The 72089-nt window shown below is 36.8% G+C and overlaps 2 protein-coding genes across 9 annotated transcripts; one reads left to right on the plus strand and one right to left on the minus strand.

Annotated features, from left to right (window-relative positions):
* The first annotated feature begins 15298 nt into the window (after positions 1 to 15298).
* Positions 15299 to 40385, plus strand: CIP111 (Cam interacting protein 111). Of its 8 annotated transcripts, none has more exons than XM_090314155.1 (15): positions 15644 to 16105; positions 17128 to 17330; positions 17411 to 17470; positions 17600 to 17755; positions 23854 to 24692; positions 25796 to 26000; positions 26339 to 26546; positions 27490 to 28013; positions 28456 to 28882; positions 29062 to 29142; positions 29320 to 29510; positions 34396 to 34577; positions 36798 to 36972; positions 37067 to 37196; positions 39972 to 40385. In XM_090314155.1, exons 2-13 carry the CDS (start codon positions 17298 to 17300, stop codon positions 36862 to 36864), a joined length of 2973 nt encoding a protein of 990 aa, XP_090170281.1. In that variant the 5' UTR covers positions 15644 to 16105; positions 17128 to 17297; the 3' UTR covers positions 36865 to 36972; positions 37067 to 37196; positions 39972 to 40385. The 8 variants fall into 8 exon arrangements, with proteins under 8 accessions (XP_038887602.1, XP_038887603.1, XP_090170278.1 ...); XM_090314154.1 differs by having other exon boundaries at positions 36854 to 36972; XM_039031674.2 differs by having other exon boundaries at positions 15299 to 16105; positions 17128 to 17470.
* Positions 40386 to 44696: 4311 nt separating this feature from the next.
* On the minus strand, positions 44697 to 45314 carry LOC150036066 (uncharacterized). Its single transcript, XM_090313558.1, has one exon. It carries the CDS (start codon positions 45312 to 45314, stop codon positions 44697 to 44699), a length of 618 nt encoding a protein of 205 aa, XP_090169684.1.
* Between the last annotated feature and the right edge of the window lie 26775 nt (positions 45315 to 72089).

Below are 72089 nucleotides of genomic sequence, written 5' to 3' on the forward strand. Positions count from 1 at the left end.
ATATAGGCACACTCCAAACATCCACCAAATCAAAGTTGAAGGAAAGAGAAAGACAAAATCACAAATTCTACTTCAAATTCACATGAAGAATTGAGTATATTTTAAATCTAAAAAAAATGATTGTTAGAATTTGGGATATTAAATTAAATTTACAATTAAAGTGGAACATAGATTCTACTTTAGTTCAAATTAAAGTTTACTTGGGAGCAAGAAAGTCAAGGACTAAAATTCATCTTTTGTTTACTTGGCGAAAGTATGTCAAGCAAACAAAATTTCAAATCAAAATTTTGAGTTAAATTCTCATATTTTGATCATGATGATGCATTAAATTAAAAGAGTCAAAATCATATTTGGATTCCAAATTATTTTTTCGAGATTCACACACCGTATAGATGTGCGTAAATTTCGACAAATGAGAAATTTCGACGAATCACAAGTTGCCACATCATCAATGAAAGTCCAAACCTATTGGGAAAATTATAAGTTGGATTGGGCCAAGTAATTAAAGTCACTCGGACCCAACAGAATTCAAACTCATGGTGAAATTTTGGGCTAAATTAAAGATTAAGCTCAAGCCCAGTATATCGGCCCAACAACAAATGGGCCCAAGACCAACTTTAGTCCAAACCCAATTTTGGTCCACTAAAGTAATTAGGCCCAAGTCCATGTAAGACCCATGAGAAACCTCTATAAATAGAGGCATTATCTCTTCATTTGAGAGGAGGTTGGAAGAATTAAAGGCCAAAGCTCTCTGAACATATGAAGTTCTGAAGCTCTGAGGATCTAAAGAATACAACTCCTTCAAAGCTCTAAAGAACAGAAGACATACTAAAGCTCTGAAGATCAAAGACATATCAAAGTTGTGAAAATCAGAAGACATATCAAAGCTGTGAAGATCAGAACACATACTAAAGCTCTGAAGATCAAAAGGCATATTAAAGCTCTGAAGATTTAAGCTCCCAAGATCCAAATACTGAAGCTTCTAATTCTTGAAAACCAACGCTCCCAAGATCTAAGTACTGAAGCTCCTAATTCTTAAAACCAACGCTCTCAAGCTCTCAAGTGCTGAAAACTGAAGCTTCTCAAAGTTTTGAAGATTAAAACACTCAAATTCTAAAGAACTAATGATCTAAACTATTTGAAAGTTTGAAGATTAGAAGACTTCAACAAATTGACTGTATCTTCACAGCCTACAAGCTGAAGATTTAATCTCCTCAAACTCAAGGAAAAGCTCACAAGCCCAAATACTACTCCAAGCAAGTCATAAATTTTATACCTAGAGAGAATTCTCCCAATAACCAGAAGATTCCCTAACTCCTAAAGCTGACCACACCTAAAGATTAAAGTGTCCTTCGAAGATACAAGCATTCTTCCAAGACTTCAACTCCAAGAACATCATCCGTTTTTCTTCCTCAAATCAAGCGTACACATTCAACTAAGAAAGAACCAGAGCATCAAGTACTAGAGATCGAACCACATCGTATCAAATCAACACCAACTCAAGTTCAACTCCACGAAATAAGTTTCTCCGGAAGCCTCGTGCGAACACTAATTCTTCAAGAAGATCATTTAGCCCAAAGGTTGATCATCTAAGAAGATCAACAAGCCGAAAGGTCAATCGTCCAAAAAGATCATCAAGCCTAAAATTCGATCATCCTAGAAGATCATAAGCTCAAAGGCCAATCACACAAGAAGATCAACAAGGCCAAAGGTCGATCATCCAAGAAGATCAACAAGCCCAAAGGCCGATCATCCAAGAAGATCAACAAACCCAAAGATCAATCATTCAAGAACATCAACCAGCTTAAAGACTATAATTTATTTTGAAAGCATCAAAATATTATATATTAGAGATCATACTCACTTTTCTCAAAATTAATACAAATACAAAGTTCAAGTCCCATAAAATAAATTTCTCTTGAAATCTCATGCAAACAACCCCGTTGTTCAAGACAAGGCATCGACGCTTAAGAGAAAAACCCATCTGCTAACCCTAAATCGGGTAAGAGTGAATTCCATATTGCAAAGCCATGTCCCCAGCTATCTATCCAGTTTCATCCCCAACATGGGAGGCTTATTGAGCAATACTGTTGAACTACTCTCACCTATACAAATCAAAGGATAATCCTGAACAAACACGAGTTCATAGTTAGCTCAAGATTAAGATCAAGTTATCCTAGGCCATTGAGTTTGAGATAGTCAGTTTTAACAGGTAACAATTGTTATAAAGAAAAGTGACTATTTCGAGGTCTAGTCTTATGCAAACTCATTGCACATGATGCCCCTATCACATGTCTCTACATAAATGATTTTTTTATCATATCATTTGTATCAGTATACAAAATGGGTCGCATCCAATAGTGTCACCAGGATGTGGTACCCAATCTCATCCGTATACTTATAGACCATTTTGGCTACATACTAAAACTTGGTCCATTTTTATGTCACCACAAAAAGTTAAAGTATTCATGTTATAGCCATGGATTCGTTTATTGGATTTCATAGAAGGATGCAATATCAATAGCAATTTATTGAATAAAAAACTCAATAACATTTTTATTGATAAATAGAATATGTTAACAACATTTACGAATTGCAAGTTTAGGCCATTCCCAACACTTAGGTTGTTTAATTAGCCAGAACAAACCTAAGTAAAGATATACCCAAACAAATGTTGGGATACTTCAATGGGAGTTTAATAGCATATATGATATGTTATTAGAACACTTTAGTGGGAATTTAAGAATGCTTCAATGAGAGATTAATAACATATACGATATGTCATTTTTAGCTCTCACGTCTCTAAGAGTTCATAATTGAGACTCATGTTTCGCTTCGTGTCACCCTGGGAATGACCTCTATTTGGAAAGTGAGTACATGAATCGAGATTATGGTGAATAGGGAAAGTTGTTCACAGCAAAATCAAAAGTGATGTTTTGATTTTCATTCTCACATCCTAAGAGTTTCACATCGTGAGATTCATGCGACACTTCGTGTCACCTTGGGAGTGACCTCCATTCAGAAAGTGTTTGCATGAGTCAATATCAAGGTGAATGAAGGGAAGTTGTTCAATGTAAAATCAAATATACGATATAATGATTTCAACTCTCACATCCCTAGAAAGTTCACACCGTGAGATTCATATGACACTTCGTGTCACCCTAGAACTGACCTCCATTCAGAAAGTATTTACATAGGTCAATATCAAGGTGAATGGGGGAAGTAGTTCATAGTAAGTGGGTGAAGGATATGTGTCAGCATGTCCTCTGGTCTCTTCTGTTTGTTTGGACCGTGAAATTCCCATGTTGCATCTACTTGTTGTCTTTAAGTCGGCCTTGCTAGTCGTTTAACGGCGGTTATCCCCTCAGAGGGTTACATAGGATTCAGAACAACTCAAACTTAAAAAATGGATAGGATTTCTTAAACTTTAACTTTCCAATTCGGTAGCATCGTTAGGGTCGATCTCCAAGGTCTGAAAATGGAGGGTTACACTTACGAAATTACTAAAGTTTTAGTAAGTTCTAATAAAAAAAAAGGTAGCTAAATGACTGTCAGAATATGAGTTATTCTGGGGATAATATTTAGTCAAGAATGTTTTTCTTAAGTGAAGGAGTATTTGACTGCCTCTCGGTAGCACTTATTCTGACTCACTATAGTATCGTTGCAAAAATAATGAAATTTTGGGTACATTATCACTTTGCTAAAACATGATTGGGTTTAAAAGCAATTCACTGATAAAATTTGTTTATATTTTTAGAATGACAAGTTCTTTAGTACAGTTGTTGGCTTCTGATAAACTTACCTGGGATAACTATGCTACATGGAAATCAAACCTAAATACAATATTGGTGATAGATGACCTATAGTTCATTTTAATATAGGAGTGTCCCCCCATTGTTAGCTCAAATGCAAACCGAAATGTTAGGGATGCATACGACAGATGGATAAGGGCTAATGAGAATGCCTGTGCCTATATTCTTGCCAGCATATCTGATGTATTGGCCAATAAACATGAGAGCATGAGTACTACTGAGGAGATTATAGAATTTCTGCGTGGGATGTTTGGACAACCGTTCTTCTCCCTGAGGCATGATGCTATCAAATACGTTTACAACTGTCGTATGAAAGAAGAGGCCTCTATTAGAGAACATGTCCTAGACATGATAGTCCATTTCAACGTGGGAGAAGTAAACGGTGCTGTCATTGATGAGAAAAGTCAAGTTGGTTTTATTCTTGAATCTCTTTCGAAGAGTTTCTTACAGTTATGTATGAACACATTGATGAATAAAATAGAGTTAACTTGACTGCGCTTCTTAATGAGCTATAGGCTTATCAGACCATGATGTGGGCTAAAGGACTGAAATCATAAGTAAATGTTACTATTGCTGAGAAAAGAGGATCGTCCTCTAAGAAGCTTGATATTGCTTCTTCTTCACCGAATAAAAGTATTCCAGTAAAGAAGAATAAAGGGAAAGGGAAAAAGAAACCTACTGGTAGAAAAGGCAAGGCAAATGTTGCAGATAAAGGAAAATGTTTTGACTGCAGTGAAGAAGGGCACTGGAAGAGAAACTACCCACAATACCTTGCAGAGAAAAGAGCAGAGAAAGCAAGATAAGGAAACTAGTTCCTTGTAAACTCCAAGTTTTGAATAGGAGAGTATTTCTCAAAATAACTAGTGGGAAATGCAGTTGATGTTAGAAGATAAACTTGTTTACTTTTATTACTGTAATGAAAGTTCTTTTATCTTTTGTAAGAGATATATTGTGTATAAACTTTTGTTATAAATGAAATATTCATTAGCAAAAGTTATATTTGTTCTACTGTAAAGCAACTTATGTTAGAACCAACCAAGTTAAAAGCCATTTGCAAAAATTTAGATATTTAAACGGCTACAAATGAATAAGGCAAAGAGTTATTTAACCTAAGTAATAAGTTTAGAATACTTACAAGGTTCAAGGTGTGTAAAACTTGTTAGGTAAAATAAATCTGAAATACTTCGATTAGAACAAAGTAAAGAGTATAAAGAGTTTGAGATTTCTAGGGCTATTTTGATAGAACATGAATTCAGTAAAAACTCTCTACACCTCATTGCCTTAATTGTTTTAAACATCATTCCAATTTTAAGTTTTCTTTTCTGAAACTCCATATGAGATGTAGAGAGCTCATAAAAGCTATTTATAATATGTAAAAGATGTTTACATAGTTCAGAAATCTGAAAGAGACCAACACATATGCTAGTGTCGAAACCTTAAGTATTGGAATACTGTTCAATTAACATGCCTATCTGTAGGCAATCCAAAAGTAGTATACTTTTCATGTAAAAGAAAATCAAGTGTTTGTGTTGAAAAATACTTTTCTAGTAAAGTATACGAGATCACCATGCATTATTTAGTTTCCATAAAAAGCAAAGTATATATCAATAAAAAGTTATTGATTAAAATTGACACTCTAAACAAAAGTTAGTTGGACAGGTCAGATACATCTTACTCAAAGAGTTTAGGGTACCTCGATGTAATGAGAGGAATGTATGACAACCTAGCCATTATTTGGGTTTAGTGGAAACTCAAATCATCAAGTCTTGGTGACAGTACCAAGAAACAAGAGTTGTGAAAATAAGATGCATTCCCTAGATAGTTTAATAAAAAGTCCATTGTATACTAAAGTGCTTATAGAGATCCTCTCGGTTAAAGTATTTGAGGATCACCTAATGAGACTAGGACTACAGGTTGAATAACCTAGGGCAAGTGGGAGAAAAAAAAACCATGTGTATGTGATACCTAGTTTATTGTATTTCTCCGTAAAACTAAAAAAAACTCGATATTATATATTCATATGTATGTTACCACTGGATTTTTAGTCCAAGTGGGAGTTTGTTGGATTTTATGTCCTAAAACTCGTGGTTTGTAAGCAATAAACTCATTTTGTAAATCAATAAAGTTGTTATTGAAGTTTGATTCAATAAATTTGTATTGAATATATGAATTGCTTATTTCGTTTTAGAAATAAATCCAATAAACTAAAAGATCCATGACTATTAAATGAATACTTGAAATTTATGTGCAGACATAAGAGTGGATTAGGTTCGAGTAAATAGTCAAAATGCTCTATAGTATATGAATAAGGTTGGGTGCCTTATTCTGGTAACACTATCGGATACGACCCACTTTGTAGTTGTTACAAGGAGTTGTAAAGTGCTATAGATGAAGTGATCCTGATTCATACATGTAGTGACATGAGGAGTGGGGGCATCCTGTGCAATGAGTTTGCACAAGATCGGACCACGAAATAAGTCACTCTTACTTTATAACGTTTTTTACTATTTAAGACTGATTATTTCAAAACGATGACCTAGGTAACTTCACCTTAATCCTGAGCTAACTATGACCTCATGTTTATTCGGGATTATCCTTAGATTTGCATAGGTGAGGGTTGGCTCAACAGAGCCGACTCAATAAGCCTCCCATTTTAGGGGTAAGACTGGGTAGATAGTTGGGGACATAGGGTGCAATATGGAATTTACTCCTACCCGCTTTTAGAGATAGTAAAGAGGTTGTTCCCTTAAGTGATGACTCCGGGTCTTGAACAAGGGTCTCCACCCTCTCATTGACCCGAGAGGGACTCAGTTTGATCATTGGATCACAAACCAATTGTTCATTAGAGGATCAGCGGGACTTAAGGAACAAGAGGTAATCTCGGGGGTAAAACAGCCTTTTAACCCAGCTGTTACTACGAACAACATGTGAAAGGTTAACTTACTAATCATTGTTATATTGAGTGGACACAATATATCTACAGTGAAAATGATTAGTAAGTTAAATGGATAATTGAATTCCCGCATGAATCATAGCTCATGCTTGAATAATTGAGCTGAAGAAAAGTGGAATTATGTTTGAGCTACTACAATTTGAAAGTGGAAAAATCCCACTTTTGGGATTTTTTCATTTTCAAATTTCCTTTGAATTTTATTTTTAGTTTTTATTTCAAAATCAAAATTCAGTTCAATTTTTAATTCCTTAATTTAAAATTGAAATTTTAATAATTTTACAAAATTAATTAATTAATTAATTAATTTAATATCAAATATTAAATTAATTTAACACCAATTCCACCTTCATGAATCCCTATTCATGAAATTAATATTTAAATCATATTTAAATATTACTTGATTTTCTAATTCCGTTTAATTCCAAAATTAAATGTGTAATTATATCACATATAATTACTAATTCTCTTAATTCTAGTTTAAACGTTTAAAATCAACTTATCACGCTACTCTAAGGCTAATCCGTTTGTGAGCTAGTAGGGGGACCTAGTGGACCTACGGATTATGGGCTCCAACGATCTGAGATTAATTAGCTAAACTCTTTACATCAAATTAACCCTCATTCGTTAACTACTAGGTCATTCCACTAAAGCCCGTAGTTGCACTCCCCTTACTGTAAATATATTGTGTCCACTCGATATAACCATGATTAGTAAGTTAACCCTTCTCAGGTTGTTCATAATAACATAAGTCAAAAGGTTGTTTTACCCCTAAGATTACCTCTTATTCCTTAAGTCCCACTGATCCTCTAATGAATAATTAGTTTGTGATTTGATCATCAAACCGAGTCCCTCTCAGGTCAATGAGAGGGTGGGACCTCCTTTTCAAGACCCAAATTCAGCACTTAAGGGAACAACCTCTCTACTATCCGTGAAAGCAGGTAGAAGTGAATTTCATCTTGCACCCTATGTCCCTAACTATCTACCCAGACTTACCCCTGAAATGGAAGGCTTATTGAACCAGTGCTGTTGAGCCAACCCTTACCTATGCAAATCTAAGGATAATCTCGAATAAACAGGAGTTCATAGTTAGCTCAAGATTAAGGTCAAGTTACCTAGGTAATCATTTTTAAATAGTTAGTCTTAAACAGTAAACAACGTTATAAAGTAAGAGTGACTTATTTCGTGGTCCGATCTTGTGCAAACTCATTACACATGACGTCCCCACTCCTCATGTCACTACATGTACGAATCAGGATCACTTCGTCTATAACACTTTACAACTTCTTCTAACAACTACAAAGTGGGTCGTATCCGATAGTGTTACCAGAATAAGGCACTCAATCTTATTCATAAACTATAGATCATTTTGACTATTTACTTGAACCCGATCCACTTTTATGTCTCTACATAAAGTTCAAGTACTCATATAATAGTCATAGATCTTTTAGTTTATTGGATTTATTTCTAAAACAAAATAAGTAATTCATATATTCAATAACAACTTATTGAATTTTCAGAATAAGTTTATTGTTTACAAACCACGAGTTCTAGAACATAAAACCCAATAGAATGGGTGGTCGATCCTCTATCCTAAAAACAAAGAACTACTTATATAGTAGTCACGATGGCAACCATGCGTTAGAAACAATGTTGCACCATTAAGGTGCACGCGTGCGTTTGTCAAAATATGTAGTGTTGTGGTGCTGCACCCAAATTTGGTACTTCTGGAAAAGGTGTTGCAGCACTGCACCAAAATTTGGTGCTTTTGGAAAAAGTCTTGCACGCTGGCACCTCGGTGTTGAGGGCTGCACCTCTAGGAAGGTGTTCATCATTTGGCCTCCTTTGAAGCCTAGATACTCTTTTTAGCTCTTAATGCTCCAAATTAACCCCGAACAGCTCGTAACAACCAAATCTACCTCCAAGATACTTGATACCTACAAAAACACTAAATAAACATATTAAACATAATAACGACCTTGAATTAAGGAGAGGAAGATAGCACATTTTTCAGTGTTATCAATTCCATCAACAATCAAACTTGGGTTCTAGTCAATAAACCCTTAGATGTCAAAACAATAGGTTGCAAGTGGATTTATAAGTAAAGGAAAGCACTTTAGTAAATAATTGTAAAGAGTGAATCTAATGGCTACTTTTTCAGTTTATTTTTCTATTTTAAAACAAACATGTAACTGATCTCTCTTAATCTATAAAAGGGAGTTTTCAAAAGTAGAGAAAATAATACTGAAATTAGAGATTGTACTCATCTAAAATTTCTTCAAGATTTTGATCTTCTTATGGACGTAGGCTAATTTTGGCCGAACCACATTACATGCTTGTGTTCCCTTTTCTTCTTCTCCTTCTTTCTTAACTCTGCATTCAAGAAGAACACCATTAGAGAAGGTCTAAACCTCAGATAAAGAAATTTTTTTGTATGAGAAAAAACCTTAGAGAAAGAGATATTGCCTTCTGTTCATTTACCAAAACAATTTTAGTGTTTTGAGTGAAAGGCATCCTTTCTATGTGTGAATTCTTCAGCTTGTCAATGTAGTGCATTCTCCTTCTTTCCTTTTACCAACCTCTTCAAATCTTCAACCAGACTTGCTTTTGGGGTTTTCATTTGTGCTCACTCTGTCTAATTACATTGGGCCTTCATTAATTCAACTAACATCAACCCAACAAAAGTTCTATCAGAGCAATCCTTGACATAAAAAAAGCAAATCTTAGAGGATCAAAATTTAGAACCTTGCCTGAAATGGTAATGGCAAGAGTTAAGATTGAAAAGTTTGATGGAAATGGTGATTTTTCCCTATGGAAGGCCAAAATCACAACCTTACTCGGTCAACAAAAGGCTCACAAGGCCCTCATTGATCTATCAAAATTTCTAGCTTCGATCACTGCACAAGAAAAAGAAGATATGGAATTGAAAACATATGGAACACTCATTTTAAATCTCTATGATAGTTTCCCAAGGCAGATATTGAAGAAGATACAACATACAAAATATGGATCAAATTAGAAGAATTATATGCAATGAAAGATCTCTCAAATAAAATGTACCAACAGGAGAAATTCTTCACCTACAAGATGGATTATTCTAAGTCTTTCACAGGCAACCTAGATGAATTTAAGAAGATTGTTTTAGAATTCAAAAACCTTGGAAGAAAAATCAGGTCATGAAAATGAGGCCTAAGTGCTTCTTAATTCCTTACTCGAATCCTATAGAGAGGTGAAAGGTGCACTGAAATATGGCAGAGAATCTATAACCACAGACTCAACCATATCAATCTTGAAAACCAGAGAAATTGAGCTTCAAGGCAACAAAGAAGAATCAACCCAGTGGATAAGGCCTTTTTATGAAGGCCAAACCTAATTATAATCATGGGAAGAGTGGAAGATAGCAACCAAATGAAGAAAAGAAAACAAAGTAGAAGCTGAGATGCAAGTACTGTAAGAAGAAGGGCCATTTGATTCAAGATTGCTTCATCATAAAGTGGAAAAACCAAGAAAAAGAGAAAGAATCTAAGGGGAAGCAACCTGAAGCATCCATTGTTGAAAGTTTCTACATTTACACAGATGCCTTAGCCTCTACTCAAGACCAAACCAACCAAGTCAGCCCTTTAAGGAAACATGATTGGGTGCTTGATTCCGAATGCACCTATCATATGACTCCCTTCAAACCTTGGTTCAACACTTATAGATAAATTGGTGGAGAGTCAATCTACATGGAAAATAATGAGGCATGCCAAATCATTGGGATTGGATAAGTTTCATTAAAGCTAAAGGATGGAACTGTGAAACTCTTAAGGAATGTTAGGCATGCCCACATCTTAAAAAAAACAATCTCCCTAGGGATGCTTGACACTCTATTGTGTGAATATAGGGGAAAAGAAGGCTGCCTAGAAGTCCTTAAGGATTCCAAAGTTGTTTTAGTTGGTGAGAAAGTAAATCACTTGATCATTGTGAGAAAGGTTGAAATGGTGAATGTGATAGTGTAAATAAGCATGCAACGGAAGCAATCAGAATCAATAAGCACTCTAATTACATTTAATTTGAGTTCTAAAAGAATGCAAAAATAGATTTTTCAACAAGAGGGTTTCCAGATAACACACCTTTGAAGAATCCTCTAAATCCAAGCTGCTCTTCACGAAATTTCAGTTTCAAATCCTCAGTGAACCACCAAGAGATCTTCTCTACTATTCTTAGCCTTGAATTTGAGTCGTGGAACTCAAGATTGAAGTGAATTGTGGAGGGATTAGAAAGGGTTTCTACAGAAAACTAATTTTGCAGCGGTTTGGAAGAGAATCAGCTTCATCATCCACTTCACTCTGAAATTGAAGTGTTTTTATCTCAATCCTTCATGCAAGCACTGAAGGATCAGCTAATGGCCACCCCAATTAGATGAAGGAAGTGGGCTAGGTGTAAGTGTAATTTTACCAAAAAATAATCCTATAATTATTTTTTAAATAAAATTAACTCTTAATAATTAATTAAATAATTTAATTAATTTAATATCAAATATAAATTAATTAAACACCAATTCCTCAAACATGAATAGGGATTCATATTTTTAATATTTAAATCAAATTTAAAAATTATTCAATTCTCCCATTTCGTTCAATTTGATAATTAAACGTGTAATTATATCGTATATAATTATTGATTCCCTTAATTCAAATTTGAACGCTTCAAATTTACTCATCACGCTATTATAAGGTTTAATCCATTTGTAAGCTAGTAGGGGGACTTAATGAACCTATAGATCATGAGCTCCAATGATCTGAGATTAATTGGCTAAACTCTTTAAGCCGAATTTATCAACATTCGTTAACTATTGTGTCACTCCACTAAAGCTTGTAGCTGCACTCTCCTCACTATAGATATATTTATGTCCACTTCATATAACCATAATCAGTAAGTCGACCCTTCATAGGTTGCGTAAACGGTTGGGTCAAAAGTTGTTTTACCCCCGAGATTATATCTTGTTCCTTAAGTCCCACTGATCCTATAATAAACAATTGGTTTGTGATCCAATCACTAAACCGAGTCCCTCTCGGGCTAATGAGAGGGTGAGGCCCCTTGTTCAAGACCTGGAGTTAACACTTAAGGGAACAACCTTTCTACTATCCCTAAAAACGGGTAGGAGTGATTTCCGTCTTGCACCCTATGTCTCTAGCTATCTACCCAATCTTACCCCTGAAATGGGAGGCTTATTGAGCCGGTGCTGTTGAACCAACTCTCAACCATGCAAATCTAAGAATAATCCCGAATAAACATGAGTTCATAGTTAGCTCAGGATTAAGGTCAAGTTACCTAGGTCATCGCTTTGAAATAGTCAGTCTTAAATAGTAAACAACGTTATAAAGTAAGAGTGACTTATTTCTCGGTCCAATCTTATACAAATTCTTTGCATAGGATGCCTCCACTCACATGTCTCCACATGAACGATTCAAGATCGCATCGTTTATACTAAATACAAATTAAGTTGCATCCGATAGTGTTTCCAAAATAAGATACCCAGCCTTATTCGTATACTATAGACCGTTTTGAATTCGTTTTGTGAGAGGAAAGATCTTAGAGAGAGATATTGCCTTCTATTCATTTATCAAAACAGTTTTAGTGTTTTGAGTGAAAGGCATCTTTTCCACGTGTGAATTCTTTAGCTTGTCAACATGTGCATTCTCCTCCTTTCCTTTTACCAACTTCTTCAAATCTTCAATCAGACTTGCAATTGGGCTTTTCATTTGTACTCACTCCATCTGATTACATTGGGCCTTCATTGATTCAACTAATATTAGCCTAACAATAACAAACCTACGTTTAAAGTTAGGTCAATAGCCAAAAGGTTTATACAAAGAAAGGGTATGATGAAGTTTTTTCTCCCGTTGTTAGACACACCTCTATTCATATTTTGCTTGCCTTTGTTGCTTATTTAGATATGGAATTAGAACAATTGGATATTAAAAAAAAATACTCTCTTGCATGGTGAGCTTGAGGATACCATTTCAATGGGTCAACCTCTTATTTGGGAGAAACTTTGTCTCCTTAAAAGATCTTTATATGATTTAAAGCAACCACTACGCTGATGTTATAAACATTTTGATTCATATATGTTGTCCATTGATTTTTGTAGAAGTAATCAACGTGCTCAACCTTGGCCAAGGACAATGGTGAGCATCTTCTTCTAGCCATTTTAGTCCTATGGTGATGTTTTGTGTCGTGGCATGCACAAGATGGTACTACTTCAATGACCTTATCAGTCGACTCTCAACAAGGCTAAACTTTTCATTGGTGTTCATGTAAGGTGCCCACAGATTGCACCATCAAACTTGTAAGGTCAATTTTGGGTACTTTTTTGGATGGTGCTCTAGGCCTTAGAGTTATCTTGGTGGCGTTCCAAGATGGTCCCTAAATTATGCTAGGAATGACCCATGACACCTTGTCAATAGGGTCAGGTTTAATTATTCTGAAGCCAATCCTCCTTTTGGGAACTAACCCTGTACTGAATCTTGTTAGAAATATGAAAGATGATCTCTTTTAGATTATAAACATTTTCTCGAAAAAAGGAAAATAAATTTCTAAGAAGTGGTGTGACCAACAAATGACCTTGTTTGAAATTTTCTATAGAAAGATGAAAATCGATTTCTTAGAGATTAAGTAACCTCCATGTAGCTTTTTTGGACACTTGTCATGCATTACAAATGAGTAAAGAACATGTGACTTTGAATCAAAGTGTCTCCTACACATTCACCACAAGTTGAGAGGTACTCTTGAACATTTGTCAAGTTAGTGATTGGTCGAGATATATTGATATAGGAACATTTGGTGGTCAAACAATGACAGAAGAATTGTGTCAAGCACACGTTATTAACATGTTATTTTTGCCCGAGGTGGACCTTGGCATTAACTTGGTGCATGCCCAATGTGTAACGCCCCCAAATTTCATCATTAAACTAGGGAACATTACCAAAATTTAACATTTAACCAATTCTACTATCTATAATACTTAAGATAATTTTCGAAAGTGTAACGATGTAGCTATAAACACTACAAATTTCAAAACACCTAATAAACAAATTAACTTCAAGTCCAATTAAGAAAAACTAATATTCAAAACACATTCTAAGCAAATTTCACAAATCTTTGCTAAAACAAACCAACTCAAATTGAAGTCATTCTCAAACAAAATAAAACAAAACTCAAAGACGACTGTAACAAACCTGAACTTAAAACAAAAAACAAAGTTTCAACTAAGTTTTTAAATAAATTAAACACAGAAAGAAAAGAGACAAAATGACAAAACACGCTTAATGGACAATATTTCTCAAACTCTCTCTTCAGCATCACCAAAGTCGCAGTACTCATCAGTGCCTACAAAATCTGGTGGGGATTCAGTATACAACATGTACTGGTAAGTAGCCCACACCTGAAGGGCCACCAAACAACATACAAGCAACCATTGCCAAATGCACAACAAAAGTAGTTATCAATTATATCATGCTAAACTCATGAATTAACTCATCATAAAATGCATACTTTATCTCATATCAAACTTCACAAGATTTTCTAAAAAGGAATACATCGAGAAACGTTGGCCTTAACTGGTTGTGCCCAAAGCCACCAACATTCCATGTCAACCCAACTAACTTTATCCAGGGCCATCAATAGTCTCCGTTGACATGTTTATATGTTTTGGATTTTAATAAAATCATGATGATTTTAAAGATTGCAACAAGGCTGTGACACTCACGAGGCCAATTGGGGAAGCGATGAGAAAAAAATGAAAATCACAAAAGATATTGACATTGGGATAGAGCTACGATCTTTTTGCGATGAGTGAGACGTCCCTAACATAATATCAAGTATTAGGCAGTTAAGTGTTCTCTAACATAAGCAAAATGTTAACTTTCACTAGTTTTTTAGGAGTGAGTCATTCTTCATTAGCGCATCTAAGAAAGGGTCATCTGTACAAAAATCTCATTTTTTAACTCAACCGCTATATATAGTTGATTAAAAGACCCAATCTCAAGGCTTACAATGGTTTTGCCCACTTTTTAAAACAAAAGCAATATTACAAAATTATCCTTATTTATTTTTATCTTTTCCTCCTTCTTCCTTTGATATCTTTATTTATTTTTCATTTACTTTTCTTTTTCCTTCCTTGTTCTTCTTCTTTTTCTCTCCCTCCTTTCATCTAGTGCTTTTCTTCTTCGACGTGACCAACTTCGGCAAAGCCATGCAAATAACTCCACATGAGTATATACGAGTAGCTATGGCCGACTTCCTCTTCTTCTTTCCCTATTTTTAGTTTATGTTGCAGAGTATGACTAAGTACTGAAGAACGTGACCAAGCATCGAAGGGCGAGACTATGAGAGAAAGGGAGAGAGGAAATAGAGCAAAGGGAACGAGATAGAGAGAGTGGAAAAGCTCAATCCACATGCATGAGGCTCTGTTTTGGTGATTTCACCCAAATTTGATGTCAACAAAGGGTCAAGAAACCTATTTTTTCAAAAAGCGAGACAAATCTTATTTGTCCACAAATTTGGGTCATCCATCCAGGTGAACTCCTCCTTTAAACCCACGTATTTTTCTCTCTACATTCCCACTCTCCCTCATGCACGCACAAACTGCCCTAACAACTTCTCTGTGTTTCTTCTCAAGTCCATTATCATCACGCCTCCACTCCTCCCTCTGGCTCTGTTGCTCATCAGTTCGTCGTCGCTGGAAGCCATGTAGTGCTGCCTCATGCTAGTAATTATTTCAAATAACTTTTGCTGTGAAAAGATATAGATGGAGTTTAAAATGGGAGAAATAAAGAAGAATTTGTGAAAAATTAGGGTGCTCTATTTATGAGGTCATAAAAGAGAGGAAAGGGAAAAAAAAGGAAAAAAAAAAAACAGGAAAAGAGAAAATATAGGAAAAGAAGGGAAGGAAGCCGTAGCCTCCATCTTCTTCCCTTCTCCCTTGCAGCCGCCGACCACGCCGCCCCCTTCTCAGTATTGTTCGCCGCCGATTACACAGAAAAACTCACAAGTTGCGACGGTGACCGCTGGCAACTTGTCTTTGCGCATTAGACCCACGTATTCTTGCGCGTTTCCTTGCTCCATGATCGACGGTGGAACTAGCCTGCGACGTGAACACCAACTTCGAACAAGTTTCGTAGCATCGTTTCTTCTCCGTCTGATGCTCCAACGTGGGAAATAAGTTGTGCATCACGTTCTCGACAACTGGGTGTCTTGCAACACCGTTTTTTTTTTTTTTTTACTTGGGGATACTACCCACACTCCGATTGGCTTCAAATCAGTTTAGGACACCAAACAGCGATGATTAGAGCCTGATTTGGTAAGGATTATTGCTTTAATTTCCTTTTTGAAATGCATTTAAGGGTTCAAATGTTATTCTGAACTCTTGGAGCTCATTTGTTGTCGTGTTAGGTAAATTTCTAAGTATTCGATTAATGTTCAACAAGGTCGAACACATTTCGGACTAGTTTGGACTTGATCAATGTGTCATAGATCAGTCTTCGACTTGTGAAAGTTTGTTGGTTGTAGTTTTGGGTTAATTCAGAGTTAGATCAGTCTTTAACCCATTTGTTGTGGACCCTTTATTGCATATTCATTCTAGATTCAGTTTAGTGCAATTTCCCTCGAACTAGTAGCCATGTACTTCCTAGTTTTGTATGCCTTCAAGTTCACAAGTTTCAGTACCTTTGGTCACATCTTAGTTAGTGTGTACCGTGTACACCTCAGCATGAGTACATCCATCTACGTCAGGACAATGGCCATAGATGTTCAACGTTAGAATACAAGTTTAGGTCCCACCAGTTACAAACATTCAGTTGCATGTGATTGTAGCCTGAATCCAGTAGTAGGGTTACAAGATGATCTGTTGACAGTGCCATGGAACTAGTGTCATTGCTTCCGCATATTATCATGTTCTCGAGATTTTCTTGAGCATTTTGGTTTAAACCTCTAATTAGTTGTTTTCTTTCAGTTAATGGTTTTTTTTTAAAAGGATCCTGAACCCATAATTATTTCTCCTTGGATTTAAATGTTTTATTGAGATTTTAAATCTAAATTCTTAATTTTCTTTATTTGAAATTTTTTATTTTAAGTTAAATGCTGGTTTGTTTTGGTTATTAAAATTGCATGTAGTGGTAATGATCCCAATTAAAGGTCTGAGAGAGTCGAGTTGTTACATTTTTCTCCCTCTCCACCCATTTGACCAATTGTGAAGTCTTTAGTAACTCATTTGGTTTGTGCTTTTTCCCCTTTTTTATAAACTTCATACATCAATGAAATTTGTTCTTTTATCGAGAAAAAGAAAAAAAAAATATCAGATTCATCCGAGCTATGCTTTTGCAGCTTGCATAAAAAATTTTCTATCAGGAGTTCTAAGAACGTTCATCCTTGCACAAATATGCCGTCAAAGGGGAAGAAGAACTTAAAGACATTCTCTAGATTGTCAGATTCAAACCACTCTCAATCTCCAGTGCCACGATTGACAATACCTCCTGCCTCCGAAGTTTTTGAAGATGGGTTTCTTTCCTCTATTGAAGAAGCTTCAAGTAAATATCCTTCTTTGATTGGTAAATCTGCTTTTGTTGCGAGAGTTACTAATGCTCCAGTTCAATCTACTGGCTGTAAGGTTTGGCTTTCTGAATCTTCTATGGTTGCTTCTGGCTTCACCCAAGGGGCTATTGTCTCGGTAATTTATCTCTCTTCTTTCCATCGCAAGGGAATTAAATTTTTTACCATGATAGTCTTTGTGAATAATTAGTTGTATAAACACTTGGCATAGCCATATTTTCTTCTGAACATTTTTTTCCTTTGGTAGGTAGCACTTTCCAAGGGAGGTAACAATTTAAAGGGCTTTCCTCTGTCCTTGTTAGCAGATGAATGTGGTTGGCACTTTGGGGTTGATTTTGGAGATTCAGTAATCCATGAAGCGGGAAATTACTTTGCTCTTGCGAGAATTTTCTCTTCTAGTAAGGTATGGGGACAAACCTTTTATTATTTGAACTTTTGCATAAACAACTTTTAAACAAGTACTCTTCCTCGAGGGAGGAAGATTAAAAACTCTAGACCTTGTGTTTAGTGCACTTACTTTTGGAAGAAGAAACAAATTTCGTTCTCGTCATCTTCTTGTAGTGAAGTTCCTAAACCTTTATCAAGGGGTTGATGATTGGATGTTTTGACATCTTCTTATAGTGAAGTCCCTAAAACTATCAAGGGGTTGTTGATTGGATATTTTCACCGACAGGTATCGTTATTTTACTAAGAGTTCTTCCTTAGAAAAACTGCAACCTATGTTCTTTTGGCCAATTTGAGAGCCCAGAATCTCTCATAATAACATCAACTTTCTTTGAAACATAAAATGCTCTCATTACATAATGATCTTCTCCTTGTATAACTTGCCTGCCTGTAATCAACATCCCAAAGCAATTAATTATTCATAAACCAATTAAGAGCAGTGTAGTTTTCTTTCCTACCGTCTCTAACATATGCTTTTGTAATTGGAGAAGTCACATCACCTTGGCTTGGATGGCAGCAAGCGTCATGTTCATGAATGTAGTGTCCTTAGCTTTATCCAATTACCATAATTGGCTAAAACATCTCAACCTCAACCATCATTACTGGCTACAACCCCTATATTCCTATGATTTTTGGTACTCCACCTTTCAAATTTCAGGAGAACATTCCCCATTTTTTCCTATTTTGCATCCTTACTTGATATTACCAGGAAAACAATAGTACATCTCCGATCAGCATGCACCGCCTCTAATTCTTTTCTATACCAGATTTTTTCCTCATATCATCCAATCCAATTTACAATTTGTTCCTTTTCTTTTTAATAAGAAGAAACAAACGCACTTGGATTAAGAAAAAAAGAGAGAAAAAACAGCCTAGGGGCCGGGGTAGGAGAACCCTCCAAAAGAACTATGACTAACTTTCCAGTTGTTCACAATTGTGAAAAAGTGGTAGTTACAAAAGAATTTCCTGTGAGTATAACTCCACCAAGAGGAAAGTTAACTGTACATTTCTTAAAAATAATAAAGAAATAACTTGAGGGAAGAAAACTTGTCTTCGAAAATTCTCTGGTTTCTTTCTAGCCAAATATGCCACAATAAAGTCCTAGCCTCACAATTCCACAAAATTTTGGCTTGTTTGGACCAATTACAAAAGGAGAAGACCTCCACCAGCCAACCATCCATATATTTCAGCAAGGAGACACTAACATCGAAGATATCCATCAGATAAAACCAAGCACTAACACTGAAGAATGAAAGTTAGATTGTTGAGTATTTAAATTAGAGGAAAAACTTAACCTTCTTAGGACACTTGAAAATAGTCGATGTCGATGAGAATTTAACTTTTGGGGTTGTCTCAGTTAGCTTCAGGAAAGCGGATTTGGTCTCTTTCTCTTCAACCGACTGTATCACATCAATCATATCAATCAACCTAATAACTTTCCTCTTCTGAGTCAAAAAGACTCTTTCTTAGGCCAAGGTCCCAATCATTTGCTTCCGAGCTCCAGCAGTCAGCTACTGTGGCTTCCCTTTCATGGAAATCACAAAAAAATCAGGAATGTCCTCCGAAGATAGGAATATCATCCAGCCATCTATCATTTCAGAAACTGATTCTATTGCCTTTATTGGCTTTAAATTATAAAAACCGAAAAAAAGAAGCTGCTACTTTTTGCAATATCAAACCAAGGTTTTCCTTTGGGTAGTACCCTTAGGTTTCAAAGTTTTCCAACCTCTCTTGTCTTCCCCATAAATACTTGAATGACCATTCTACACATTGCATTTTCCTCTTGGGTAAATATTCAAAGCCACTTGAAAAGGCATTCTCTTTTTGAAAAGCACCACATCAGGGACCATATTTCAAAGGAATGAAAGTTTTCCCACATTAACCAAAAATTAACCAAATGACTAGTTTCCCCCCTCCCCCTCCCCCAGGTCCAGAAGAAGTTTCTAGCCATTTTATCCATCTCATCAATGATCCCTTTAGAGGCTTTGAAAATTGAGAAATAGTAGATTGGGAAGCTATTCATCACTGATTGGTCAAGAGTCAAATGGCCACCTTTCATGAGATTTAGACTTCTCCATTTCTCCTAATGATTAGCAAATTTGTCCAGTAAAGGCTCCGAAAAGCTTTTCTTCCTTTGATTGCCTCCCAAAGGATTGCCAAGATAGGAAAAAGGCAGTCTCTGCTCTACAACCCAGGCTAGCAGCTAAGATTTTGCACTTCTTGGGCGTCAGAGTTAATTCCAACAAGAGCAGTTTTTGCCATATTCAATGACAGACCTGAAGCCGTAAGAAATATAATCATGATCATCCACCAATTTGTTAAAAACTCCCCTTCGTTGGGCAGGAAGATACTTGTATCATCAACATATTGGAGGTGAGAGATATCACTATTTTTTCTACCAACTTAGAAGCCCGACAAAAGTAAAGCAGACTGCTAAAAGAGTCATCCATGAGAGTAAAGAGAAAAAGGGGATAGGAAATCCCTTTGTCTCATGCCCCGTTTGGCTGTAATCTCCACCAAGTTCTGCCATTCATCGACAGAAAAGTTAGTAGGGTCCATACGCCCTTTGATCTATCTCTCCATCTTTGGTCAAATCCTTGTTGAGCAAGAACAATATCTAAGTAATCCTAGTCAACCTTATCATAAGCCTTCTCATAATTAAGTTTCAATAGGAGACCCTCATTTTGCTTAGACTTTCAATCGGCAACTGTTCTGACGCAATCATGATAGCATCGACGAGCTTCAATAAAACATGATTGGGGACCATGAGTTATGTAAGGTAGTACCTTTTTTTAATCTTTGACAAAACTTTGAATATTATTTTGTAGAGAAAGGTGATCAAGCTAATCAACCTGAATTCCTTGACCTTCAATGCTTTAGCCTTTTTAGGGGTCGGGCACATATAAGTCTCGCTAGTTCTACAGTTGATTGGATGGAGAGGTAAAAGAAAAAAACACGATGATAGTCTCATTATGTATACAAATAAAGTATAATTGAAGGGAGTATGAGAGTTTTTTTTTTTTTTTTTTTTTAAAAAATACTTTAGGTCATGTTTGACCCTAGGAGTTTGTGGGCCCATAGCTAATAAAACATCTATTTCATGATTTATTAATTCCTTAAACTATGGGCCCATGGAGTTTGCCCTTTTATAATTTCATATTATCAATGAAATCATGAGCGAATGTTTCTCATCCAAAAAAAAGTCCTTATACAGTGAGCCCCATCACTTACTCTTCAGACTTAACATCTCCACATCTGGCCTTAAATGGCCCCTTAGAGTATGTTTGGCCCAATGAGTTGGGAAGTCGGATTTGGGAAGTAGGAGTTGTAAACTCCACTACTTGTTTGGCCAAAGGAGTTTGTGGGTCCCACTACTAAAAAACATCAATTTTATATTTATTAACTCTTTACATTATGGGCATTACGAGTCCACAATTCTCTAGACTTTATAACTTCTTGGAGTTCACTATTCCACTACTTGCACCAAACATACCCTAAGGGGTCGTTTATTTCGTGGGGAATCCAAGGTTTCCATGGACTGGGCATCTGGATTACCATATTTATTTTGGGGTAATGTACGATGCTCGGGCATTTGGAGATTCTCGGGCATTCTAGGATACCCTTACAGAGGAAATCTCAAGAGTTTTGGATATCCTCCCAAAACATGGGTTTTTTGGATTCCCGTATTGAGGGCATCCTCTTTTTACATTTTTAACCATTTTTTCCCCATATATATGTAAACAACACTCTTCTTTATTTTCATTTTATTATTAAAATAGGAGAAAAATATCTTTTTGGTCTCTGAGTTTTGAAGAATAGTTGCATTTAGTCCCCGATGTTTCAAATTGGCCAATTTGGTCCCCGAGTTATCAAGTATATGATTAAAAAGTCTCTCTCGAAATAAAACCTTTAAATTTAGTATTAAAAAATCTGTAAATGCTTACATGTCAAGATGACATGGAACAAAATATTTTTTTAATATTTCCCTTTCTTTCTCCCCCCTCTCTCCTCCATCTCCATTAATGGGCCCTTTCCCTTTCTTTAACGTATCAATTTCTCCCTCTCTCTCTCACACACACACTTCGCCGCCACCGTCAATACTGAAATTTATCACTACTTTGGAAATTTCTAACCATGAGATGTTTGATTATTCACACACCCATCACCCAATTGGGTATTTCTTCCTTCTTCATAATCTTTCCTTCCAACCTCTCTCTCATATTCTTCACAGTACTCAACTAATTCCATGGAACAAACCCCCTTTTTTATCCATATTTTTTTTTGTCCCCCCAACCCCAGAGAAAAAAGGGGATGTAAACAAAAGGGAGAGGGCATCCTTTTGGGGTTTTCCATTGAGATGGTTTTGAAAAAAAATAAAAAACAATGGGTAATGGAGATGATGTACGCCCATTAATGGAGATGGAAGAGGGAGAAAGAGAGAGGGAGAGGGAGGAGAGAGAAGAAGAGAGAGGATGGAGAGAAAGAGAAATAATAAAGAAAATATTGCTTTCCATGTCATTTTGCATGTAAGCATCTATACATTTTTTAATATTAAATTTAAAGGTTTTATTTAGAGAAGGACTCTTTAAACCTATTATTAAAAACTCAGGGACCAAAAGGGTATTTATTCTTTAAAATAAATACTGTCAACTATGTATTTCACTCTCTTGGGTTATATTGTAGTTGTTATTATTTTTTTAAGAAATATATTCAAATTCAAATTTAAATTAATATTTATAAAAATCTTAAATTAATATATATTATTTTGTTGAGAAAAAATAACAAATAAAATAATAAAACTATATAAATTTAAAAAGAAATTCAAATTAATAAAAATAAATATGTTATATTAGTTCAAATTATAATAAAATTATTTATAAATTAATGAATAGTCGTAAAAACATTCTTGGAGCATTATGTAAATTTAAGACATTCTCGTATAGAATTCTTACAAAGCAAACAAAGTTATCTAAGTATTCTTAAATATCTTTTAAATTATTCCTACAAAACAAATATGGTTATCTAAGGATATAGGACATCTGTATTTTCAGACATCTATGATTCCGGGCATCTAAATATTTTGGTTTTCTACCTTCCTAAAAACAAACGACCCCTAAGAGTTTTCCTATTACCACCTTTTTTCCCTTAACTATTTACACTCATCTCATTTTATACATGCCCCCACCCCCCAGCCCCCACTTCTCACTTTATTTCTAACTACTTCATAATTTTTTAATTGGGCCTCCCTTCTTTGTTCTTGTGTATGTAAATTAACCCTTGATAGTTAATAAATGAACAAGAGGAGAAAAAGGGAAATGAGCTAAGAAGCATATACACTTTAATTTAGCTAGTTGCATGTGTTGAACACTTGAACACTCCGACATATATTGGAAACGTATCAAACACTTGTTAGTGCAGTAGATGTGTTAGACTTTAATTGTACAGAGTCAGATTAAGTCCAACATTTGTTAGAGAGTTAGATTAAGTCCAACATTTGTTAGACATCCATCAAACACTTGTTGAGTATATGAATAAACACATATACGACAAAGATAATAAGTTTTGATACTGAAATGTATTAAACTCATTTTTTAAGCATATAAATGCATAAAATCCTTGATTTTCAAATATATAAAAATGATATATATTATAATAAATGTGTCTTTGCCTTGTCCGTGTCTTAGATTTTAAAAAAATGGCAAAAAGTAATGTGCCACTGTATCCATGTCTTGTCGTATCCGTATCTCTACTTCTTAGGAGATGAGGAAGAGGGCTTCACGAATTTGAGCTTTGTGACTATATGTGCCAAGTTATATAGACCTTGCAGGATATATTTTGTTCACATTTCTTATGTTGCATATTTTTCTAACATTATATCGAATATAGAATTGTTGGTCACCTTGTCCTCAAGGTGGAAAGTTTGAAAGAAGAAAAAAGGAAGGAAAAAAAAATAGAACTGTTGTATCTGATTTCTGATCTTCATTTTGAAAAAAGTCTACATGTTAGAAACTTCAGTTTGAAGTCTGTTCTTATGTTTAATTTCTTTTTGATTCATAGGAGTTAAATGATGGAGTGCAATTATCAACAAACCTCTCGTTTACCTTGGGTTGCCCTACAATTGGCCGTGTTGTGTTTATCTCCCCTTTAAAAACCTACCTATGCAATGATCCATTAAATGATGATGGTAAATTGAAGAGCACGGAAGTTGAATCTCTGAGAATATACAATTGTAAGGAACTGTTTCTGGATCTAGCTTCTTCAACCAATATATCAACAAAAGATAACTTATTCTCTTCCTCAACTACTCATTTAAGAAAGGTTCATGGTTGTAGTGAAAATGGTAATTTAACATCCCCAAGCACCATGCTGTCTGCTTCTCCTAAATGTGATGACGTGGTATCGAATTTACCGAGTCCATGTGCTCACTCACTTATTAAGGAGGCCTTAGGAGATGATACCGTCAGAAAAACTCTACAGATGATTGCTTCCAATGAGTTGTATAAACGTTGTTTGCTGTGTGGTAATCTTGTAACTATCCCAGTGCTTTCAGATCTTTGTACATTTCATGTAAGGGGTGGTAAAGGACTGTCAGGATGTAATGACCCTTATGATTCTATGCACAGTGGAAATGACAATCATCTTCAACATTGTTCATCAAATGAATATGTGGATTGTGCTTTCAATATAGATAAGCTGACAGAAGTATTTATAAATGTTCAATCAACCATGGTCTCAGAGACAGTGCAAGAAAGAGTTCCATCAAATGTGGAACCTCAAAATCCAAATATTAGAGCTAAAGTAAAGCCTAAAATTTGGAAATTGGGTGGCCTTTCAAAAGAATATTCAGTTTTGAAGGATATTATAATTGCATCATCATTAAATAGCACCTTGTCAAGGTATGATATATACAACCTGAATTTATTATTTGGACTGACCTTGTTTTGTTGGCACCCCATTCTGATTGGATGTGTAACTGACATTTATAAATGTGTTGTTAAATCGTATTCTTGCTAGTGAAAAACTCCATATTTGATGTGCTTTATAAAGGATGTCGGATGTGTAACTGACATTATAAATGTGTTGTTAAATCATATCCTTGCTAGTGAAAACTCCATATTTGATGTGCTTTATATAGGATATCGGTGTCAGGAATTTTAATGTAGAAGTTGGCATACTGTTTCCAAAGTATTCTTCTGTTATGTTATTATTCTGTTAGTTTGATTGCCAATGATACAATGTGCTACTGCGGACTGTTATTTTCAGCTAGTATTATTTAACTGCCACTTAACCGTTAAATCACTTTAAATAAACGGGCTCTATGAGCTAGATTGAATGCATTTCTGAATGTTTGTCTATTGTTCTTAGAACAAATCTGAACTTATTTGCCATGCATTTATTTCATTTATTTATTTGAAATTGCTTTTTGATGTGAGATCTGGGTGGCTTGTCGTTGGCTTCATAAGACTAAAAGTTCATAGTTTTATATGTTTAAGAATGTGAGATTATCTCCATATAGACTCTTTAGAATTGGTGGAAGGTCTGGGATCTAGCGGGCTTCAGTACTCAGTGGTTGTTTGTTACTTTTATTTTTTCATATTTATTTATTATTTTTTTTTTTTGTAATGACTCATTAGACTTTATTCTGGTTGATTAGATTCACTTTTGTTTTCAGTTTACGTTTTTTCTGTTGGCCCCTTTCTTGGTGGTCTTTTCTTTTTGCCGGTCCTTTGTATTTGTTATTTTTCTCAAGCATGGTTTTCCATACAATAATATGAGATCTCTTTGTAGGTTTGTTGCTTCGTGATTTTCAAATACTTAAAGCTTACCCTTCTTTTCCTTCTTGAATATTTTTAGAGTTTTATAGATGTTCCTTTCTTCCCCCCACCCAACAAGAAAGCAGTTTGTTGTACATACTTAGCTGATTGCTGAACTGCGTGCACCTCTTGTTACTCTTCCATAAACATAATCTAAAATTATAATTGTCCATGTAACTATTTAGCCTCGGTTTACAAACCACAAAGGGAGTACTTCTTCATGGTCCTCCTGGTACTGGAAAAACTTCCTTGGCTCAATTATCTGCTCATGATGCTGGTGTCAACTTATTCTCTTTGAATGGACCTGAAATTATAAGTCAATATCATGGGGAAAGTGAACAGGCCTTGCATGATGTTTTTAAGGCGGCAAGTGAAGCTGCACCTGCTGTGGTTAGATTTCTGGAATTCTTGGTTCTTTGCCTTAAATGTCTTGATTCTCCTCTAAGTTATCTCATGAGAAACTGTTTCTGTGGTTACTTTTTGAGTTTCACTATCAAATCTTATAAGATCCTTAAGATAAGGATAATTGAATGAAGTTTTGAATGTCTGCGTAGACATCATGATTAATATCTTAACATTTAAAATGAGTGTTGATTTGGAAAGGGTAGACAAGAATCTAGACTAAACAAACCTGCATGATTGAGATTTTTCATTGAGATATTGACCGCCCCGTCAATAAATTCTCATTATGAAAGCTGGTTAATTTTCCTCTATTACTTTAATATCAGATATTAATTGATGAGTTGGATGCTATTGCGCCTGCAAGAAAAGATGGAGGTGAAGAGCTGTCTCAAAGAATTGTTGCTACATTGCTTAATCTAATGGATGGGATCAACCGAAGTGGTGGGCCACTTGTAATTGCTTCTACCAACAGACCTGATAGCATTGAGCCTGCACTAAGGCGGCCTGGGAGACTTGACCGGGAAATTGAAATAGGTGATTATTTAGTTTCTGTAAATGCTTTCCAGGTCTAATACTATATCACATTTGAATTGCCATGATTGCACCTGTGGTTCCTTATCACAGGAAGTGCCAAGTGATAATACGGAAAGTTTCTATAAGAAAAGTCTATGTCTGTGTTAGTGTGGGCAAGAATGCTTTTTTTCCGTTTCTAATATTATGACTAATTTTCAAATCCTGTTGTCTACTGTGAATTTGTGATCATGTCTCTAGTCTTGAATTGCATGTTTGATTTAAGTATTACTGGTTGACAATGTGATTGTATAGCTTCTGTCTTGGATAGGTTGATTTCAATATGTGGTGGTTCAATTTTTTTTTTTTTTTTTGGTTATCTTTTTTTAGAAAAGGCGATCTTTCAATCCTAAAGGGGATGAGAGAGAGCCACAATTATGTGTAAATATTTTAGATTGATTTTTGTTACTTGTCAAGTACTATATTTATAGAATTGTTTATGAGATACAACGTCTCGTTGTGGGTTTTATCTCTCCGGCTTTTGTAATCATTAGTTAGGTCTTATTCTCCTAAATTGGAGTCCGTTTCTTAGTTTTCGGACCCCTTTTTGTGGGATTGATACTTCTGTACGCCATTGTATATTCTTTAGATTTTCAAAATACAAACTTGGTCTCAGATATCTATATGTGCATGTGTGTGTATAAAAGAAGAAATAGGAAATGTAGGTAATCTTGCTAACTTATAAAGTATTTGAGAAATTTGGAATGTCTGGCTATTGTGCCATCTTGAAGTTGCATTTAGGGTGATGCTCTAAATGATGAAAAAAATATCTTTATAAACTAAGTGCATCCTTGGTCTTCAAACAACACTTGATGAATTTTTTTTTTTCCCAGAAAGGATGATATACCTTTCCTAGTTACTCTGGCAGAAACATGTAAGAACTTTAGCTTTGGTTGGGTATGTACAGGTGTGCCATCTCCCAACCAACGGTTGGATATTCTACATACAATACTAAGTGAAATGGAGCACTCTCTTTCAGTTGTGCAAGTTCAACATCTAGCTATGGTCACACATGGTTTTGTGGGTGCCGATTTGGCTGCCCTTTGCAATGAGGCTGCCTTAGTTTGTATAAGGCGTTATCATGAGTTTAAAGTTTCTTCTGATTGCCATAGTTCTGGTAGATCTGTTATAGCAGAAGAACAACACAAGTTTATTGAGGTGGATTACAAAGCCAATGTCGATCATATGATTTTGGAGCCTGTTCTCTCACAAGATGCAAGAAGTATATCAAGCGTTTGCCCAAACCTTGAGTCTTCATCACTCTCTGAACATACTTCTACATCTGACCCGCTAGCATGCATGTCCTCGAATGAAGTGGTTGCTGATAGTGAGGATATTTTTAACTCTTTCGAAATCAAGGGTAGATTGAAGATTGCTTTTGAAGACTTTGAGATGGCTAGAATGAAAGTGAGGCCTAGTGCCATGCGAGAGGTATGTCTACTTTTTCATTTTGAGATAATCATCTTATTGAAAACTGACGGTATATTATGGAACTAGGGCCCTTAGAAAACTGCATTACTTCTGTGCATTCAATGATGTCTTATTTTTTTCGGCAAACTAATTATATGATGGGAAAAGCTTAGAGTCTTTGGTTTTGTGCAATCTAATACATTTGGAAACTTCCGGTGGAAATAAATCTCTAGACTCATGAAAATGGATGTGGAGACAACCTGAACTTTGGGCGCCATTCATTTTTTAGCTTATAATTTTTCAGACCGTTTTATAATCATGATTCTTTTTCAACTTTTCATGAGCTCTCCATTAGATATGGGGTGTCCTGTAATGTTTTTTGTTCTTTAAACTTTTTTATGTTACTTTCTTTCAAAATGATGTATGATGGTTAAATATCTAATAAAAGACCACCTTATATTAGGTCATACTTGAGGTTCCAAAGGTAAAATGGGAAGATATTGGTGGACAAATGGAGGTTAAGGCTCAATTAATGGAAGCAGTGGAATGGCCTCAAAAACATCAGGATGCATTCAAGCGAATAGGGACTCGACCTCCAACAGGAGTGTTAATGTTTGGTCCTCCTGGATGTAGCAAAACTCTCATGGCACGTGCTGTAGCTTCTGAGGCAGGACTAAATTTCCTTGCGGTGAAGGGCCCAGAACTTTTCAGCAAATGGGTTGGTGAATCTGAGAAGGCAGTTAGATCTCTGTTTGCCAAGGCAAGAGCTAATGCCCCATCAATCGTATTTTTTGATGAAATTGATGGTCTTGCTGTCATTCGTGGGAAGGAAAGTGATGGGGTTTCTGTCTCTGATCGAGTCATGAGTCAACTTCTTGTCGAATTGGATGGTCAGTTGAACATTTTTTTAGGAAGTTCAAAATTGTTTCCTAGTTCTAACTCACTATACAGATATTAATGATGGGTTTTAATCACATTTGAAATGAAGATTGTGAATTTATTGCTTGCAGTTGCAGGAATATACTGGAGGCTTTTATTGTAATCACGTGTTTTTCTTTCTAAAATTTAGGTTTACATCAGAGAGTTGGTGTCACTGTCATTGCAGCTACCAATCGGCCAGATAAGATTGATCCAGCCCTTCTAAGGCCAGGTATTACCCATTCAGAAACTTCTGTACCCTCGTACACCACCCATCTACAAATACAACAACATCCGCAGCTGAACAAATGCATTGTGCCCAGTTTTATTTATTCATTTATTTATATTTTTTTAAATGAGCAAATGATTGTATTAATTTATTAAACTAGTTAAATGTAACTTCAAACAGGACGTTTTGATCGGTTGCTATATGTTGGGCCCCCAAATGAATCTGAACGAGAAGAGATATTTCGTATCCATTTGGGCAAAGTTCCTTGCAGCCCAGATGTCAGTACGAGGAAGTTGGCTTCTCTTACTCAAGGGTGTACAGGGGCTGACATATCATTAATTTGCAGAGAATCAGCTTTATTCGCGCTTGAGGTTTGTTGGGTTCCTGTCAATCCAAACTTCAATTTAGAGTTTCACTTATTTATTGTTAAAAATAAAAGAATAGGGAAGAGAATAACAACACAGTTACGTGGAAACCCCAGTACAGGGAGAAAAACCACGATAGACACTGATTTTTATTATTAATTCTGATACACAAACTACAAGAGAATAGGCCAAATAAATAGACTAGTGGGAAGTCCTAGGGTAGACACAATTACTAAAATACCCCTAGGGTTACAAGCTGCTTTTTCGACACTCCCCCTCAAGTTGGGGCGTAAATATCAATAAGACCCAACTTGCTGACACAGTAATCAAAGGTTTGTCTCAATAATCCTTTTGTGAGCACATCTGCAATTTGTTGATTTGAGGGAACATAAGGAATGCATATACTTCCATTGTCATGTCTTTCCTGGATGAAGTGCCGGTCGATCTCAACGTGTTTTGTTCTGTCATGCTAAACAGGATTATTTGCAATACTTATTGCTGCCTTATTGTCACAAAACATTTTCATTGGGAGCTCATTGTCTTGATGAAGATCTGACAACACTTTCATCAACTAGATCTCTTCACATATCCCTAAACTCATGGCCCGATACTCAGCTTCTGCACTACTTCTGGCCACAACTCCCTATTTCTTGCTCCTCCAAGTCACAAGATTACCCCAAACAAATGTGCAATACCTTGATGTTGATTTTCTATCAACAACAGACCCTGCCCAATCAGAATCAGTGTAGGCTTCAATGCAGCGTTTATCAGACTTCTTGAACATTAACCCTTTACCTGGTGTACGTTTCAGATATCGAAGGATGCGTTCAACTGCTGACATGTGTTCTTCACAAAGAGCCTGCATAAACTGACTGACGACACTCACTGCATATGAAATATTAGGTCTCGTTGAGATAAGTATATCAATTTTCCAACTAACCACTGATACCTTTCTTTATTGACCGGAACACTATTACTAGTATTGCTGAGCTTTGAATTATATTCAACTGGGGCGTCAGCAGGTTTGCACCCAGTCATTCCTGTTTCCGTTAGAAGATCAATCGTGTATTTCCGTTGGGACACTGAGATTCCGTCCCTAGACCGGGCTACTTCCATTCCGAGAAAGTATCTTAACTTCCCAAGGTCTTTAATTTCAAACTCTTTGGCCATCTTTGCTTTGAGTTTCACAATTTCAACATCATCATCACCGGAGAGCACAATATCGTCAACGTACACAATGAGAACTACTACCTTCCCTGAAGTTGACTTCTTTGTAAAAAGTGTATGATCTGAGTGCCCTTGGGTATACCCTTGTCCTTTGACAAAGGTGACAAATCTGTCAAACCAGGCTCTCGGAGATTGTTTCAACCCATATAGCGACTTTCTCAGCCGGCAGACTCGCTGTGTGAACTGATCTTCAAATCCGGGAGGAGGATTCATGTAGACTTCCTCCTCAAGTTCTCTATTGAGAAAGGCATTCTTTACATCCAGTTGATGCAAAGGCCAATCTTTGTTAACTGCAACTGATAGCAATACTCAGATAATATTGAGTTTAGCTATGGGAGAGAATGTTTCGGAGTAATCTACCCCAAAGGTTTGAGTAAACCCTTTGGCAACTAACCTAGCTTTGTACCGATCAACAGTCCCATCTGACTTGTACTTTATAGTGAAAACCCATTTGCACCCAACCGTCTTGTGTCCTTTAGGTAGGATTACCTGGTCCCACGTTCAATTTTTCTCCAGAGCTCTCATCTCCTCCATAACAGCAGCTTTCCAAACTTCAGTTCCCATTGCTTCCTGTATGTTACTCGGTATCACCCTTGCATCTAAACTAGTGGTAAAGGCCCTAAATTCAGATGACAGGTTACTGAATGTCACGTAACTATGCATGAGGTACCTTGTACATGACCGAATACCTTTCCTCAGAGCTATTGGAAGATCAAGAGAAGCATCATATTCCTTCAAACTATCAGAATTTCCATTGTGATCACTAGTCTCCTCTTCCTGTTTCTCATCTTCAGAAATCACACCTTTTTCACAATTATCTTTAGTATCACTCACATTTTCTAGAGCTGTGTCTGAATCGTCATTCACTGTCGTCTTCCCATCTGCTATAGTGGTGCTATGAGCACCTTTCCCTCATTTTTCTTCTCTGCACTCGTTAGTACAAGTATCAATCTCATTAATTTCAGGAATACACGTACCTGATGTCGGGTTTGACTCATGGACCGGAGCCGGAGATGCAACAGGTGATGCTGCTTCCTTCCTGAGATTCTTCCTATTTATGTTATCCTATTTATGTTATTTGATTGGTAGGAAGGATAGGACCAACATGTTTGGGAATAGGGGTAGACTCCAAGGGAATTGTATATGTGGACCAGTTAGTCTCTTCACTAGAGGTCTTCCCCTGAAGATGGCTAATAGGGAAGAAGGGTTGATCCTCAAGAAAGGTGATATCCATGGAAACGAAATATTTGCGAGAGGATGGGTGGTAACATTTATACCCATGTTGATGGAGTGGATACCCAACAAAGACGCACTTTTGAGCACGGGGGGTAAATTTCGTGCGGTTTGGACCATGGGAGTGAACAAAGGCAACACAGCCAAAAACTCGAAGTGGTACATCGGAGACTAAATGGGTCGTAGGGTATGACTCTTTTAAACAGTCTAAGGGGTTTTGAAAATTGAGGACCCGAGAAGGCATTCGGTTGATTAAGTGAGCAGTAGTAAGGATGGCATCACCCCATAGGTAAGACGGGAGTGATGTGGATAGCATTAAGGACCTAGCAAATTCCACCAAATGACGATTTTTCCACTCTACTACCCCATTTTGTTGGGGAGTGTAGGCACATGAACTCTGGTGAATAATCTCTTTGGAAGCAAGAAACTCCTAGAAGGAAGCGCTAAAGAATTCCCGCCCATTATCACTTCTCAAAATACCAATTCTGGCATTAAACTGGGTTTCCACAGTGGCATAAAATTACTGGAATACAAATAACACGACTTACCAGTGAGAAGAAAGACCCAAGTAAGCCGAGTGTGGTCGTCTATAAAAGTGACAAACCAACGTTTCCCTGTGGAGGTTGTGGTTGGTGAGGGACCCCAAACATCACTGTGGACTAAGGTGAAGGGTTTGGATGATTTATAGGGCTGGGAGTGGAAGGCAATAGAAAGTTGGGGGCAGGCGCGATAGGCTTAGATCAGATGCAAACACACTCTGTTTGGCACAGATACACACTTCACACTTTAAAGAAGACACATTAATATTGCAACATAAATGCGGAAATAAGTGTTTCATGTACTGAAAGTTCGGATGCCCTAAGCGGTAATGCCATAACAAAAAATCATTCTCAGAGGTAGAAAAATTTAAGGAGACAAGGCTAGTCCTATAATCATTCCTAGAGGAAACATCATCAGTTAGGAAGTAGAGTCCCCCATTGTGTCGGGCCAATCGTCGTCCCCAAGTTTAGATCTTGAAATAAAACAGAGTCGGGTGAAAAAACTTCCTGACAATTCAAATCTCTTGTAATCTTACTGATGGATAACAAATTATATGAAATTTTAGGAACATGCAAAACGTCTCGCAAAACCAAACCCTCAAATGGAGATAAATCCCCTTTTCCTTCAACAGGTGCCAAAAGACCCATCTGCAATCCTAATTCGTTCGTTACCAGCACTTGGATAATATGAGAGAAACTGATCAGAGGTACCAGTAAGATGATCCGTCGCCCCTGAGTCAACAATCCAAGGTTTTTTACTGTTCACACTAATAAGACCAAAAGACTGTATATTGCCTGACTGGGCGATGGTACTGATTCCAACCGTACCTAGGCTGGTCGTATTGTCAACTGAGGGAAACACAGGTAGGATATTTGTAGTAGGTAAAATAGGGAAAGAATTTACCGGGTTTTCATCTGGGTATTGGGTCGAGTCACAACCTGTTGGAAACGGGGCAGCCACTAACGGCTAGAAGGAGATCGACGGCTGGAGGGGGGTCACCGGCTGAAGGTGGTTGTCGGCTTGTTGTTGGTCGAATGTGCCTAGGGCAGAATCGGAGAGGTCCTGTTCTCCTTGCCGGACGAGTGGGTTCGCCAGATCTGACGCGAAAACCCTAGGGTCCACCCGATCTGATGCGAAAACCCTAGGGTACGCCAGCGCGGTCAAGTTTTTTCCGGTCGAAGTCGAAGCCCTAGTCGTGATCGGAAGCTGGATAGACGAACGCCCAGCCTGTTCGTCGAGAATCTGCAGGTCGAAGGCGCGATCTGAAGCTGTCGAAGAAACTCTGTCTGCCGAAGGGTTGCTACGGATGCGAACGTCCCCGATCGGAGCCAGATCTAATCCACCTCGCGGTGGGTCTGAGGGGTTGCTGCGGCCATACCTGATCTGAGCCGGATCAGTCGACGGTGGCGCGAGACGAGGCAGATTGGCTCTGTTAGCGTCTTCTTTAGATCTGTCCGTGTGCGGCTCCCATTGATGTCGGCTCTCTGTTGACTGTAACTGGACGACAGAAATTAATTCCGATAAGACAGCTTGAAAACATTCCTTTACCGCGGCCTGAATAGCAGTTTTCATATCAAAACTCGAAGATCCACCAGCTGAAGGTGACTGTGGATGGTTCTCTTCCATAGTGGCTAGGGTTTTGTCCCCTTGCTCTGATACCATGTTAAAAATAAAAGAATAGGGAAGAGAATAACAACACAGTTACGTGGAAACCTTAGTACAGGGAGAAAAACCATGATAGACACTGATTTTTGATACACAAAGTACAAGAGAATAGGCGAAATAAATAGACTAGTGGGAAGCCCTAGGGTACACACAATTACTAAAATGCCCCCAAGGTTACAAGCTGCTTTTTCGACATTTATAATATAGATCTTACTTTCATTTTCAGGAGAATCTGGAGGCTTCAAGAATAAATATGCAACATTTAGAAATTGCAGCTAGACACGTGAAGCCATCTGAAACTGAACCTTACCGAGAATTATCATCTAGGTTTCAAAGGCTTGTTTGTTCTAGCTCACAAGAAGTTAATGTTGTGTGTCAGCAATCACGATCTCACTGGTTTTCTTTTTGGTGAGTGTATCTTCTAGTTCTATCTTTACTTTAACTTTGTGTTTTTGATGTAAAATTGGATCGGCTAGATCTTCATTCACTGAATGTGTAGTTTTATGCTGCATAAGGTTTTTCTGAAAGGAATCTGCAGATATTCTTCTTGTTTGATCACTGTTATTTGAAGAGTGTGTTTGTGCTCTCCTCCAAAGTTGGTGTTGCGTATCTAGGAAATTTACATTATGAAATATATTATTAAAAGTTACGGTCCCGTTTGGTAACCATTTCGTTTTTTGTTTTTGTTTTTTGAAAATTAAGCCTATTTCCTCCCCATATCTTACATTGATTTGCATCTTACTTTAGTACAATTGTTGAATTCTTATCCAAATTCCAAAAACAAAAAAAAAAAGCTTTTGTTCAAAATCTGGCTTGGTTTTTTAAACCATTGGTAAAAAATAGATAACAAAGTAAGAAATTTGGAGGTGGATATAGTGTCTAGGTTTAGTTTTTAAAAACAAAAACAAAAAACAAATGGTTACCAAACGGGATTAACAATTTTCAGATTGAGATATAGCTATTTATGGAATGTTTCTTTTTAGGTATGTTATAGTACATTTTGTTAATTTTTAGGAATATCAAAAGTGTAGGATTTATTTAGTTGTACTGTATCATATGTTGTGGGAATGTCCAACTATTAAAATAGAGTACGTTATCCCTTTTCTCTCTCTCTCTCTCTCTCTCCCTCTCTCTTTTTTGTTTGGTGTGGGGGTAAGAAATAGAAAAAAATAGAAGAACATAAGCCCAACAAAAGGGAGTCCCAAAGGGATGAGAGAAATGCTAAAGTGTTTGAAGATAATTCTTTACGTTTCAATTTTTTTTATAACCTTATACAAATCATGGCATCTTGTTTTATAGCTTTTGTTTGTCATTTTTCTTATTGGAGTTTTAAACTTTAGCCTCATTTCATTTTTTCCATGAAAATTATGTTTTGTGTTAAAAGAAGAGTACTTTTTCCAAAATGCATCCCAATTTCACACTTGGTACGCTTAGTCTGTTCATCAATGTTCTTTGAATATGAAACTTCAAAGAGATAAACTTAACCCATTTATCTAAATGGCTATGAACATTCATTTGAGAAAAAAAAACTTAGAATATTAGGAGTTATGTTACATGTATAAGGTGGTGGTCAGTATATATGAGAATGAATATGGTTGGTTTACAAGTATTAGAGGGGGAGAGTTTGAAGTTGTAGTAGTCCTGGTAGAGTATTTCAAAACTTGGTCGAAACCTACTAGGTTATTTTGGGATAGCTGCTTTACTTTACTGCATTTAGATCCGACAGGAAAATTCATAGGAGTATATATCTTAGGTAGGTGACCACCGTTATTTGTACAGTTTTCTATTGGGAATGATTCAATTACTTGTCATGGGTGGCCACCGTTATTTGTACAGTTTTCTATCGGGAATGATTCAATTACTTGTCATGGGAATGAAGATTAGATGGGGATACTCTTGTTTTTCTTTTCTTTTCTTTTCTTTTCTCTGTTGTCTGTACTGCCTCTCCAATTTAAATATACCTTGGTGGCTTACTGACCAATCGGTCTGAGAGACACAGGAGAATCTTAAGAGGAGATAAAAGTTTTGAGAGAAGGAACCCTCGAGAATGATAGAATGGTGGACTGCTGTTGGGTTTTCTTTGAGTGTGCGACTAAAGACTTTTATAGTTATGCTTTGTTCCTTTCAATTACTGGGTATTTTTTTGGTTGTTATTTCTACCGTCTTTTATCTTCTTTTTTTAATATAGTAATGAAACTATGAAAGTTTATTTTCTCCTTTTAACAAAAATATTTGTAGATGATAAGGTTATCAGTTGTTATTTTTGGGTCCAACTTTAAGAGTTTTTGTTTTGTCAACTAAATCACCAAAAATTCCATAGAAAGTTGTTTGGACCAGGTCCTTTAATGAATTTAATAGCAGTTTTTATTTTAGAAATAAGTCAAGGCTATTCTTTCAGAATTAGAGAATAACTGGAAATATTTGAGAGTTATTTTCTATCATGGTCTAAAATCTCGCCTAAGTTGTTCATCTTGGTGTTATCTCTCAAAGTTATTTGATGGTTTTTCCAGTCAAGACATTTACTATGGTTAGGAAGGTTTTTTCCTTCAGTTTTCTGAACTAAGTATGGCCTTCCTTTGCTTGTTGATTTATTGTCTTTTCCCCCCAATCGTCTCTGATATAAAGCAGGCCCCTTGTAAAATCAGCTGTGTTACTTTTTTCTCGTGTTCGTCACTTGCTTGAAGGCTTCAAATGAGCAGCAACAAATTATGTGTACTTATACATTGTCTTCAAGGAATTGTTTGTCATGGAACTTAATCAAGAATAAGGTATTCTTGTACTCGGTCTGGAATGATAGATAAAGGTATGACTTTTCAAGTGTTTAAAACACTGTTTTTTTTTTTCTTTTTTTGTGCATAAAACAATATTTTAATCACTTGAAATGTCATTTTAAACAGAACCTATGACTGCAACACCAATTCAAAATTTTGAAGACTTTAATCTGAGGTTCCTGAAGAATGAAGATGGCATTTACAAATAATGGGCTGGGATGATTTCATTCACCAAGTGCATTTATCCTGCCTGGAGGTACACTCATTTTCTTTTTCAAAATTATTTCTCTTTTTTGAGCATACAGGTAGGATTTGATTGGGGCAGTGATGCTTAAATCAATTAAAATATTTATTATATAATTCTATTTATCTATTCATTCAGCTACCCTTCTCTCAATCTGATTCTGGCCATTTTGGATTGATATAGGCTAGCTATTTAAGTTTGTAGTGACGAGGGATTGGCCAAGTTTTAAAAACTAGAGAAGTAAAATGACTGATGGGCGGTAGAGGATTACAGATTTAGGAAGAAGGGGTGCTTTTTAAGATTGATTTTGAGTAGGTGTATGATCATGTGAACTGGAATTTCTTGGATCAGATCATGGAGACGAAGGGTTTAGGGTATAAGTGGTAGATGTAGATGTGGGGGTGCCTGAGAAATGTTAGTACTAGGGGTAAAGTGGTGGCCTAGAGGCCTTAGATAGGGAGACCCCCTTTCCCTCTTTCTTTTTCTTCTTGTAGAGGACATTCTTAGTAGAATGGTTGGTAAATGTGTTGAGTGCAATGTCTTTTAAGCCTTTTGAGGTGGGCGATGATAGGGTTGTTCTTTCCCATATTCAATTTACCGATGACATGCTTTTCTTCTGCTGTGGCAAGGAGAACTCGTTCTTCATCTTGAATCATATTCTTGCCTTCTTTGAAAAGATGTATGGGTTGAGGATGAACAGGGGGGAAGTGTAGTGTTGACGAGGAGAAGCTTAGAAGATGGGTTGAGTTGGTTGGGTGTGACATGGGGAGACTTCTCTCCTCTTACCTTGGTCTCCCTCTTGGGAGTAATCCTAAGTCCGTTTCTTTGTGGGACCTTGTGGTTGATAAAGTTCGGAGTAGGTTAACTTCTTGGAAAAAAAACTTCTTTTCTAGGTTAGGAGGCTTACCTTAATCAAATTGGTCTTTAGGGGCATTATGGTTTACGGTTTACTTCTCTTTTCAGAGTCCCGTGTGAGGTGTTTAAAAATTTTGAGTGGTTGATGCACTATTTTCTTTGGGAAGGGTTTGAAGGGAATGGTAGGGGTCGCATTTGTTTAGTTAGGAGGTTATCAAGAGACCAAAGTCTTTGGGGGGTCTTGAAGTTGGGAATCTTAGGGAATCTTTGGGTGGGGGAGAAACCTCTCCGTGCTTTGTTCCCTCGTCTGTATCGTCTATCGTCCCTAAAATATTATTTTGTTATTGACTTTCTTGAGTGGTTTGGGAGCTCTTATGCCTTTTCTTTTGGATTCCATCGCTCCCTTTTCGATAGGAAGGCAATGGAGGTGGCGATTCTTCTTTCTTTACTCAAGAGTCACACCCTTTAGAAGAGGGAGAAGGGACGTTAGATTCTGGAGCCCCAATCGTTTGGAAGAGTTCTCATGTAAGTCTTTCTTTCAATATTTGGTCGATCCTTCTCCCGTAGGTGTATCAATCTTTACGATGCTTTGGAGGATTAAGATCCCTAGGAAGGTGAGGTTCTTTATTTGGTAAATTCTTCATGGTCGTGCTAACATGATGGGCCGGCTTGTGAGGAAGATGCATTTGCTTGTTGGGCCATTTTGTTGTATTCTTTGTGGCAAAGGAAGACTTAGGTCATATTCTCTTTGATGTGATTTTGTGAGTAGTATTTGGGGGTCCTTTCAGGCATTTGGTATGATGTATGTTTGTCACGATCATGTTAGTGCTATGATCGAGGAGTTCCTCCTCAATATGTCTTTTGGGGAGAATGGTCATTTTTTATAGTTTGCGGGGGTGTGTGCGATTATCTAGGTTTTGTGGGGTGAGCATAATAAAAGATTGTTTAGGGGTTTGGAAAGGAATCCTTCGAATATTTGGTCCCTCGTTCACTTTCATGTATCTTTGTGGACTTTGATTTCGAAGACTTTTTGTAATTATTCTATAGACACTATTGTGCATAGTTGGAGGTCCCTTTCTTTAAAGGGTGCTCCCATTTTTGTGGGTTTGTTTTTTGTATGCCTGTGTATTCTTTCATTTTTTCTCAATGAAGGTTATTGTTTTAATTAAAACAAATGCTAGACATGTTTGAGAGTGATTTTATAGGATTTAAATCATGTTTCTCATGTTCAAAAATCAATTTGAAACACGTCTTTAATCATTGAAAATCAATTTAATATTTGATTTTACATCTTATATAATCAAGTTTTGTTTTGAATGATTAAAAATATGTTTTGGGATAATTTTGAACTTGAAGTGATTTTAGCAATTTAAAAATCATTTTCAAACATATCCTTGGATTGTGCAAATGCTAGTTTGCAGATTAAGTTCTCAATTAAATCTCCTTAAAAAATAATTGGTAAAACATAGGCATTTTTTTAACCATTTACAAAAGTAGGGTCTTTTTTGTCTTTATTGGATTGCGTCTTTTCAATCTTTTTTTTAAAAAAAAAAGAAAAAAACAAAACAAATAGAGTTGCATTTCATGAAGAGACGCCACATGCTAAAAATTGTCAAGTAAGAACAGTTCCTCTCTCTAAGAGACAACTATATTAAAAATCCCTACCGCCAAAAAAATATATCCTTGAATCGATCAAAGATTTTGTTAAATTGATTTTTCAACTTTCAAGAAAGAAAAATTGAGATGCAACTCTTCTGATGTGGCAGTTCTGAGCATGTTGTGTTAAACTACTCTATTTGCTGCATTTTTTTTTTGGAAGAGACCGTAACCGAATATGGCGAAAGAAATTGTTGTATTTTTACAAATAGTCTAAAAAAATATATGTTTCTATCAATTGTTTGAAAGAGCTCTAATCAAGCACTTAATCCCTAGTTTGCAGGTGGTGGGGGAAGTTTTTGCCCTTTTGGAGGCTTGTGAGCTGCAATGTGTTCATAGGACCATGCATTGTGGGTCTACGAGCTTTGCTGCTTTCTTTGGTGTCACGGAAAATGCCTGAGAGAATGTGTCTTACTGGTGTGGATTTTTTTTTTTGTTGCCTTTCTTCCATCCTCTGCCTCTTTTGGCCCCTTATTTCTTGGGATTGTATCTAATCTTCTTTGTAAATGAAGGTGCCTTTTCCCCATAATTATTATTACTAATAGGTAGGTCCCAATTTAGTCCCTATAGATTGTAATTGAAATTTAGACACACAGATTGTAATTGAAATTTAGACACACTGGTTTGATAAAATTTCTATAAATAGTTCGTATGATAGTGAATAGTGACTATTATGAAGATTTAATTAAACTGTTGGGATTATTTATTAAGTTTTGTTAAACTATAATGACTGAATTCTAAGTTTTGTAACCCTAGAAACTAAATTCTAACTTTTTTTTTTTCTTAGATCATGAAAATCAAAATTGTAATTTGACCTTATAAGTATTATAAGGAAGCTAATATTCCATTTGATGTGTTGTTTTTTAGCCAATTCTTCGAAGCTTCTTTTGATAGGTTTTTGATATTTAGATACTAAGGTTATCAATATTACTCTCACCTTGTGTGTCTGTCGTTATTCATTTTTCACTAAATTTTTAAAAAATTGAGTCAATTTTTAAAAACCATAGCAGGTAGCTTTTAAAACTTTGTTTTCGTTTATGGAATTTCACTAAATTTAAATGTTTTCTTATGGAAGGTGAAAGTCATAAAAGTTAGAATAAAGAAATATTAGGAAACAAGTTAAATTTCAAAAATTAAAAACTAAATGGTATTATAAATAAACGAGGCATAAAATTATTGTAAGTATGAATGTCAATTTATATCTCTAAACTTTAAATGTGGTATCAATTTTAAAAAGGGTTTATAAATTATGAATATTTTCGTTAAACCTAATGTAATGCAAATACGTGCATTACAATCAAACGGAGTGTATCATCAACTTTTGTATGATCGAGCACAAACAACAAAGCGAACAAACATACAATCCACAGTCCCAACTCAAGGACTCAACAAACCTGTACCAACCAATGAAGATAATAATAGTGAAAGCATGTAAAAAGCCAATAACCCCCAACTTTTAATCAAGGCACAGTGACAAATAAAAAAGGGGATAAGAGAAAACTCTCCTGAATTTGGGCATGTGTGAGAATCTTTATCTACACATGTTATAATTTCCCTGCAAGTAAAAAGAATCTAAGAAAATAAACTAGAAAGAGAAACTAAGAATGAAATAAAAGAAAGCTGTAAATTTTCAATGCCTAGTTGCCTCCAAGCACATATTTTTAACGTTGGTTGCTCGACGAAGTTCACTTCTTAAGCTCAAAAGTAAGAGGGGATCGTCAAGCCCATGCTTGAGCAATATGGATCGAATTCCCCTTCATTGTACATTTTCTGTGGTGCCCATTCACTTTGAACTCCTTCCTTGTATCAAAGCTCCTAATCCCAATTGCACCAGGATAGGAGACATGAGTAACTTCAAAGGGTCCCAATCAGTTGGAGCTCAGCTTACTAGGCATCAATTTTTGGCTTGAGTTGTAAATGAGGACTTTTTGTAGAACCTGAAAGTCCTTCACCAACATACGGTCATGGAAGAACTTTGTTTTCTCTTTGTAAATCTGGGTACTCTCTTATGCCTCCAACCTCATCTCCTTAAGCACGTGCACCTGTAACATCCTCGACTCACTAGCTTCAACCAAATTCATGTTGCATCATTTAACTGTCTCGTGAGCTTTATGTTCTATTTCTACAAGCAAATGATAAGCCTTACCATAGACTAGCTAAAGGGAGTGGCCCCAATAAAAGTCTTTTAAGCTGTCTTATAAGCCCATAGAGCATTGTCCAAGCGCATGCTCCAGTCCTTCGTTCAGGGTTCACGTTCTTTTCGAGAATGCTCTTCACCTCCATATTGGATGTTTCTACCTTGCCATTCGTTTGAAGGTGGTAAGGTGTTACCACACGTTGGTGGACGCCATACTTCCTCAAAAGATCTTCCATGGTCCTATTGCAGAAGTGCATACCTTGATCGCTGATGATTGCTCCTGGGACTCCAAATATGTAGAAAATGTTAGTTTTAAGAAATCCTGCAATAGTAGTAGAATTGATAGTCATGGTGGCAACAACTTCTACTTATTTTGAGACATAGTTGACAGCTAAGGACCCATAAAGTCCATATCCCATAAGTCAAACAATTCACAAATTAAGATAAAATTCAAGAGCATTTTGTTTCTTTAGAAAAAGACCCTGATTTTTTACACTTCTCACATGACTTACAGTAGGCTTATGCATAAACAAATAAAGTATTCCAAAAACAGAATACTATCTAAGACTTCTCAAGTAGTTCTTTTTTTTTTTTTTTTTTTTTTTTTTTTTTTGCTAAAATGACTCCCACATACATGATCATGAAAAAAAGGATAAAATAGACTCAGATTCTTGCCCAGGAACACATCTCTTAATAATTTGATCAATACAAAATTTTCATAAATAAGGTTCATCCCAAACAAAATATTTCGAGTCACTCCTTCTCTTGACTTTTTTAAAACTAGGCATGCCGAAAGGAAACTTACTGGTGACTAGGTAATTTACCATGTCAATATACCATGGTAAAAAGGTAGATACCTGGAATAGATGCTCATTAAGAAAGTCATCCTTGTGGTAATCAGTCCTTTTTCTGCACAATTTTGCTTAAGTGATCAACTATTGAATTCTCGCTACCCTTCCTATCTTGGATCTTCAGGTTAAATTCTTAAAGAAGCAAGATTTGTCTTTTGCATGAGGTACTTGAGAGTAACATGGTTAGTAAAGTAATAATTTTAGATCCACGTATGTAAGACCAAAATTTATATAGATAAAAAACTATGGCAATAAGCTCACTCTCTATAGTGCAATTGTTAGCTTGGGCCAAATTGTGGGTTCTTGATGCATAACAAATCACGTGGCTTTTCTTGTCAATCTTCTACACCAAGACAGCTCCCACTCCTAAGTTGCTGGCATCGCACATGATTTCAAATGGTAAGTCCCAACATGGAGGCTGAAGAATGGAAGCACTTGTCAGTTTGTCCTTCAAAAGGTCAAAGGCTTTCTTGCAACGGTCAACAAATACAAAGGACACATCCTTCTGCAAGATGGAGGATAGAGACAATGTGATCTTGGAAAAATCCTTGATGAAGGGCCTTTAGAAACCTGCACTTCCAAGAAAAGATCAAATTTCCCTAATATTTGTAGGGTAGAGAATGTTAGAAATAAAATCGACTTTAGCCTTATCAACCTCTATTCCCGTAGATGATACTAGGTGACCTAAGATAATGGCATGACAGGACATGGAGTAACATTTTTCACAGTTAAGGACCAAATTTGTTTCGATATACTTTTTCATCACAAGATACAAATTATGCAAGCAATCATCAAATGAATCACCATAGACAGTAAAATCATCCATGAACACTTCAATGCATTTTTTAATGTAATCAGAAAATATGTCCATCATACATATTTGAAATGTATCTAGGGCATTACATAGCCTAACAACATCCTTAAGTATACATACGTACCATAGGGACATATGAAAGTTGTCTTCTCTTGGTCCTCTTAGGCATTTAGAATCTTGTAGAACCCTGAAAAACCATCCAAAAATTAGAAAAATGGTTTTGGCGAACGGTTCAACCATTTGGTCAAGAAATGGAATAGGAAAATGTTCTTTCATGGTTACCTCATTGAGCTTGCAAAAGTCTATATACATGCGCCAACTATTGCACACTTTCATTGGCACCATCTTTCCTTTCTCATTCTCCACAATGGTCCTGTCAGTCTTTTTGGGAACTACATGGATATGACTTACCCAACTACTATGGGTTATGGGATAGATGATGCCCACCTCGAGGAGCTTCAGAATCTCTTTAAGGATCACGTCCTTCATCGTGGGGTTTAGCTTCCTCTATGGATGCCTGAGGACTTTGCTCCTTCCTCTTAGACAATACAGTGCATATATAAGGCAAGGCTTATACCCTTGATATCATCAAGTGTCCATCCTATGACATTCTTATACATTCTCAACGTCTCAATAAGTCATTCCTCCTAGTTAGGCATGAGCTCTCTAAATATAATCATTGAGAGAGTGTTAACTTTACTTAAGTAAGCATACTTTAGGCATATGGGGAGAATTTTTAACTAAACGCCTTGTACACGAGGAGAAACAAGAGCACAAATAGAAGAAACATCATTATCCAGTTCAATCAGAGAAGGACCCAAATCATCACATTCCTTATCAACTTTTTTAGCTAAGAACACCTCACTCGTTATAGAGTCCACAGTATCAATAAAGCATAAAGCAACATGTTCCTTAGGAAATTTCATAGCAGCATATGTGTTGAACTCCACTACATCACTATCAAATTCAATTGATAGGGTACCCTGATCTACATTGATTTTTGTTTTAGCAGTTTTCATAAAGGGTCTTCCTAAAAGTATGGTTGTAGAAGAGATAGAAACATTATCATCCATGTTAAGAATATAAAAATCTATTGGAAAAATTAAATCCTTGAACTATACTAAAACATCTTCTATAACTTGGAGAAGTTGGATGTAAGATCTATCAGCTAACTGGATTACAACAATAGTTATCAGTAACTAATTCAATTTCAAATCCTGATAGACTGAATAAGGCATAACATTAATTGACGCTCCTAAGTCAAACATGGCATGAAGAATCTTTCCATCACCTATAACATAGGGCAAAGTAAACATACCAAGATATCTACATTTTTCAGGTATATTGCGTTTGAGTAATGCAGAGACATTTTTACTTACGACCACTTTGACTTGCTCCTTTTCCTTCCTTTTGTTAGTGCACAATCCTTTCAAGAACTTAGCATACCTTAAGATTTGTTTCACAACATCTAACAGGGGGATGTTCCCTTGAATTCTTCTAAATGTCTCCAAAATTTTCTCATATCGATCTTCCATCTTAGGCCTTGCAAGCCTATTAGGGAATGAAGCTTTAGAAACAAATGAATTAACAGGAGAAGGGGAGTCTATAGCTGGTTGTGAAAGTGTTTCCTTTGTAGCTTCTTTGCTCTTGCTTCCCTTAAAAGGGGTGTCAACAGAAGTATTAACAAGTGTGGTAATAGGTGTGCCAACAGGCGGGGTGGTCACAGATGGGATTTCTTTGCCACTTCTCAAGGTTATGGCACTTACATTCTGGTAGTCAGGTTGAGTAGGTAGCTTGCATGATGCCCTTCTTTCCATCCTATTAACCGTGGTTTCCAATTGGGTAATTTGGGTACCTAAGTTGCTCAAGCCTGTCCTGCTCTCTTGTAGAAGTTGAATGGAGTCCTTCTAAATCTGGTGGATGTCCTGTTGGAATTTTAAAGAATTATCAACTTGAGATTTAACAAGGTCTTCTAAAGACATACCTGATGAAAAAGATGCTGATGAGTTTTGATTCATGATATCCTTCCCTCCTTAACCTCCCCATTTGAAATTTGGATGGTCTCTCCATCTTGGGTTGTACATGTTACCATGGGGGTCATACTTCCAAGGCTGAAATCCTTCTACAACGTCCACCTCTAGCACTATTCCCTACTAGACACATGGGCATATATCTAAAGAATGTCTTGGCATCGAGCACACACTACATACCTTCACTTGTTGGTGGTTTCCTCATAGAGCCACCTGTTTAATAAGAGAAGTTAAGTCAGATAGTTGTGATCGTAATTTATTTACCTCTTGAGAGTTAGATGCGATGACTTCTTATGCTTGTATTCTAAACTGTTGGGAATTCTCTGCCATGGATGATATTAGGGCCTTGGTCTGTGCAAATGTTTTATCAGCCAATGCACCTCTAGCTGGTACATCGATATTACTTTTTTCATTTACTCCCAGGCCTTCGTATTGGATCAACAGTCGATCTGAAATTTAGTGGTGCGGGAAACCAACACACAATCTTTTAAATATCTCCTAATACTTAAAGAGAGTCTCACTCACTGTCTGAGTGATTCCATTAATTTTTTTATGAGACTGTTTGCCCTTGAAGCTGAGAAGAATTTCTCAAGAAACCTCTTCTTCAATTTGTTTTACATTCTAATTGAACCGACGCTTGATAGTATAACTAGTACTTTTCTTCATCCTTGAGAGAAAATGGAAAAGCTCTAATGTTAAAATGCTGTTCTGTCATGTTATAGGGTCTCATCCCCTCATAGATAATATGAAATTCCTTAAGGTGTCTATGAAGGTCCCTCCCTTGCACTTCCTCTAAATTGAGGCAGTAGATGGATGAGCCCAAGTTTGAGCTCAAATGGTACAGTTGTCTCTACATATACAATGCACAACTATTGTTGTGTCATGTCTTGTTCGACTAATCGCAACTCTCTGGAGATTGACGAAATGGAGGAATTGTGTGCAACATCAAGAAAATCACGCACAGTGTTGTTTGACACTATGACAAAGGGCTACTAGTGCTGGAACACTACGTTGATTTCTATATATGTTGCACGACTTTCTAGGTTAAAACAAGGCCTAGAAAATAGTATATTTGGAGATGATTGTACCATTTGAGCTCAAGCCTGGGCTCATTCATCTATTTGCTACAATTTTGAGGAAGAGTAGGAGTGGAACCTCATAAACACTTTAAGGAATTTCATATTGTTTGTGTTGAGATGAGACCCCATGGCGTGGCGGAAGAGCAATTGAACATGAGAGCTTTTTCATTTTCTCTCAAATATGGGGCAAAGGCAGGTTACACTAACAACCGATAGAGTCGATTAAAATGTGGAATGAATTGAAAAAGAGGTTCCTTGAGAATTTCCTCCCAACTTCAAGGGCAAACGGTCTCAAAAAGGAAATTTATGGAATTACTCAGCCAGTGGGTGAGACTCTCTTTGAGTATTGGGAGAGATTTAAGAGATTTTGTGCTAGCTTCTTGCACTTCTAGATTTTAAATCATTTATTGATCCAGTACTTCTACGAAGGCCTAGGAGCGAATGGCAAAAGTAACATGGATGCAGCAGCTAGAGGTGCACTAGCTCACAAAACACCTGCAGAGGCCAAGGCCTTAATATCCACCATGGTAGAGAATTCTCGATAGTTTGGGATATGGGAACAAGGAGTCATCGTGTCTAACCATCAAGAGGAAAATGAATTACGATCATAACTTTTTGATGTAACATCTCTTGCTAAATAGATGGCTCTAGGAGGAAACCACCGACACGTGAAATGCGGTGTATGTTCGATGGTTGGAAATTCTTTAGATATATGCCCACATTTCCAACAGGGAATAGTGCCAGAGGTGAATGCTATAGGTGGATTTCGACGTAGGAAGTATGACCCCCATAGTAACACGTACAACCTAGGATGGAGAGACCATCAAAATTTCAAATGGGGAGGCTAAGGAGGGAAGGATATTACAAATTAGACCTATCAGCATTTTCTTCATCAGGTATGTTTCTTGAAGATATTGTTAAATCTCTAGTTGACAATTCTTTAAAATTCCATCAGGACATCCACAAGCTTTAAAAGGATTCATTTCAATTTTAACAGGAGACTAGGATATGCTGGAGTAACTTGGGTACCCAAATTACCCAATTGGGTACCACGGTTAATAGGTTGGAAAGCAAAGCTTCAGGTAGCTCAACCTGACTACCAAAATGTAACTACCATATCCTTAAGGTGTGGTAGGGAAATTCCTTATGTGACCGCCTCTACTGTTGCCACAACTGTTGATGCACTTGCTGTAGACTCTATTGAGGCAAACAAGAGCGAAGAAGCTCTAGATGAAACAACTTCATCACCAGCTACTAAGGTAAGTACAGGCTCCCATTCTCCTATTAATTCATTTGTTCCTAAAACTCCATTTCCTATAAACTTTCAAGGCCTAAGAAGGAAGATCGAGATGAGGAGATTTTGGAGACATTCAGAAGAGTTCAGGTGAACATCCCTCTATTATATGTTGTGAAACAAATCCTAAGGTATGCTAAGTTCTTGAAAGCACAGTGCACAAATAAAATGAAGGCAAATGAGCAAGATAGGGTGGTGGTAGGTAAAAATGTTACTTCATTACTCAAATGCAATATATGTGAAAAATGCGAAGATCTTGATATGTTTACTTTGCCTTGGGTTATAGTTGATAGAAACATTCTTCATGCCATACTTGACCTTAGTGCGTCGATTAATGTTATGCCTTATTTAGTGTATGAGGATTTGAAATTCAATGACTTATAAAAAGCTGATGTTGCAATCTAATTAACTGATGCTCTCGTTTCTCCTCCAGGTATAAGATGCTGAGTTTAAAGATTTGCTCACTCACCGAAAGTACATTTACTTAGGTGAGAATACCCTTCTAGTGATTATATCTAGAGAGCTCACTTTTGACCAAGAGGAACAACTTATTGAGATGTTTTAAGTGCGTAAGAAGATCATAGGATGGACACTTGATGATATCAAGGGTATAAACCCCGCCTTATGTATGCACCATATAGTGTTGAAGGAAGGAGTAAAGTCCTCCAAGAAGCCATAGAGGAGGCTAAACCCCACGATGAAGGACGTTTTCCTGAAAAAGATTTTCTCCTCAAGGCGGGCATTATCTACCCCATTCCCAATAATAACTGGGTGAGTCTGAAGGAACAAAAGAGTGGGTGTCTCAAACCCTCTGTCCGCCTCTCAAATAATATTTATAATCTCGGGAACTAACTGCTTATACTAACTAGTAGCACAAGTGGTAAGTCCAGGTCAAACAACAGGAGCACGAAAGATTAGTTCCTCGAAGCTTATTTTTAGTTAAAGTGGTAAATGGGGGTGTTTGGTGTGGATTGGATAATTGGAAATACATAGAAAATAAAGTGTAAGAAAGTAAAAAGATAGAAATGCAATTAACTACTATGATCATCAAATTTCCTAAATGTAATTTTAGGTTCTTGACTATACCTAGCCCAATTGATTGGAAATCCAACCAATGGTCCTAATTACCTAATTATCTAAACATGCTTAAATGAATCCATAATAAATGTATTTAACAAACCGCATTAAGTTATAGGGATTACGCTAGGATGAACATTTAATTTCCATTGTCTAATTAAACATTCAATATGGTTTCTCGCTAGGTTGATAGATCAATAACCTATTGCTTCTCATAGATTAAGAAACAATTTCATGTCACATATTGAAAGTTAACCATAAGCATTCGATCACAAATACTTTAGTAGTTTGTCAGAAAATCAAGAGGAAATGCAATAGAGGAGTTTAGATGGAGAAAAACCTATAATCAAGATATAAAAATTGCTTTAAAATAAAACTTCCAAAAATTATATTGAGTTCAAATCCCTAAATCTCCTAAATTAGAAACTAGGTCTTACCTTCCTATGGAGATGAAGAAGAGAAGAACCCGGTGACTCTTCATTAATTACATGAGAAGAGGGGAAGAAAATTGAAGAAAATTACAAGTGGAAGAGGTAAGAAGATGGGAACATCAAATAGGAGTCGAATGGGGAGAGGAGAAGACGATACTTCATAATGATAAAAACCTTGAATAACAAATATGAGTATATTGATCACAGTAGCGCCACAGTGCTGGGCCTTATCCCACCACAATGTAGTGCTGGCCTATGCAGTGCAACGACAGCATCGAGCATGTGTGTCTTCTGATGTGGCAAGAATGCTGCGATGCCACAGGGGAGCACCACGGCGCTTGCATCTTCAAGGCAGCTACTGGGAAAAATGCCGAGTAAAGCGTTGGGCATGGCACTGTGGGGCCTACCCATCTTTCACCATCATGCTCCAAATGCTTGATTTTGCTCGCTAAATGCCTCATTTTAGCTTTAAATGCATCCAAACTGTCCCCAAGGCTTCTTATGCTCGATAACCTGCCTAAGAGCTGGAATAGACGTTAAATATATATGAACTAACATGATTTAGGCCGAGAAAGATAACTCATTTGGAGAGCTATCAAACCACCCCCAACCCAAACCTTACTAGACCTCAAGCAAGAGAACACACAATCATGCTAGCAAACAATGGAAAGCCTTACATACAAGCACAACTTAGGCCTCAATACTACACGTGCTAACGTTTGAAAATGAGAAAATTACGATCAATAAGCATATTTAAAACTCCTCCTATGCTTCTCTACGTGTATGTGTTATAAAACCAGCTTAAGGGAACTCTCTAGACCCGGGACAACATTATGCCATCCTTCGTCCATCTTTCCTCTACTCTTGGCTCAGGAAAGTTGTCAACACTATTAAAGGAGGTAATGCTTCGACTAGGGTGCCTGAAACACACACAACATAAAATAAAGGGCATTTCTTTACCTAAGGGCACTATCTTTCACACTCGTCTGCAAGGACTCATACCCACTCTTTTCTCATGGGCATCCTAACTGATCACAGTTGTTATTCATGCACTGACACAACAAACTTCATTGTTTATTATTTTTGTTCTTTTTCTCTTTTTGTTCTTTCTTTTTTTTTTTTTTATAAATATATTTTTCTTTTCCTTCACTCTTTTCTTTTTTTTTTTCTTTTATACTTTTCACTTTATTTCTTCTTTTATTCACTCAGTCTAATGAGTTTCTTATTCTTCCTAGTCTCGCATTACACTCTCTCAAGTAAGACAACTCTCAAACCGAGGGGCCATCGGGGTGACAACATACTTTGAATAGCATAAACTCATCCTAAGCTCTAAGAGTAAAAACACAATTGGTTAGTACACAAAGAGTGTAAGAAAGACAAGAAATTTCTTAAAGAGGCTCATTCATGCTCATTTCAACAAAAACAAACAAAGTAGCACACGTGCATTTCCTAAGCCATCCCAGTCATGCAAGAATGAAAAATTGCCATGAAACTAGCATGCCACAAAAACAAGAGAGCTCGATATGCCAAACAACTAAAGAACAAAGGAAACAAACAAGCAAGAAAGAAAGCAAGACGCACACACCCCACTCCCAACCTAAAACTAGGCATTGTCCCCAATGCATGCAAGTAAGCCAATCAAGGACAATATAAAAGGGAAACAAAAATCCTTCTCTGAACTTGAAGTATGTGAGGTTGATTGATTTGGTGAATCATCTTTAAAAGAAAAAGAAGTGGGCTGACTCTTCAAAAGAAAAACAAAAAGGGGCCAAAAAGGGTCCAAGAAGCTATCCTAAAGACTAATCCTAAAAAAGTTATTCTAAACCTAAAAACTAAAAACTAAGAAAAGAAAAAGTGTTGAGTAAGGTGTCGGGCATGGCACCGCGACACTTGCCCTTCTTCCACTGTCATGCTCCAAATGCTCCATTTTACCTGCTAAATGCCTCATTTTAGCTCTAAATGCATCTCAACTGTCCCGAAGGCTTCTTATGCTTGATAACCTGCTAAGAGCTAGAATAAATGTTAAATACATACAAACTAACATGATTTAGGCTGAGAAAGATAGCTCATTTGGAGAGCTATCAAAGTCATATCCATGTAGTTCCCAGAAAGACTGGCATGACTATTGTGGAGAATGAAAAATGAGAGATGGTGTCAATGAGAGTGTGCAATGGTTGGTGCATGTATATAAACTTTTGCAAGTTCAATGAGGTAACTAGGAAAGACCATTTTCCTATTCCATTTCTTGACCAAATGGTTGAACAGATCGTCAGGAAATAAATTTTCTATTTTTTAGTGGTCTTTCAAGGTTCTACCAGATTCCAATCACCTAGGAGGATCAAGAGAAGACAACTTTCATGTGCCCATGCATACCGAAGGATGTCATTTGGGCTATGTAATGTCCCTTGTACATTTCAAAGATGTACGATGAGCATATTTTCTGATTATATTGAAAAATACATTGAAGTGTTCATGGATGATTTTACTATCTGAGGTGATTCCTTTGATGATTGCTTACATAGTTTGTCTCTTGTGATGAAAAGGTGTGTTAAAACAAATTTAGAACTTAATAATGACAAAACTTCATGGCCAGTCATGGTATTCTCTTAGGGCACCTAGTATCATCTAGGAAAATAGAGGTTGATATTATTTCTAACCTTCCCTACCCTACAAATATTAGGAAAATTCGATCTTTTCATGGTAGCGTAGGTTTCTACAGATGCTTTATTAAGGATTTTCCCAAGATCACGTTGCCTCTATCCTTCTTTTTGCAAAAGGATATGTCCTTTGTGTTGGATGATAGTTGCAAGAAGACCTTTAACCCACTAAAGGATAGACTGACCAGTGCTCCTATTCTTTAGCCTCTACTTTGGGACTTACCATTTGAAATCATGTGCATTGCTAACAACTTGGTAGTGGGAGCTGTCTTGGGACAGAAGATAGACAAGAAAAGTCACGCGATTTACTATTCATCTAACATGCTTAACTCGACCTATGCCAACTATACCACTACAGAGAAGGAGCTTCTTACATACTTGGGTCCAAAACTATTGTCTTTACTGACCATGCACCCTTAGTTACCTCATATGAAATACAGAATCTAAGCCTAGGCTTGTGTGCTTGATTTGGCTTCTTCAAGAATTTGACTTGAAGATCCAAGATAGGAAGAGGAGCGAAAATTCAGTAGCTTGTCACTTGAGCAAAATTATGTAGAAAGAAGATCGACTGCCACTGAGAGAGGACTTTCTTGATGAGCATCTATTCCAAGTATATGCCTCTTTACCATGGTATGCTGACATAGTAAAATACCTGGTCATGGGTAAGTTTTCTTTCAACATTCCTAATTCTACAAGAGCCGAGATAAAGAAAAACTCAAAATATTTTATTTAAGATGAACCTTATTTGTGGAAAGTTTGTGTTGACCAAATTATTAGAAGATGTGTCCCTGAGCAAGAATTTGAGTCTATTTTATCATTATTATTTTTTTGGCCATGATCATGCATGCAGGGATCACTTTAGCCACAAATGGATTGCTCCAAAAGTCTTAAATAGTGGTCTATTTTGGAATACCTTACTTTTTGATGCATATGCCTATTGTAAGTCATGTGAATAGTGTCAAAAATCAAGGTATTTGTCTAGGAGAAACGAAATTCCCTTGAACTCTATCTTAATTTGTGAACTGCTTGACGTATGTGGTATGGACTTTATGAGACCTTTTCCCTCTTCATGTGGATATTTGTATATCCTGTTAGCTGTCGACCATTTCTTGAAATGAGGGGAAATTGATTGAGGGAAATTATAATCCTTACAAAGATTGAATTGGAATGAGAAGCATTCTCGATCCCTACACATGCCTAAATTCAGGGGAGTTTTCTCTGTTCCCCTCTTTCATTTGTCCTTGTTCTTTGATTGTTGTTTTATACATTGGTGGAAATGTATAGTTTAAAGGTTGGGGGTGGTTGGGTTTTTGCATGCTTTCACTATTATTATCTTTGATTGGTTGATATTGGTCTGTTGAGTCCTTGAGCATCTGAGCTCTTGCTATGTATGGATTATACATTTGTTTGCTTTGTTGCTTGTGCTCGATACTACGAAAGTTGATGATACACTCTATTTCATTTTATTTGCATGACATTACATTTGAAGAAAACATTAATAATTTATAAGCCCTATTTTAAAAAGTTTTCCTGTTCTCCATGTAAGTTTAAGTGCTTTGTTGATCTACCTTGAACCTTCCATGCTTAGAATTGCATTACGTTGCCTATATTTTTGTTGTCACCCCAAAGGTCTTAGTGATAGATATTAGAATCTTCAAAAACCTAACTTAGTAATGCATGCATAGAGATATAACCAATCGATATCCTCACCTATCTTTAAAAAAGAAAGAATAAAGAATAAAAGAGACGTCTACTCCTCTTTTTTAGGGAAATGATTAACCTGGAATGGTTAGGTAACTCGTAATTTCCATCTGAACTAAAGTGTCCCCAAGAATTGAGTAAGGTTAGACACCATTGAAGAAAATTGGCCTGTAGTTGGATGTCATTCACGTAACTTTTTTGGGCAAGCCAAAATGAAAACAATCTTCTTTAGATAAAGTCTGCCTCCAAATGCCTAATAAAATGGAATTAGGAAAGGAATGGGGTTGGTTTTCTTTTTAACATGTCATTGCCATCTTGGGGTCTAGGAAGTTTAATTCTTGATCTTTTGAGCCATAGTAGGGGAAAATAGATTGAGGGGTTTATAAGACTATTCCATGTATGCTTAGATTTAAAGTTGAGAAAGCTCCACACTCACTCATGTATGAATGGATTCGAAAAGCATTTTAATTTTGTCTCAAGTGATTGATTGTTCTTGGATAATGTGATTGACTGTAAGCAAATTTTTTTAGACTATTAAAGCTTGAGTCACGAGCATTTTAATTCGGGTTTGTTTCATGATTTTACATGTTTATTTCTTGACTTTTGTAGGTTCTGAGCATCTAGGAGGTAAAATTGACCATTGGAGTGGAATCCGGGCTAACATGAACGAAAGTAGAGCTCTAAAAACATCAATCGAGGAAAAGAAGGAAAATGACAAAAATGCCCCTGAGGAAAGCATTGCGGCACAAAAACTAGTAGCTTGCATAAGGGTGAAGTGTCACAATGCTGGTTGGTGCAATTTACTGTAGTCTCGGACGGGAGCAGCACCGCTCAACATTGTCCTCTAGCGTCGTGACGCTACGTTAGTTTTTATAAATGTTGCACGATTTTCTGTCAAATGATCACAAAATTTTTAAGCCTCCATGAAATTCCTCTACAATTTTCCATCGGATCTTCCCCTCTTTTAGTTTCATCTTTATTTGTTTGAAGATTTCTCCATTATTTTCGTTGAATCATCGAGCTTTGAACGGGTAAGATACAATTTCGACTTGAGGATAGGTTTTTAGGATGATTTTCTTTCGAGGATTGATTGTATTTCTTAGGATTTCTACTGTAATTTATCTTTGTCTGTACTTACTTACAATGAACATTCTTAATTAAACTGACATTCGTAATGCTTGTTTATTGAATGCTATGTTTATTTAAATGTTAAGGCTACGATGAAGATAAATACCTAGTAGCACAATTAGAAAATGTATGTTCAATCGGAAGTCTTAACTGTAGTTCGATATACATGAACTAATAGAAAGAAAAGTTAATCGTATGTTGGATTTGCACCATTAGATTTCTCATATGTAGCGATAAAAATTTCCTTTATCCTTAATTGCGGCTTGATTGATTTCTATGGTCACTTTTGAACCCATGTAATTAAAAGAAAGATTAATTAAGGTTTATCCTAATTAATACTTGGCATGTGTATGAATTAATTTGTAAACATTCGTGTGTTGCATATCGAGGTTCCTAATTACTAGTTTCCCATGATAAAGAAATCATCCTATCCATTGGTCAATCTTTCTTGATAGAATTTTCCAAAACGTTTCACCCCTATTTAATTTCTTAAAATCTAATTTTTTGCTCAACTTATCGTTTGCAATTGTTTGGTCACCAACAAACTCCCCTACCAACAATTTCAACAATTAATCTAAGAAAATTACAATATTCTCTATGGAGATAATCTATTCGTGCAAGCTACAAGCTCGTAAGGGCGATTAAATTTCATTTGTTTTGGGTTTCGATAGGCCTTGAACATGGGGACCCCGACCAAAGATATGCTTGTGCGAGAGACAATTACATAATAGGCTCTAGTATGGTTGTCAGTTATGGGTTGATTAGCCTTTTTTTTTTACTAGTTCATGCTGCTTTTTTTTCCTAATTATAATTAACATTAAATAAATTTATTAACGAGAGTGAGTGTCGATAGGAAAAAAAAGTGAGAGTGATAAGCGAGCTCAATAAAAATTAGTTACATTGAGTGGAACTTGAGACACTAGTTAAGAACTATATTGAAAGCGATAATCATGATCCAAATTCAAGAGTGAGAAACGAGCATGATAATGATTAGTGTTGAAAATAGGGTTATTAACCTAGGGATATTTATATAATTGTGTAGACCCCTAGGGTTTTCTATTGTCTATTTATACAGTGTGTCCCTGTGTATTCAGTGTATCAAATTAAAAGAATAAGAAAAGTCTTTAGATCGTGTGTTTTTCTCCCTGTATTAGGATTTCCACGTAATCTTGTTGTTCTTCTCTTCCCTATTCTTTATTTTTAACATGGTATCAGAGCTAGGTGACGAAACCCTAGCCGTTATGGAAGAGAATCAACCCCAATCTTCTTCTATTGATGGGTCTTCGAGTTTTGACATGAACACGGCTATCCAAGCAGCTGGAAAAGAGTGTTTTCAAGCCGCCTTATCGGAGTTACTTTCTGCCGTCCAGTTACAATCATCGAAGAGTCGCCATCAGTGGGAGCCACCACATCAAATCGTGCCGATTGGGCTTCTCCATGCAGAAATAAGCCAAAGTTCAGTTGCGATTGGAACTGGCTGAGAAGAGTAGACGACCTACGGTGGGAGAATCGATCACGATCTGGGGAGAAGCGGCAGCCTTGGATGCGAAGTACAAGCTTCTCGGTCCGATCTGAGCAGAATTGGACCTAGTCTGGAGCAACTCGGGTCGTTCCGGGTTGAACAGCAGCAGGTTAGGTCTTTCCGGGTCGAGCAAGGGCAGACTCGCGATGAGCAATATTGTTTCGCTCCATTTCGGGTTGAGCAATAGCAGGTCGGGTCTTTTCAGGTCGAGCAAGGGCAGACCCGCGATGAGCACACCGTTCCTTCGACTTCTGCTTTAACTCGAAGGTTTTTTCGCCGACCTACCTTTCTGATCTGATGGAGTATGTGCCGACCAACCCTTCTGATCTGGTGGGGTATGTGTTGACCAACCCTTCTGATCTAGTGGGGTATGCACGGGCCAACCCATCCATGTTTACTGCCCAAAGCCTTGAATAGCCCAACCGACCAGCACCGTTTCCAGCCACGTGTAGTTCAACCCGTTACCTAGACGATGGGAGATAACGATTGGCTTACCTACAACAACAGATTTCTGATTTGGATACAATGTTCGGTGCAAATCCTCAACCGATTTATTCAGAAAATCCGGTAAACTTGTTACCTATTGTGCCTAATGTTTCCTACTTATCTGGTTCGATGGGTAATTCTGCAGGATTTATCGTAAGGGAAAAATTGAATGGCCAGAACTATTTTTCCTCATCCCAATCAATCCAGATGGCCTTGGAAGGGCATCACAAGTTTGGATATTTGACAGGGGAAATTCCAAAGCTGGCTCTAGGTGACATGAATAATACGACTGGAAGAGTCTGTTCATCTACTGAGTCACTTACCAGAGCACGACTAGTATTAGATTTATCATGAGACTATCATCGCCTGCTGTTTGGGGGCTTCTTGTGTAATTTTCAACACTGATCTTTTGTATGCCAAAACTTCTTACAATGTTCACAAATTGGTGGTGGTTTTTTATCACCATCAGCACCGGACAGCTTGACAACAGTAGTTTGTCACATTTTAGATGATCACACTTGTCTCACCTGGATTTGCCTTCTTACTGATAAATCTGAAGTGTCCTCTGTCTTCCAATAGTTTTATACAACTGTCAAAACACAATTTAATACAAAGATTGGGATTTTAAGAAGTGATAATGGGCGAGAATTTTTTAATGCCTCCTTTAGGGATTTCCTTGTTTCTAAAGGTATTGTCCACCAGAGCTCGTGTGCTTACACTCCTCAACAAAACGGGGTAGCTGATCGTAAAAATCGGCATCTGGTTAAAGTAGCTCGACCTCTTATGTTATCCGCGACTCTTCCGTCATACCTGTGGGGAGATGCAGTTCTCACTGCTACCCACCATATTAATCGAATGCCCTCTCGTATCCTTAACCTTCATACTCCTTTAGCGTTGTTTAAAGAGTCATTTCCAACTACTCGAGTGATCTCTGATGTTTTTTTTTGGGTTTTTGGTTGTATTGTTTTTGTTCACTCTCACGGTCCAAACTGCACGAAGTTTAGTCCTCGTGCTCAGAAGTGTGTCTTTGTTGGATATCGACTCCATTAATGTGGATATAAGTGCTATCACCCATCGTCTCGAAAATACTATGTCTCCATGGATGTCACCTTTCTCGAGGGTCACTCATTTTTCCCTGTTAGTCATTTTCAGGGGGAGAACATAAATGAAGAGACTAACTGGTCATCTTATGCTATTCCTTTAGAGTCAACGTCTATTCAAACCTTGTCTAACCCTAGTTCTGAGCATGATAGTCTGGTTGTTCCTACCAATCAAGTTCTTTGGAAAACTTATTATAGGAAGAATCTCAGGAAGGAAGCAGTGTCACCTGTTGAACCAGAACTGCCGGCTCCAGTGTAGGAGTCAGACTCATCATCAGGTCCAGGTACATATATTGTTAATGATATTGATATATGTATGGAGACTGATGAAGGCAGGCAAGACAAGGGGGAAGGTAGCAGTAATACTAAAAGAGTGACAGAAGGGGAAAATTGTAGAAGATGAAATGATTGAAACTGCAGAGAATGAAATGATTCTTGCTAATGACGATGTGGAAAATACTACTGAAGTTTCTGATACACAGATAGTTGATCATGGTGAGGAGCCTTGAAAGATGCAAGAACATGATGCTTCACTTGATCTTCCTATAGCTCTGAGGAAAGGTACTCGTTCATGTACTAAATACCCTATGCATAATTACATGACATATAGTAATCTGGCATCCGAGTTCAAAGCATTCACTACAAGTTTGGACACTGAGGGAGTTCCAGATAACATAAGTGTTGCAATGAAAAAAACCAGAATGGCAGTCTGCTGTTATGGAAGAAATAAGAGCTCTAGAAAAGAATAGAACCTGGGAACCAGTGACTTTGCCTGAAGGGCACAAGACGGTTGGATGTAAATGGGTGTTTACTATAAAGTATAAATCAGATGAGACGATTGACCAGTACAAGGCTAGACTCGTTGCAAGAAGCTTTACTCAAACCTATGGAGTAGATTATTCTGAACTTTTTCACCTGTGGCTAAACTTAACACTATCCGAGTGCTCTTATATGTCGCTGTGAATAAAGATTGGCCTCTACACCAACTTGATATTAAAAATATGTTTTTGAATGGGGAACTTGAGAAGGAAGTCTATATGAGTCCCCCTCCTGGGTTTGAGAGTCGATTAAAAAACAAGGTGTGTAGATTGAGGAAGTCACTATATGGGTTGAAACAGTCTCCAAGAGCCTGGTTTGACAGGTTCACAATTTTTGTGAAAGTACAGGGGTATGTTCAGGGGCATTCTGATCATACTCTTTTTATAAAAAGATCAACATCAAGAAAGATAGCTGTTCTCATTGTCTATGTTGATGACATTGTTTTATTTGGGGATGATGATGTAGAGGTCATGAGGCTAAAAACAGAGATGGCCAGAGAGTTTGAAATTAAAGACCTCGGGAAGCTAAGATACTTTATGGGAATGGAAGTGGCTTGCTCAAAAGAAGGTATATTAATTTCTCAAAGAAAATATACTCTGGATTTGTTAAAAGAGACAGGTATGACTGAGTGTAAACTTGTTGACACACCAATAGAATACAATGTGAAACTCGGTGATAAGAATGATAGAATTCCTGTGAATAAAGAAAGGTATCAGTGGTTAGTTGGGAAGTTGATATACTTGCCTCACACAAGACCTGATATTTCTTATGCAGTAACTGCTGTGAGTCAGTTTATGCAAGCTCCTTGTGAGGATCATATGACGGCAGTTGAACGTATTCTTCGGTATCTGAAAGGAACTCTTGGTAAAGGCCTAATGTTCAGGAAAACCGGTAAACGATCTGTTGAATACTACACTGGTTCTGACTGGGTAGGGTCTGTTATTGATAGAAAATCGATGTATGGGTATTATACGTTTGTCTGGGGAAATCTAGTCACCTGGAGAAGTAAGAAACAAGAAGTTGTTGCTAGAAGTAGTGCTGAGGCTGAGTATCGGGCCATGAGTCTAGGGATTTGTGAAGAAATCTGGTTGAAGAAAGTATTATCAGATCTCCAGCAAGATAATGAGCTTCTGATGAAATTATTTTGTAATAATAAAGCTACTATCAGTATTGTAAACTACCCAGTTCAAGATGACAGAACTAAACACGTAGAGATAGACATACACTACATTAAGGAAAGATTGGACAGTGGAAATATATGCATACTCTATATTCCTTCAAATCAACAAGTTTCTGATGTACTTACAAAAGGGTTATTGAGACAAAATTTTAATTATTGTGTAAGCAAGTTGGGCCTTGTCGATATCTATGCTCCAACTTGAGGGGGAGTGTTGAAAATAGGGTTATTAATCTAGGGTAATTTATGTAATTGTGTAGACCCCTAGGGTTTTCTACTATCTATTTATACAGTGTGTCCCTGTGTATTCAGTGTATCAAATTAAAAGAATAAAAAAGTCTTTAGATCGTGATTTTCTCCTTGTATTAAGGTTTCCACATAATCTTGTTGTTCTTCTCTTCCCTATTCTTTATTTTTAACAATTAGTAATAGGTGATAGTGAAACTTGATCCACGAATTAGGTAATCAAGTGAGAGAAAGAGTCGAAAAAAACTAGCGAGAGCGAGAAGAGAGAATGATAATCAACAAATTGGGTAATCTAACAAGAGTGAGAGTAAATATCAACAAACTAGAAAGAAAGGTGATAACGAGAATTTTATAGAGAGCTTTAAATTACATGCAAGAACTTTGAATTTTCAACTAAACAACAGTTTGTTGAGTATTTTTTTGTTGTGTTTGTACATTGCATTGTGTGATATTTAGGGGGTATTCGTTCTTCGTGATGTGTGCTAGAACTGTATTATAAATAAAGATGTAAAGCAAGATTGAGATGAATGAAGATGAATGGTGAATCACTTCTCTAAGTGAGAAGATTAGATGATGCGTTACACTATCTATAATGCGTACAAGCTTTTCCTGAGTCAGATCCAAGTATAAATTTAATTCAGGTTCTTGGTAAGTCTAGGGTCGAACAAAGGGATTTATGCCAGACAAACGTAGACCTTGCGTTGCAACAGTTGCAGAAGGGTTCTAAATTAATGCAGGAGAGGTTTATCTACACTAATCTTATTGCATGCATACAAGAAAACACAAGAGTTCAAGTGAAACACAGGGCTTAATGAATGAATGGTGCTAAGTGCTAGAGATATGTGTTGATCCAAGTAAGATAAACACGTGCAGAAGTGTGGGTAAAAATGAAGATGAGATATGCTTGTTCACAAACCAAATGTATGTAGATGCGTTAGGTTTCTGTTCATCTGATTATTCAACATTCGTCAATGTGAATACCACATATTCCTATTTCTAGGGTGCAAGCGTTGGTTACAGAAAGGAGTGAAAAACAAGTATTTTTATCTCTAAATCTACTTGGCGTTTTGACTCAATGCATTTCTAGTTATCCTATTCTCTTGAATGGTTTTAGCTAAGATAACTTCAACCAGATGATCAAAACGATTAAAGCTTTAGAAATTAAGTATGCAAGAAATCACAAACACGTCTATCAGACAATAGAATGTAAGCAGAGGCAAAAGTGATGGATCAAATGCATGATTTAATAGATAATGAAATTGTCTTTACAATGATAACACTTAATTGCATGAGATGGAAAATGGAAATGAAGTGAAAAGAAAAGAGTCACGCCGTAGAATTCAATCTCTTGTCCTTTTTGGCTTGATCCCAATGTGTGTACAACCAACTTGGTGAAGCAATGAAGAAGAATCCTCTCTCGAGCTTGGTCTTCTATAATTCTCCTTGATCAGCAATGACAATGATTCTTTCCCTCCTATGTTCTTCTTGCAACATCAAAGTAACTATAATCTAAGTTTTAAAGCTTTCTATATGAAATTATGGTATGTGATCTCTATGAGTCTTCCTTGGTTGCAAGTCTTCTTATTTATAGGTGTTTTTCTCAGCAACTTGTGATATGATAGCATTAATTTCTATGCCCTGGTCAGCTACTTGCCAGTTCAGTTGCTTTTTAGATGCCAATAGTCAGATACTCACACTTGTAAGTAGTGATTTGACAGGAACAACATGAACCAATGTATCTTCTCTGTGTTGGCAACCTTTGGATGCATGTTTTTATATAAGCTTAGCCTACGACACTTAGTGAATTTTCTTGAAATTTTGCGATAAAATGTGTTAGTGGAGTAGTTATATAAAAAAGAGTGTTTTTGTGAAGGCTAGTAATGTTTGAGGATTTTCATGTGTTTTCCTTTAAGACAAATGTGTTTTTATCATTAAGAATCCTAATTGTTCCAACTTTTAGGAGACAATAACTTGTATGTCTACACGTTATCACACTCCCAAATTTTGAACAATGCTCATCATCGAGTATTCCAAAAATAATTCCTTATCATATCTCTATCATCTTAATGTGTTGGCTTCACCTCTTATTGTGCTAACTTATAAGTATTAAGGTTGGGGTTTGAAAAATAAATACAGGTTTGTTCCTTCTCTAAAAAAAAAAAAGAATGTGTCTTATCTCGAATACATCAAGCCTTTTTTCAATAACTCCTTCTGTTTCCCAAAACATTATCATCTTTCTAAACCAGTAATGCGTTAGATTCTACTCTTGTAAAAGAAAAGATTTTTAAAAGGAATTTGCGAGCGATTTTCCAGGACCACCCATCCATCGATTCTGTTGACCACCTTCATTTTGGTTTGCCACCACGAGTGTCATGCGAACATCCAACTACGGGTGAGTGCCTTTCACAACTGAACTCATATCTAAGCATTTGTGTGCTTCAAGATAACTGAGTTTTTTGTAAGCTTAGATAGTGGAGTTGGGATGCATTGGTCTTGGATACTTAACTTTGTTTTGGTTTGCCCCTACGGGTGTCATGCGAGTATCCAACTACTGCTAAGTGCCATTCCCAATCTTAACTCTTGTCAATTTGAAGTTTTCTTTTATAAAGTGTTGACAGAGGAGTTTGTTTATTACGTCCAATAATTTTTTTATGGGAACGCATCAACTCGGACCTCCTCGACCCCCAAATTGAGATCATCAAGGTCCTCATTGCTGAAAGAGAATTATAAAGAATGCTTTGAGATTTCCAAAAGGAGGTTTTAGTTAAGGCTTGCATGTGTCAGAGATAAAATATATGCTTGATTTTTTTGAAAAGTTCCCAGATTTGATTTTTCTAATGCCTAACTCTAGACTTATAGGTTTTACATTAATAAAATCATCGAGGTATCAACTTAGAGCAAAACATAAGAAGACAATCAAGAAATCAAGAAAGGCATACACAGGACAAATGTAAGGATGAAAATGAAAATGATTCATTCAATACTTAAAGGAGAAGGCATTGGAATTATACATATGAAACTAACTTTTACAAAAGATTAATTAAATTCACAAAACACAACCAACACCCCAAAATTTCTAATGAGTTGGTGCGTCATCCCTGCGTTCAGGTGTAGGGTCTTCATCTATGAAACGTAAAGGGTTAACCAGATGGGTAGGCAGAGGGGGCAAGGCAAACATCCCTATTTGGACTTGGGTAATATACTGAGTTGTAAAGTTGGACTGGTCCTGAATTCTCTGCGTTTGGTAGCGCATATAATCCTTTAATACCACATTCTGGCGCTATAGGTTGCCATCTGCATGTGGAGCGCTTCCATGGACGCGGCCAACGGTCTGATTTGATCTAGGATGAACTCTTTTAGCTTATCCATGTTGTTATACGCGGAAGGTGAGGCTTGGGTCTCATGCATTTCCCCAAATGGGTCTTCTGAATGTTGTGCATTACTAGTTCTTAACCCAATTGGTTCATAAATGGTGGATGGAAGGATGAAAGAAGATAGAGTTGGGGATTGTAAAGGAGAAGGGCAGGGGTTGTGGGTCTCACCAACTTGATCTTCAATCATATCAGCTTGATGCGTTGAGTCAAGTGGTTCATCGACTAGTGAGCGCAAAGTCAAGACGGAGAGAGGAAAATTCAGGTCGAGGCAAGCTTCTTCATCCTACAATGCCAACTTAGCTTCAGATCCTTGTTAATTTATGGAAGCATCATCGTTGTGTTTTACTTCCTGGACACGTCTTCTCTTTGTCGCACGCTTAGAGGATCGAGGTCTTGCTGCCTGGTTTGTGGAGGTAAGGCAGGTTAGTTTGGTGAACCACGAAGCAAACACCTAATCAATTTGATGTCCATGTGACCATCGACCTCTTCATAATCATCCTCTAGAGGGATGCCTATGCATTCACACAGCGTGCAAATAAGCCACAAGAAGTATAGTTGGCCGCTTGGCTTCCCCTTGACAGCCTTGATCTGGTCCACTATTATTTTTCCAATATCAAGGGGAATGAGTTGCATGATACAATAGATGGCCAAGACGCGTTCTCTGGAAACCGTCTCATCATTCGTTGTGGGCATGTTACGATTTTTGATAAGGTATGGCCATAGGTTCGCGTCTAGTGTAAAACTTCTGGAAGCCAGTATCATGACACCCGTTCTTGCGATTTTCCATGTGCTTCTAGGCTTGGCCATTATTCTTAACAAATCCTCTAAGTGATATGGAGTTGGCTATTCCAGGATGCGACTATCTTCTACGTCTGAATTATCATTTTCATTAAGCACCTCATTGATCTTACTGGAAGAGAAGTGCACCAAGGTGTTGTCTACAAAGGCCGCATCCTTCTTCTCATCAATCTCACTTCCATAGAAGCAGCAGACAAGGTTAGGCCAAATGCTTGTAATGCCAACATAGAGCTGATGCCAGCCCATTGCATTGACTGTATCTTTTATGTATGCGGGCAATGGACTGTGTTCTAGGAAGAATCCCTTCTCTATCAATATATCATTAAATTGGCGCTTCCTTCATTTAACTTGCCTTGGTGACACAACTGTCACCTTGCCTTTTCCAGCTTCATACTGTTTTACCTCACGAGCTAGCTCCCTTACTTCTTCTAATTCTCTTTGCAGGGCTATTTTTCTATGCCCTTGACGCACAGGTTAGTATTTTTCGAGCCTGCGTTCCATTGTACTTGAGTCAGAGTTGTATTCATGCATTGCACCTACAGGGCCAAGTGCAAGATGCTCATCATCCTCATCAACTTTATCCATAATTAATCACTTAGTAAAAATAATTAGTCGTATTTTTTCTAAGTAAAATAAACCATAGGTTATTAAAATAATCAGTGGAAGGAAAAACATGTATCTAATACATCAATTTTCACTCACGTTTCTCCTTTTATGTTCACGCTGTGAGACTCATGTTTGGCCTGGAGGCACCCTAGGAGCGTCCTCCTCGGATGGTGTTTGTATTAGTCAATATCAAGGTGAATGGAGAGAGTATTTATAGTAAGTGGGAGAGGGATGTGTGTCAACATATCCTACGGTCTTCTTCTTTGGTTTGCACCTTCAGATCTTTTTACACGACCTTGAGGCGCCCTGGGAGCAGCCCTCTTCAGATGGTTTATGAAGTAGGTAAATATCAAGGCGAACTCCAGAAATGGATAGGATCACTTTAGTTTTTCCCCAATCCATTTTTCCCTTTTGTTGACTCACTGGGGCGTAATTCTAGGGTCTAAAATGAAGGGTCACACTTACAAGAAATTGTTAAGCTAGTTAATGATTTCTTGACCAAATAAATGATAACAAATTGTTATAGGAATAAGAGTTATTCTAGTGTAATAATTTGTTGAGAGTGTCTCAATTCAGTGAAGGGACAACCGACTACCCTTTGGTGGCTTTTGTCTTAAATCACTGAAGCAACACTACAAAATTAGATGTTAAATGGGGTTCATTTAGTTTTTTTCTAAATTTGATTGGATATTTTAGAGTTATGCTAAAATCTAATGTAGATTGGTAGTGTCGGTTTTATCGTCGCCCATAAACCCTCGCTATGCAAATAATATTTATAAATCACTAAACCAACTACTTATACTAATTGATAGTACAAGTGACAAGTCTGGGGTCGAACCTTAGGGAAGCACGAAAGATTAGTTCATTGAAGCTCGTTTTCAGTTAAAAAGATAAATGGGGTGGGGGGTTGGTGTGGATTGATAAACGAAATTGCATAAAATAAAGTGCAAGAAAAGTAAAGATAGAAGCACAATTAATCGAGATGTCTTAGCTTAAAGGAATAGATTCACCCAATGTAATTTAGATCATTGAACCAATTTATGACTTAAACTTCTCGTTTATGGTTAGCCCAATTGATTGGAATCCCAACCAATGGTCCTAATTATCTAATTAATCAAAATACACAAAAAACGAATCCGTGCCATACAAATTAACAAATTGCATTAAGTTGTAGAGATTACGCTAAGATGAGTGTTTAACTTCCAACCTCTAATTAAATAATCAATATGGTTTTTCTCTAGGTCGATAGGAGCAGTCCTTTTTGCCTAACGAACCTATTGCTTCCATTGGAATTAACTTATAATTATATGTCACATATTACAAGTTAATCACAAAGCATTAGAATTACACAACAAAATCATTGGGTGTCAATAAAAAATTGAAATCATGCAATTCATAAATGTAAATTCGTATTAAAACCCATAAACAAGTTCGTATACATCAATAAATCAAAATCTCACAAAATTTCATCGAGTTCCTCAAAATCCCTAAGCTAAGAAAGCAAAACCTTACCTTCCCATGGAGATGGAGAGGATACAATCCGATATATACTTGATAAATTACTAAAGAAACACCCAAACACAAAGTGGAAGAGAAAAGAGAGGGGAAATTTGGCTGGAGGCTAAAGGTGGGCGTCTTTTTTTATCTAAAGCAAAGAAACGTATATATAGGAGTCGGTCACAGCGTTGCAACGCTGCCCTGCCTTGCACGCACGTCCGTCATGAAGTTCGTAACATTGCAACGCTACCCTATTTTTCATCGAATGGGTAGCTATTGCCTTATAGCGTTGTGCAACGCTCGTTTGAGCATTGTAACACTCTGTCCAGGGGTGTTTTCATCCGTTTATGTCCCTTTGAAGCCTAGTTTCTCAAATTAGCTCTGAACTGCCCCAAATTAACCCTGAATAGCTCGTAACGACTGATTCTACCTCTAGGATGCTCAATACCTACAAACTCATCAAATAAACACCTTAAACATAGTAAGGACCTAGAATCAATAAGATAAAAATAGCACATTTTTTGTGCTATCATAGATCAATTTGTTTCTTTTTCAACAAATATGTCAATCTGTAGTTTTCCGTTAGTTACCTTTAATTTTGACCATTTTTAATTATTCGTCGTGGAAAGATTCAATTAAAATGTTTTTTGTGGTTAAAGACCTCAACATCGTCTTGACTGAGGATTGTTCTCAAGTCCCAATTCTAGATTCAACACAAAATGTTCATTTTGGCAATGAAAAGGCCTGAGTTTACATTTTGGCAAACATACCTGATGCATTAGCCAAAAGATTTGAGAGCATTATCACTGCACATCAGATTATGCAATCAATGCAAGAATTGTTTGAGCGAAAGTTCTCACAATTCAAGAAAAATAGGGTTGATGACAATGAAACTAGTAATGTCATCTCCTTAGATAAACTTCAATCCATATTGAATGTCAAGGGACAAATCGAGAAAGTAATTGTTGCTAAGTTTAATGAAGTTAATTAATGAGGATCGTCCTCTAAGATGAAACTTGGAGTTTATGATATGAGTTGTGGAGGTGATCCCACTACTCTCCAGAAAAGGAAGAACTCAGAAGAAAATAAATCTGATTTATTTGTCTTGGAGATATACTTAATAGAGAATGATGATTTTGCCTGGTTAGTTGGTTCAGGAGCTACAATCACATATGTTCTTCTTATCAAGGATTTAATTCTTGGAGACAATTGGTAGCTGGAGAGATGATTCTTATAGTCGATACTGATGAGGCCGTTTTAGTTGTTGTCATTGGCAAGCTTAAGTTATTTATGGACAAGAAACGATATATGTTATTGGATGACGTATATGTGTTCTTGTCTGATTGAACACAAGTATTCCTTATCATTCTCTAAAAATAAAGTGTTTATTTTAAAGAATGGAATGGAATTAGGCTTTGGTTCAATGAAGAATAACTTATATGTACTTAGGCCGTTAGTTACAAAAGTCATGTTAAATACTGAAATGTTCAAAATGGCAACAACTGTTAAAAGATCGAGAATTTCTTCGAAAGAAAATGTCCATCTTTGGCATCTAAGGTTAGGTCACATCAATCTCAATATGATTGAGAGATTGGTAAAAAGTGAACTTCTAAATGGTTTAGAATAAAATGTTTTACCTGTATATGAGTCATGCCTTGAAGGCAAAATGATGAAACGACCTTTTACTGGAAAAGGTTATAGAGCCAAAGAGACCTTGGAGCTTATAAATTCAGACCTCTGTGGTCCGATGAGTGTAAGAGCACGAGGAGGGTATGAATATTTCATCTCTTTCATAGATGATTATTCTAGATATGGGTATCTATACCTAATGCAACGTAAGTCCGAAGCACTTGAAAAGTTCAAGGAGTACAAGACTGAGGTTGAAAACTTGTTAGGTAAAAAGATAAAAACACTACGCTGATCGTGGTGCAGAGTATATGGATTTAAGATTCCAAAACTATATGATAGAACATGAAATAACGTCTTAGCTCTCAGCCCCTGGTACACCTCAACAGAATGGTGTATTGGAAAGGAGAAATAGAATTCTGTTGGACATGGTTTATCGATGATGAGCTATGCTCAACTTCCTGACTCATTTTGGGGATATGTAGTAGAAACTATAGTTTATCTTTTGAACAACGTTCCCTCAATGAGTGTTTCTGAAACACCTTTTAAGTTATGGAAAGGTCGTAAAGTTAATTTAAGCCATTTCATAATTTAGGGATGTCCAGCCCATGTGCTAATGACAAAACCCAAAAAAGTTGGAACCTCGTTCATATGCATGCCTATTTATAGGCTACCCCAAGAAAACAAGAGGTGGGTACTTCTTTGATCCAAGCGAGAATAAAGTGTTTATGTTGACTAATGCTACCTTCTGGAAGAAGACCACATGCAGGATCATAAGCCACGATGCAAAATTGTTTTAAGTGAAATTTCTAATGAATCTACTGAGACTTTAACAAGGGATGTTGAAGGGGCTGATACATCAATAAAAGTTGTTGATGTGGGTTCGTCTAGTCATACACATCCATCTCAAGAGTTGAGATTGCCTTAACGTAGTGGAAGGATTATGAACCTTTCTATACGTTACATGGGTTTAACAAAAGCCCAACATTACATGGAAGTAAAGTGAATCATGCAAACGTGTAAATATGCGTTGTTTGTGGAGATTGTTAGGGTTGATGCCCTAAATCTCGTAGGGTCCTATAGTTTGTAAACACGTTTATGAACAAACATTTGTGATGTAATATATGAGATATTTTCTTCACTGTTGTCTATGAAATATGAGATATTTTAGTTGCATTAACCACAAACCAATAAACTAAGATCCTTGGTTATTGTTGTAACTCAAGCATGTATGTGGAGAATCTAAGTGGACCATTCCTTAAGTGATAACCTAAATGGTCTGTAGTATATGGATAAAGGAGAGAAACCTTATCCTGGTGAAACTATGGATACGACCACTTTGTAGATGTTATAAGTGTTGTAAAAGGCTACAAATGGTCTGATCCTGATCATTCATGTTGAGACATGTGAGCGAGGGTATCCTATACAAAGGAGTTTGTATAAGACTGGACCACAAAATGTTTAGTCTCGTTATATAACGTCGTTCAAGATAGAGACTTCATTTCACTAGAATGACCATAGGTAACATGACCTTAATTCTGAGTGAGTTGAGAACTCCAGCCTATGAGGACGGTTCTTTGATTTCCATGGCCAGATTGCCGACTTAAACCTACCACTTTGGGAATTCGTTTGATTGGGGAGCTGGGAACTTAGCTACACAAGAAAGAATTCACTCCTTCTCCAAAGCAAGGGTAAGTAGATAGATCCTCCCTTAATTGCTGATTATGGGGATTGAACAATGTGGCACCGCACACTTTCTCATGGCTCGAGAAGTGTTCACTCATAAAAGGACTATGATGTATTGTTCATTAGAGGAATCAGTGGTATTTAAGAAGTTAGATGTAACTACAGGGGAAAAATGATGAATTGGCCCAACTGTACTGACGACCAATCTGTAAAGGGTTATTGTACTATTGATTGGTTATATCCAATGGACATAGAAATATATATGTAGTGCGAAAAGTGCAACTGTCAGTCTTTAATGGAGTGCCCGATAGTTAACGGATGGTGGATATCGTTGTTAAAGAGTTTAGTTAGTTATTCATGTACAGTTGGAGTTTCAAGCTACAGGTTCATATGGTTCCCTTGGTAGCTCAATGGATTCAAATTGAAAATCAGTTTTTGGGATAGTTTGAAGTGTTCAAATTAACATGAGGGAATTTTATTATATATAATATAATTAAATTGGTTTAGTTATATGTGATATAATTGATTTGATGTATTAGATATATTAATTGGAAGGATTGATATAAATATGATTTATATTAAATAAAGGAGAAAAGAACTATGGTTTAAATATTACATATGATATGATATTAAAACTATAGGTTATGAATATAATATGATATGTTAGTTATTATATTTATTTATAATAAAAAAAAATTATGAGATAATTGTTTTAGTTGGTTATTTATTTTCTCCATTAACTGTGCAAGTGGGAGGTTAATTTCAGTTTTTAATAAGTGAAGAATAAAATGAAAAGAGTTTTCATTTTTTGGATAATCGCTTTCATTATCGCATTACTAATCGATATAGCAAAAGAAAGCTATACGATAGCTCTTTTGAGAGACTAAACGATCAGCGAGAGGTTACTAGGCGAGAGCGAGAGGTTGCTAGACGATTGCTCACAAGAGCTAGAGATTGCTTGACGATTGCTCACGAGAGCGAGAGTTTGCTAGACGATTGCTCATGAGAGCGAAAGATTGTTAGACGATTGCTCACGAGAGGGAGAGTTTGTTAGATGATTGCTCACGAGAGCAGGTGATTGCTAGACGATTGCTCACGAGAGCTAGAGATTACTAGACGATTGCTAGACGATTTCTTACGGGAGCGAGAGTTTGCTAGACAATTATTAGACGATCGAGTACCCACTGACTATGTGTTAGACTAAACCTTTCTCCCACTTACTCAATCGTGTAGCTCGATCATATACATCCTTTTTCCCTCTACCAAATTCACACAAAGTTCACACCTCCTGGATTCTTACTCCGAGAATACCAAGGTTACCGAGTAGTAGTGTCGAAGGTTTTCGTTCGAGGATCAGACAGTTCGTGATTGTGACGAGAGTGAGAGGTTGCTAGACGATTGCGATGAGAGCGAGAGTTTGCTTGACGATTGCTCCTCGTTTCTTTGCGTTCATGATCGTTGAGACTTCGCTGGGATGCCTGACTAGTGTAGATCAAGAAAATACGTGAAGAAGAGTTCTTCAAAGATATGTCTCTTGATTCCCTTTGTTTTATTGAGAAAGCATGCTGTAATATTCTCTATAATGCATAATTGTTCTTGTATGTTTATGAATGCGTTTATTATTTCACAATGGGCTTGGAAAGATCTTGTTTCCACTCACTAGTTCTCTTGAATAATAGATCCTTCAACGATGACAATAAAATAAATAAAAATAATGAATTTCTAAATAACTGAGGACCTAACAATCGTGAGGTTGAGATGGGTGACAGTCGTAGACTAAACAAAGGTCTATATGGAAAAGGAAAGGCCAGAGGGAAGTCACTAAAGAATCAATAAATCTCATTGCAGATACTACCACAGTTTTTGTTCCCAATTTGGCACACACCTTTCGGTGGTTTCCTCCATGGTCATATTTCTGTGAGATTTAAATGGGAATGCTATAGAATGCATGGTTGTTTCTATCTATAGAATACTTCTTGCTTCGCTTAACAGGTGGAGGCGTCATTTGTTACTATTGGAAAAATTTCTCCTTTTGTTTTCTTTTTGTTCTTTTCCATAACGCCCATTATCATCCACGTGGAGAATTCAGATGATTAGTCCCATTCTTCTATGAACTTTTCTATTTTGAGGAGTTGATTATATGACTCAACTCTGCTCTCGCAGGCAAGTATCTTTTGACATATGTTAAGCAAACGTGGTAGTGTCTTAAGATGTGATTTAAATCATAAAAGTGACCTTCCCCATTACCCTAAGGGTTT

This window comes from Benincasa hispida, chromosome 5, assembly GCF_027475165.1.
Source record: "Benincasa hispida cultivar pf3 chromosome 5, pf3_genome.v1.1, whole genome shotgun sequence".
NCBI lineage: Eukaryota > Viridiplantae > Streptophyta > Magnoliopsida > Cucurbitales > Cucurbitaceae > Benincasa > Benincasa hispida.

Excerpts from the sequence above, each read along its gene's own strand:
- CIP111 (XM_090314152.1), top strand. The coding sequence starts at position 17,183 with ATGCCGTCAAAGGGGAAGAAGAACTTAAAGACATTCTCTAGATTGTCA. Across the intron at positions 29,511-34,395 it reads CAGCTTTATTCGCGCTTGAG|GAGAATCTGGAGGCTTCAAG; the intron begins GTTTGTTGGGTT and ends TTTCATTTTCAG. Across the intron at positions 34,578-36,853 it reads TCTCACTGGTTTTCTTTTTG|GCTTCAAATGAGCAGCAACA; the intron begins GTGAGTGTATCT and ends ACTTGCTTGAAG.
- LOC150036066 (XM_090313558.1), bottom strand. The coding sequence starts at position 45,314 with ATGGAAAGAAGGGCATCATGCAAGCTACCTACTCAACCTGACTACCAG.